This window comes from Lycium barbarum, chromosome 12, assembly GCF_019175385.1.
Source record: "Lycium barbarum isolate Lr01 chromosome 12, ASM1917538v2, whole genome shotgun sequence".
Classification (NCBI taxonomy): Eukaryota; Viridiplantae; Streptophyta; class Magnoliopsida; order Solanales; family Solanaceae; genus Lycium; species Lycium barbarum.
The window spans coordinates 71,047,338-71,111,502 of NC_083348.1; the positions used below are offsets into that span (position 1 = coordinate 71,047,338).

A 64,165-nucleotide genomic window follows, 5' to 3' on the forward strand; every position below is an offset into this window, starting at 1 on the left:
CATAGACTTACCTAATTAGAGTTGATTGATTTTATGGGCATTTATCAATAGGGTCTGCTACAAGGGCTTCATGTCCACATGCTCTTTGGAACATTGCATGGCCAACAACACATTGGTTTTCACCTTATTGACAATGGCTAGGAGACATGCTTGAGAATTGCCCCAAACCAACACTTTGAATTAATGTGCCATGCATCTGACCAAAACCTGTACATAGATACATGTTTTTTGCACTAAGGCCTTTTTGAACTTTGTCCATTGCTAGTTATATCCTTTTGACTCGATTTGATTGCAGTAATGAACACTTTGTTCCCAAGAATTTGATGATTTGAGTGCATAATAGTGCATTAGCTTCCCCCCTCTCCACATTACACACATTCTCACTCAAATCAAACTTGGGAATTAATACCAAATGCTTCTTTCCAAATTCTCAAAGCTCTGATCTCCAACTGTTTTTATATTTGGAGAATACTTTACATAAACATTATCCCTTCGATCTCTTTTAATTGTCATGTTTGTCTTTTGCACGTTTTTTAGGAATAATTTAACTAAACTTATTAGAGTGAGGGTAAAAATTGGGAAATTTATTTTATTAGAGTAAGGGATCGGAGAGGATGGAAAAAATAATAATTAATTCTATCTTGATTTTCTAAAATGAAAAGTATTTTGGACCAATTATTTCTAGTAATCACGACAATTAAGAAGGACGGGGAAGTAGTTTTATTATGTCAAAAAAAGAAGATAATGAAATCAATTGCTCATAGTGACGTAGAAGTGAAACATCTACGTACTATTTTACTAATTTGAGGTTGTTGAAGTTTGTAAACTTAACTTTCAACTTTCTTTAATCTATGATCTTACTCTTGTATAATTAAATTTTTCATATGCTACATTTACTATAAGATAACAGCTGCCACGACTATTTTTTACCCAAAGCTTAACCAATTATATAAAGATTATATTTTACATTTAATATAGGTTTTTGAAATCAGCAACACAAAAATTGGGTTAAAATCGAGACAGGGACGAAAATTTAGAAAGACAACAATAATGGGAGAATTTTTTCTGCTTTGTATTCATCATAATGACCTCCTTATATACAAGTAAGGTCCTCCTTGCCCTAGTCAAATAAGATAACCCTATTCCAATAGAATTTTAAATCCTATATTACCATAATTACAAGTTCACCATAAATAGACCAAACCTATTACAATTAGACTAGAATAGAGTTCTCACCGACGTAGGGATTCACCAACGTGACTAGAAAAACTGGCTGATCACACCCGGTCTCAATACCCCCCATCAAGTTGGAGCATGAGGTCACGAATGCCACACTTGCCAAGAAAAGTATTGATGTTGTGATTTGCCCAAAGCCTTTGTAAACACATCGGCCAATTTCTCACTGGTTGACATGACTGGGAAGTATTATACCGAATTGGAGTGTGTCCCGGACATAGTGACAGTCGACTTCAATGTGTTTAGTCCGTTCATAAAACACCGAATTTCGTGCAATATATAATGCGCTTGACTATCACGGTACATTTTCACTGGAGACTTATGTTCAACGCCCAGGCTACGCAAAATTCCCTTTAACCATTTCAATTCATAGACTGTCATTGCCATTGACTGGTATTCCGCCGTCGCTGATGAGCGAGAGACAATGTGCTGCTTCTTGGTTTTCCATGATACGGGTGAATTCCCAAGGGAGATAAACCAACCGGTAAAGGATTTCGATTCAACGGACATATGGCTCAGTCCAAATTACACCATCCGTACAACTGGAGATCACAATCTTTTCTCATCACAATGCCTTGTCCTGGGTTCTTCTTCAAGTTGCTGCATGAATTGGGACAAAACAAGCACGCAATACGACAACTCAGGTCGCGTAAAACTGAGGTTTATCAATCTACCGACCAGACAACAGTATGGTTTCGGATCTCCAAAATTGGCTCATTTGACCAACGCCAAACCTTGATTCTGTTCCATGGGAGTACTGATTGGTTTAGCTCCTAGTAATCCGGACTCAGAGATTATATCCAAGGTCTATATCCGTTGATAGAAAAAATAACCCAGTTGGTCTACGCGCAACTTCAACCCCCCGAAAATACTTCAGAGGGCCCAAATCTTTCATGTGAAAACAAATACGGAGATAGTCTTTGAATCGTTCAATAGCACTATGGTCATTTCCGGATATAATCAAGTCATCCACATAGACTAAGATGTTAAGCTGCACACCTCTTTGGTACATCGCGAAGAGATAATAATCTGAGTACGACTGTTTGAACCCATATTTCATCAAAGTACTTGATAATTTTGTAAACCAACACCATAGAGCTTGTTTCAAACCATTCAAAGATTTCCGGAGTCGACACGCGTGGTCTAGACTAGGAACACGAAATCCCAGTGGAAATTTCATATAAACTTCCTCTGTAAGGTCACCGTGCAAAAAGGCATTATGAACATCTATCTAATGCAACTCCCAATTACGCGCAGCCGTAACTGCCAGGAAGGTTCGAATGGTTACTACCTTAGCAATCGGAGTAAACGTTTCATTGTAGTCAATTCCTTCCTCCTTTTTATTCCCAAAAATGACCAACCGAGCTCTATATAGCTCGATTGTGTCGTCGGAGTTGTACTTGATCTTGTACACCCATCGACATCCGAGTACTTTCTTATCCGGTGGCAATGTTTCTAATGTCCATGTTCCATTATCCTCTAATGCGCGGATCTCTTGTTGTATGGCTTTTCTCCAATGTTCCTTTTTCATTGCCTCAAAGAAGGTTTTTAGCTCGGTTCCTGTGGTGATTGCTGCAAGGAAGCTTTGGTGTTGCGAGGAAAAATTATCACAAAATATATAGTAAGATAAAGGATAAGGCGCACCTGAGGGTTGCTGAGGACTGGCGAACGCGTTGATGGACTTTCATTCTGGAATGTTTCAGTGACGTAGTCGCACAACTGAATCGATTCATGCTTCTGATGTTTACCCGTACCCAGTTGTTCTTCCATTGGCATTTTGTCAGCCTGGACACCTTTCATCCGTACTTTCTCCGCATTTTCTCTATCTGGACAGACATCTGTCCTGTCCAATTCTGGCTGTTCTATGGGTTCGATATCCGGTGTTAGGTACTTTGTCCATCTGAGTTTCGTTCGTACCTACATTATCAGTCTGGTCTTCTTCCAAAGACTTCTTTTTTCCTCCGTTTCATTCGGAATCACTTTTATGTTGTCGACTAAGTTACCTGATCCTACAACAAAGGGGAACTTAGTCTCGTAGAAGTCCACATCTCTTGAGACTAAATATTCATCATTTTCTAAGTCATACAATCTCTAACCCTTTTGTCGGTAGGGGTATCCCAAAAAGACACACCAACGACTTTGACTTTCAAACTTGTCCCTCGTTCTTCCCTTTGTGTGTGCATAATATAATGAACCTGGCACTCTTAAGTGTTCATAATGGGGTGCTTCCTCATGCAAAACTTCATAGGGGGTTTTCCCATTCAAAATCGAAGATGGTGTTCTATTGATCAAATACCCCGCAGTCAAAACACATTCTCCCCAGAATCTGATTGGAAGATGACCCTGAAATCTTAATGCTCGCGCCACATTAAGAATGTGACAGCGTTTTCTTTCGACTCTTCTATTCTGCTGTGGTGTCCCTGTGCATGATGTTTGGAAAATAATTCTATGTTCGAAGAAGTAAGTCTTCATACATGTGAACTCAGTTCTGCTATCACTTCTAACAATCTTCACCCTCTTAGCAAACTGCCTATCCACCAAGGCTAAGAAATGTTTCAAGGTTTGGGACACCTCTTTCTTATCGATTAAAAGAAAAATCCACACGGCTCGCGAACGATCATCCACAATAGTAAAACAATATGAAGCACCACAAGAGGAAGGGGTTATATATGGTAGCCATAAATCATAATGAATCATATCAAAACTATCTGAAACTATATTATCACTTTAAGGAAAAACACTTCTTGTTTGCTTTGCCCTTTGGCATACATCACATTCTTTATCTAATCTATTACTACTCTCTTTTAGGCCTAATGTCGTCATAAACTTTGTTACTAGTGTTGAAGGATGGCCTAACCGTTTGTGCCAAAGATCGAACCAATCGACTATCTCCGCCTTTATAGCTCGTATCTACAACACACATTCTGGAAATAGTAAAGTCCACCTTGACGCTCACTCGTTCCAATCAGCTTACTCATGGTGGGGTCCTGTATAACACACATAATTTTGTTAAATTTTACATCACAATCTAAATGATTAACAAGTTGTGACACAGAAATTAAATTGCATGTTAGATCTGGAACGTAAAGAACATCCTTCAACCAAATCCTATTATTTAGCCTTGTTGTTTTTTCTCTCGCGGCCACCAAGCTACTTTTATCCGGAAACTCAACCGGACACTTAGGAATGTCCCGCTGATCGCTCAGTTCCTCCGAATTACCTGTCACATGGTTAATAGCACCAAAGTCAGTAATCCAGGATAAGTTTTCGATCTTACTGTCTATCGTGCCATTTGGGTTTATTCCTCGGGAATTACGTGAATCACGGTCTTCTAGATTTCTTTGCTCAAATTATGAGGTCATGTCCCATTTGTGTTCACCGGTCCTATCTCCGCCTGAGCTCCTTCCTTGGCAACCACGGCATTATCCCCTTAGTTGCCTCTTCCACGATCGGATCCCGATCTACCCCTCTGCTTCTATTGCTGTCCTCTTCCTCCGATTTTTTCATCTACTTTTTTATTTTGTAGCCACCAATCCGGATAACCGATGAGTCAAAAACATTCGTCCACAACGTGTTTGGATCTCTTGCAATGTATGCAGAATGCACTATCGTTTTTCCCTTCACCTTGTTCTCGATGAGGGTTTATCCCTTGCAAGGCAAAAGCCATGGTTTCACTTCGGTCCTCTGTTTTTCGTGTGATTCCTCTCACACATTCTTCTTGCACCAACTTCAAATATATCTTGTTTAATTATGGCAACGGTTCTTGGGCGAGTATGTTCGACCTAACCTTTCCATACATTGCTTCATCCAATCCCATGAGGAAAAGATGCACCTTTTCTTCTTCTCTTTTGGCTTCTAGGGTTGTCCCTAGATTGCATGTACACTTTCCGCACTTACAAGTTAGAATCTGTTCGTAATTCCCCAATTCTTCCCATAGCTTAGTAAGTTTTCCATAGTAATCCACTATAGTTCTTCCCTTCTGCTTACATTCTGCGAGTTCCGCCTTTAGTTGTTGCATCCGAGGTCCGTTGATAACGGCGAACGACTCTTGCATGCTCACCCATAATTCTTTCTCTTCCTCTTTATGTGAAATCATTGAGCGAAGCGTTGGTTCTATGGTGTTGCAAATCCACGACACCAACAATAAGTTTATAGTCTACCAATCTTCCATGTCTAGCGACTCTTCATCGGGCTTCTTGATCGTACCATCAACGAAGCCGAATTTCTTTCTTGTTCTTAGTGTTGTCCTCATGAATCTAGCCCATTCTTCATAATTTTCACCCTTCAATTGGACTTGTGGCACCACAATTCTAGGGTTATCATTTGACGTAATGTCATAGGGTGAGATTGTCTTTCTTTGGGTTTTGTTTTCTTCACCGGCAATTCCTTTGCCTTTATCGTCGGTTTCTCCGTTACCTGCCATCGTTTTAGGGTTTTTGTGTTCTTTCTAACGTGGCTCTGATACCATATTAAAATCGAGACATGGAGGAGAATTTAGATAGACAAGAATAATGGGAGATTCTTTCAGCTTTGTATTCATCATAATGACCTCCTTATGGTCCTCTTACCCTAATCAAATAAGGCAACCCTATTCTAATAGAACTACAAATCCAATATTACCATAATTACAAATTCACCATAAATAGACCAAACCCATTACAATTAGACTAGAATAGCGTTCCCATCGACGTAGGAATTCACCGACTCACTGATGTGACCAGACAAAATGGTCCGATCACACCCGGTCTCAATAAATTGAAACTTATCTTAAAAAGATTACAAACTTAGAAGAACAAATATATGTATCTGAGTAATCGAAAAGACATGACTAATATTTACGGAGAAAAAAAACGTGTCAAGATTATGCGAAGATATCTGTGTCACTTCAATTTATTCTAGCTAGCTATAGAGTAGTTACAAGAGTATTAGAGTAACATGACATATTTCAGTGGGTTGTAATTAGTCTCCATATATCATCAGGATCAATTGAACTTTAGAACTTCTCTTGAAGAAGACACCCTATTGTTTATTAAAGTCCACATAGCTATATTCCTACAAGTCTATAGCTTATTGATGCTACAATTTTATTGCTTTCAGTTGAATGGACTTCTGCAGAATTTTCTACCATGCTATGGGTGCCTATTGGCTAAAGACCTAAAGCTTATCTTTCCTCAGTTTTCTGATTTTTCTGAAACCAATTCAAAATACTCTTGGACAAACAAGATCCGTGTAATCGGAGTATATGTCCATATATAGGATGTAGTTATATGAATTATGAAAGATGCTAATTTTATAAAACAATATTTATAAACTGAAATCATTGATTTGATGATCGGTTGGCAATTATTTAGTAATTTCTACGAAGAGCTTGTAAATTGAAATTATTGATTTTCGTTATCACTTGGCAATTATTTGATATCAATAATTGCATATATCCATGGTACAATCTGTATGATTAGCAATGGCATAGATGTTTTGGCGGATCATCCGTTATTATATAGTATGTACTAACAAAAGGTGGCTAAATGGATTAAAATTTTAACATAATGGTTGCAATAATGTTTTAGCACATCACAAAGGCAATGAAATGACAGAAAAGAATACAAAAATGAGTGGGTCATTTGCACGATTGTCCCCAAAGGCACTGGTCTTTAATTTTTGTCCCTCAAATTAGTGGTCTTTAATTTTTATCCTTCACTAAAAATCTTTTAGTTTCAGGTTCGAATCCTCGCTCAGTCAAAAATTAAAAAAAAAAATCACAAGGTAGAGTTTGGATTCATATCAGGCAGAGTTTTGCATGGAAGAGTTTTAAACTCTACCTTAAGGCAGAGTTTTGTCTTCACTAAGACAGAGTTTCGTCTTCAAGCATAAGGCAAGACAGAGTTTTGCCTTCAGGTTTTTTTTTTTTTTTTTTTACTTAGTTGGAATTTTACAAACCTCTACTTTAAGGTCTAAATAGGCTTAATTTTGGACAAAAGTTAGGCCTTAAGGCAAAGATTTGCCTTATGGCCTAATTTTGGCTAAAAGTTTGCCTTAAGGCCTAACTTTTTCCCAAATAGGCCTAACTTTGCTACAAACCTCTGCCTGGCAAAATTCATTTTTTTTTATTACTGAGCTGGTATTAAGTGAAAGGCAAAATTAAAGGCCACCAATTTGAGAGACAAAAATTAAAGACCAGTGCCTTTGAAGGATAATCCGCACAAAAAAAATGAAATGAGTCGAGTAAGGCCCAAATCAGCAAAGAGTGGCCCAGTTTAGGTCTCATTGAAACATATTATTCTACTACTACTATTCATGGTTCATTTCAAATTTACTACTAGTATGGAAGTAGTCTATATATTTTTAGATAAGTACGTCACTACTAAAAAAATTCTATTTTCTCACTGATTTTCTACTTAAAAATGTTCAATGGTTATTTCTCAGTCAGTGGAAAAACCTAAATAGTAGCGTTTTTAGACGGAAAAATTAGGAAGTTTTCTAATGTTTCAATGGGAACCTGTTTCCCATCATGCGTTTCCCAGTGAGCTGGTTCAGTGGGAATGAGGTAGAAAAATTATATTTTATAGCATAAATTTTCCACCGAATGTCGGTGAGAAAAATATATATTTCTAATAGTGCGTGGAAGAAGGCAAGAATAGAAACTCAAATTCACACTTTTCTATAAATAAAAGCTCAAATACACACGGGAAGTCCAGTACGAGAGAACACTTATTTTTCTTTCTCAGAAAGGGGCAAACACTTGAAGCCCAAATCACAAAGGAAAAAAAAGAGAGTATAGGATGATATCCAGCATGTCAGGGGCGAATCCAAATGCTAGAATTCATGGGTTCAGAACGAGTATAATCGTATTATACATGTACTGTTGGGATATATACTATTAATCATGTGTTTAGATATAGTATTTATTATAGAACAATTATTTATTCATTGTTTAATAAAGAATTAAATAGATCATGTACTAGTATGTGTGTTCTTTACTTGTATAGTAGATGATTTAGTGTATAGAGTTTAGCTTATACACGGAAGATTAAATCGTCGGTTCTTATAAGTATAAAATTTATGGTCACAATCTAAGATGGAAATTGGACAAAGCCATCGGTATGATTGTAGCACAAGATTAATATAATGTATCTTCATTATGTGAACGGTATAGTTCCGTCTTCTTGTGCTAGTATATTTTATATGTATTGAACGGACCAAGTAGAGATAAGTGTTTTTGTACTGAATATATAAAATAAATTCTCTAGTTCATTAAATGTACTTATACTCTTAATATTGATATAATTATTATGATCAATGTGATTTGTTCATTATTTGGATTTATTAAAAGGTACGACTCAATTGCGGGTCTATGTATTCCTGGTAAATTGGATAATGACAAATTATATTTGTGAAATAATAATTAGTTGATAGAATCCATGTCTCAACTTTGAGATTGATGATACCCCTTTATGGATGCTTATAAGTCTCACGTGAAAACTCTGCAGGTGAATTTTGTATCTGTCACATGATGTAAGTTAAGCATAAATATAAAATATTCAATTAGTCAATGAATTAAATTGTCAATAATTTAATTTAATTGATTGGTATCTGTAATCTTAACATGGGGAGTTAAATAAGATTTAATGAAAGATTTCGAAATTGAACTGAGGAGTGCAGTTACGATTTTTTAGTGGAATAATTCGTAATTTATTATGGTAGGATTAATTCAGATATTTCGAATTAATTCCATAATAGGAAGCCTCGTTAATTAAATTATGTGGTCCCTGCTGTGCCCGAATAATAAAGAATTAAATGAAATATTATTTCTTGGTGGAAAATAAAGATCCAGTAGGTTTTGGAAAAGGGCGAAAACCCTAAAACCTGTAGTTATAAAATAGGGGTCTTATTCCATAAGGAGGCTAAGGGTTTTAGAAGTTTCTACACTTTTTCCATAGAAATTCGCCCACACGAATTTCAAAAATTCTGGTATTATTCGGGTTACACAGCAGAAGACTGTGGAACTGAAGAATGACGATATCGTGGATGGTGTGTGTTCGTGGTTGAAGATTCGATTCTTGGTCGCGATCATGCTTCAAGAGATAAGTATCAATTTTATGTTTGATCAATATCTTTGATTATGTGTTGTCTATATTACATGCAAGTTCGATCCTGACTATTTGCTTCAGAAAGAGGCAAACACTTGAAGCCCAAATCACAAAGGAAAAAAAAGAGATTCAAGGATGATATCCAGCATGTCAGGGGCGAATCCAAATGCTAGAATTCATGGGTTCAGAACGAGTATAATCGTATTATACATGTACATGATCTTATTATACATGTACATTTTTATTTTAAGTTTTTCCATGTGTATTCATATTCGAAGTAACGTGTTCAGTTGAATCCACAAAATCCCCTTTATTCAATGCCATGCATCTTTCTGAGCATGACAACACACTGGTATACCTTTTCAGGATCTGGAAGAACACTGGAAACACTCTCCCTCTTAAGGCATCTCTTCATCCAGAACCCAAATTTAGGACACTCTTCTTCAATCTTAAACCCCCCGAAAACCTCGTAAGCGTGGAACCAAGAAGTCATGGCAATGGCAATGACATCAACGTACCCAAAGTTGTCTCCTCCAAAGTAATCCTTGTCACCCATGGCTCCTTCAAGCTTCTTCAAGATTTCTATGAAATCCTTCTTTGCAGTTTCTAGTTCCTCTCCTTTGCTCTTCCATATGCCCATTCCTCCTTCAAATATCTGCACCTCAAAAACATCAAACTAAGTTGAAATAAACAAGCACATTGATGGAATATTATGGTGTACTATGTACCAAAACTAAAAAAATATACTCTCTAAGAGCATGTTTGGATTGACTTATTTTAGGTGTTTTTGAGTCAAAATAGTTTTTAAGCACTTGGGTAATATAAAAAAGGTGTTTTTAAGCACTTATTTTTAAGCCAAAATAATTAAAATAAACCAAAAATCATAAGTGAGGATTCCTAACTTATGGCTTATGCTTATAAGCCAAGTTTGTACGTAAGCCCATCCAAACATGCTCTAAGTCCCATTTTATGTGACATGCATTATTGACCGGATACAGAATTTAAGAAAAAAGAAAGACTTTTGAAACATATGGTCTATGACAAAACATTTGTATGTGTTTAAATCATCTTATGAAGGCTAAAATGAGAATTTAAAATTAATCATTTCTAAATATAATATATAATATATCTTTTTTTTTTGGTATACTAAAAAATGTGTCACATTGATTAAAAAAAAGGAAAAATATATAATTAGCATCCCCTATGATTTAGAACCACATAAGAGCAAGTAATCCCAAACAGTTTACCTAAGTACGTGTGAAGTATCAATGCACCTATTAGTCTTTAGTTGTGACAATATATTGGTACTGCAGACCCCTAATAGATAGGTACATATTTTCCAGCAAAACTTAGGAATATATACTTTGATAACTACATGTAACTGTTAATAAAAGTGAACAAACTGGTAACATGAAAAATAAGCATATTACCTACTATACCATATTAAAATAAGCTGATAGTGTAAAATATTTTTAGGCTGTCAATTATACAAGTTAGATATGAAGAAAATTTTGACCTTTTTGTCGATGAAATCAGCCCAGAAACGTGCACGGGAGCGGCCATAAGCACAAGAAGGCAACAAAGAATTAGGAGAAGGATACTTCTCATCAATATAATACACAATGTTATTGGACTCTACAACTGGCTTTCCATTGTCCAACAAAACTGGAACTTTCTCATAAATTGGGTTTGATTTGAGAAGCAGCTCACTTTTGCCACCAAATAAGTCTTCTTCTTGAGATTCATAGACAACACCCTTTTCAGCTAGAGCAATCTTAACCTTCATGCAAAATGGGCTTGCCCAGAAATCCAATAGACGTAATTCATCTTTTGACATCTTTAAATTGCACACTCTTTTTTATTTTTATTTTCTGTTTGATGATGGATGATGATAGGTAATTGGCACATGTTGGGGTTTATATAAGTGCAAGAATTTGAAATTCCAACAAGAAAAATCTGATTGGGCTGAACTTTCCAAGATGACATTGAAAATCTCGTCATTTTGTCTGTTGGCAGTTGGTTGCGTGAGCTGTGATGTATATTATGCAAGCTTAACTATATGTTTTGCCGGCATTTTGAATATTTGTATTTTCCTATCGTGAGCCACATTCAAGCAATGGGATTCATATAACATCCACTATTCAAAATATGTTTTACTTATTATACATGTATATTACTAGTCAAAAACAATAAAATGCATAATAAATATAAGGGTTGAATTTCAAGCCAAAAATAATAAGATGCATAATGCATTAATTTCCTTTATTTGAAATTGAAGTTTCATATAACCTATTTCTACAAAAGTTGAACCCCTAAGTAAAATCCCTTTATTTTAGCCGCTGTGCATGAGGATATATATAGTTATCAGTTTGCATTTTTATATTAGTGGCACGTTTAGAATTAAAGTATTTAAATGTATCATTGCTCGTAGGGTCGAAAAGTGTTACAGAAAACAAGTTGTGGAGCATAAAAGACAGTAGTGTTAACTTATGAAGAATAGTACTACTTGTCATGCAAGTGTACTAATACCAAGACACACTTTTATCACCTGGCTAGCTGTGCAAGGCAGGTTAGCAACAGTTGATAGATTACAAAAGTGAGGAATTAATCCAGGTGCCCACTTACTGTGTTTTGCGTCAAACTTTAACTGTAGAAACCCTCTCACATTTATTTTTCACTTGTCCATACTCCAAACACATTTGGCTTGCATTACTTAATGGATGGGTGAAAAGAGACAACCATAAGCTCAGGGGTTTCAAAAAATAGCAAAAGCTAAATATTAACAAAATAATGTTGTTGATGAGAATCGAATCTAGGACACTAGAGACAATTTTAAACACAAAAAAATAGCAAAAGCTATATATTAACAAAATAATGTTGTTGATGAGAATCGAATGAATCGAACCTAGGACACTAGAGATAATTTTGAACACCCTGGACACTACTAAAAAAGGGGATTTTCCGACCTAAAAAAATGGCTATTTCCGACCTCATGAGGTGGTTTTGGTCAAAAACCGACCTCAAAATTAGGTCAGAAAAGAATGGGTCGGAAATATTACGTCGGGTATTAATTAGATAAAGTACCGACCTCACTAGGTCGGTAAATTATATTAATAATATAATGATATGAGTTTACCGACCTTCTAAGGTCGGTAATTTATATGAATATATAATATATTGTTTTAGATTTCCGTCGTCATGAGATCGGTATTTCACAATTTCTGCAAAATATTTGCAGAAACCTGATCTCATGAGGTCGGTAATTTGTAATTTTGGGGAAAATTTTGCAGAAAACCGACATCATGAGGTCGGTAATTTGCAGTTTTTGGGAGGATTTTGCAGAAAACCGACCTCATGAGGTCGGTAATTAGCATTTTCTGGGATTTTTTTTTGCAGAAAACCGACCTCGTGAGGTCGGTAATTTGCAGTTTCCGGTAAATTTTGCAAAAAACCGACCTCATGAGGTCGGTAATCTGCAAAAAAATTGGTAGGATCTAGCTGTTATTCCAGTTGCCCCCCTGTCAAGATGAAAATAATTTTATATTTAACTAAAACCAGCTCAAATAGCTGTCAATAATTCACCAAACTACTATAAATACATAAAACATTAAGCTACTTCAACAAACACATATATTAAAAACCACCAATACATCAATTCAATTCGAAACTACTTCAAAGTTGAATGAAAACGTCATTCAAACATTCACAAGAGACACTACAACACAATGTATCTATAGCTACGAAATCTAAGCTATGAATTTAAAAATCGTAGCTATTACCTAGTAATAGCCACAAAAATACAAATTTCGTAGTTGTCTACAAGTTCATTAAATTACTTAGCCACGAAAATCAAATTTACAAAGCTAATTCCTCATTTTTGTTATAATTGCTAAATATTGTGGCAATAGTTACATAAACAGCTACAACTTTATTGCTAGGATAAAATTTTATAGCTAATCCTAAGTTCTTGCCACGCGATAAAAGTTACTGTAGCAATAGTAACCTTTTAGCCACAATAATTTATTTGAAACAGTTAAATACATATTTTTGCTTCAAGCTATAAAAAAATGTGGCAATAGTTAAATGATATAGCCACGGATCTTTTGCTACGATAAAATTCCTTAGCTAATTATTAATTTTGCCACGAGTTAAAATGTACTGCAGCAATGGTAACCTTATGGCCACGATAAATTATTTGAAGCAAAATATTGTAGCTAAATAAATGTTTTTGCTTCAAGTTATAAAAATTGTGGCAAAAGTTCAATGATACAGCCACAAATTTTTAGCTATAATAAAATTTCGTAACTAATTATTAATATTTGTCATGAGTTGAAACTTGTTGTAGCAATAGTAACATTTTAGTGACAAAAAATTATTTAAAATAAAATGTTATACCAAATAATATTGTTGCATCAAGTACTAAAATGTCGTGACAATAGTTAGCTTAATAGCTATATATGGCAAAATGCTATTGCCGCAAGTTTATTATTTTGATAGATTTTCGTTGCTAATAATTATTTTTTACCCCAATTTAAAATTTGGTGTAGCAATACTAATGTTTTTGCAATTTTTTCTTATACTTGAAGTTACTATAAAAATAGTACTAATTATCCTATTCGATTCAATTTTAATGGGCGTTATTTGTAAGTTTAAATTATAATTGAAATAAGTAGGTGATTAAATCTATTTAATTTCGATTAACTAATTATATCAAAGTTAAACAAAATTTCACTAAGTGTCACTGGAGCTTCATGTTGATCAAGTGTTTTCAGAATTGTTATTTGACTCAAATATTTTCTATCGGAATAATATCTTTGATCTAGTGCAATTAGAGGCGTCAATAATTTGATCCGATTCAATTTTATAGGTTGTAAGTTTCAGTTAACTTATTATATTAACTTCAATTAACTAATTAACGGAAGCGATGAAAGCATGCCCACTTTCGCCGGCTATCACAATGGATCAATACAGGGGAAACTGGCCGAGAAGCCTGAGCTAGCTATCAGCTGCCCTAGCGAACGAAGTCTAGTCTTCTTATCGAGATGAGCATGAGTGGTCAAGCCCTGCAATGAGATCATGCGCCCTAACCTAAGCCTGGGCTACTGTTGTGTGTTCCGATCCTTCTAGTGAGAGCTTTTGACAATCGTAGTGACCGCAGTATGCTTAATTGACTGTCTCTCTACTTTCTTGATCGTTGCATCACAAGTTCGCACGACAAGCCGCATTGTGCACTCAAGCTTGGATGAATATATATCAAATTTAACAAAACTTCAATAAGTCTCACTCAAGCTTCATCCTGATCAAGTGTTTCGAAAAGTGTTATTTAACTCGGACATTGGAATAATACCTTTATCGATCTACTGTAATTAGATGTGTTCATCAATCGACTCGATTTAATTATGCAAGATCTTACTTGTAAGTTTCAGATAAAATTTCAATAAAGAGGTGACGATATCTAATTACTTTTGATTAATTAATATCGAATTTGAAAAAAAATTCACTAAGTCTACTCAAGTTTCATCTTGATCAAGTGTTCCGAGAATTCATGTTATTCGACTCGGACATGATCTATCAGAACAATGCATTTATTAATCTAGTGTAATTAGAGGTGTTCATCATTCGACCCGATTTAATTTTACAGTAAGTTTTAAAAATGATTTCACTAAATAGGTGATTATATCTAATTAATTTTGATTAACTAATTATATCGAACTTAAATAAAACTTAACTAAGTCCCACTGAAGCTTCATCTTGATCAAGAGCTTCCAGAATTGGTAACCGACTTAGACTTGTTCGACTAGAATAATACATTTATCGATCTAGTGTAATTAGAGGTGTTAATCATTCGATTCAATTCAATTTTATAGCTTGTAAGTTTCAATATTACTTAAATAAATAAGTGATTATATTGACTTCGATTAACTAATCATATCAAATTCAAACAAAATTGCAATAAGTCTAACTCAAGCTTCACCCTGATCAAGTGTTTTGAGAATTATTATTTGACTCGGACATGATTTATTGGAACAATACCCTTATCGATCTAGTTTAATTAGATGTGTTCATCATTCGACTCGATTCAATTTTACATGATCTTACTTGTAAGGTTCAAATATAATTTAAATAGAAAGGTGATTATATCTAATTACTTTTGATTAACTAATTATATCGAATTTAAATAAAATTCCACTAAGTCTCACTCAAGCTTCATCCCGATCAAGTGTTTCGAGAATTCATGTTATTTGACTCAGACATAATCTATAAGAAAATATTTATCAATCTAGTGTAACTAGTGGTGTTCATCATTTGACTCGACTCAATTTTGCAGGGTCTTACTCGTAAGATTCAAATATAATTTAAATAAATAGATGACTATATCTAATTAACTTTATGACCTACTACTAATTCAATTACTTAATGATTGGCGTAAAATTATAAGTAGTTGAACTAAGGATTAATAATTTGGTATAGTTAATATAGAAGGGTATCTATATACCGTAATTTATATCAAATTAAGTAATGTTGATTAATAAGTTATAAAATAAAATGGAAAAAATCTAATTACTATATATGGAATGTATAGCAACGTATTTTATTATGAGATTTCTTACCAAAACTTCTTTTTATTGTTATAATTATTAGGGGGGAAACATGAATTCACAAATTCAAGACTTGGAAAAAAAGGAATTCCCTCCTAATTATTTCGGTCTAAAATTTTTGTGCCTAAATTATAGCCTTCTTCATCTATTAGATTGAACAGTAAGATTAGAAAATCAAAAACTCTACAAGCCTAAAGCTTTCAAAATCAATCATTTATAGAGAAGGAAAATTTCTCATTAATTACTCATGTGAATCAACCTAATATCCCCAGAAGAAAGGTTCCGTCTTCTTCTTCTCCTCTGTCTCAATCTCCAATTTCAACCTTTACTTTTTTTTATTATTGCAAATTTTAATTTTAATCTTAATTTAAAATTTCTCACTTTTCTTGTTCTTAGATTATCAAACGGAATTGGGTTACTCCAACATTTGATGTTTTCTCTATTTGTCTTCTTACAGATTCGAGGCTTTATAGCGGATTCATATAGCTCAACGACTAAATTACTCTTACTATGCTTTTGGACTGCACAGGTTCTTAAGGTCCTTATCTTTGACATACCATTTTGTTACACTATATATATATATATATATATATATATATATATATATATATATATATATATATATATTGCTACTTGTCTCATTCATCATTGTTTTTAGAGATTTTTAATTGATTAACAAATGTTATGTACAAAAACAGGAAGCATATTTTTTGTAATTGCATTGTGTACTTTATTTTTTGAGTTTTTTTTTTTTTTTAAAAGATTTTGTCTCATACCCATAAGAAAAAAGAACTCACTCCAACTTCATTGAAAAAGATGTGGCTATATAATGGGTACAATATCTCTTAAAATTCATACTCCATGATATTATAGACTTTGTTGTTATGGACCATCTTTTTTAACAACAATCATTTAGTAGTACTAGTGTAACAGATTTATATTAATTACTCTAGAATGGTAAAATTTTCAATTCTACATTAATTATGAATTCATTTTAAGACGATGGTCACTACTTCAAAAGAAACAGTAACTATTGCTAACTTTTGAAATCATTTTTACATGACTAATACAGAATTGGACAAAGGAAGAAAACGTTAAAATCCTGCAATATTGAATAATGACAATTTGAGCTTGTGATTTGATACTTGTATTTTTAAGTTGGCTAATTTTTGTATTCTCTTTGTTGGGAAATCTGTCAAAGGAGGGAGGAGTTGAAGACTAAGAGGAAAAAGATTTTACCTGTGAGTTTTACTGATTATTGCAATGGTTTATATATATATATATATATTGTTTCTGCTTTCTGATGTTAAAATACTTTACTACTGATAGGTAAATTTATGGAATTAGAGCAGAAATGACAAGCTAAAATCGATGTCGATCCAGCTAAGGTGCACTTGGAGACCCTGAGAGGAGAGAAAGAAGAAGACTATGAGACTCTAGATCTCAAAGAAGATGGTGTCATAGAGAAATTCTGTATTGTGAATGTATTTTAATTGAAATTTAAAATTATGTGTAACTTGAAACATGTTTTGGAATCTAAAAACTTTTGAATTCTGTTAGCTGCATTATTAAGTTATCAAAACTAACAATGCTTGTGGCAAATTCTTCAGTTTGTAGCAATAAATTTTTGAATTCATAGCTAAAGGTATATATAATTGCTACGTAACAAGAAGTTTTTGAATTCGTAGCTAAAGGTATATGTAATTGCTACGTAACAAGAACATAGCAAGACATTTTTACTTTCTGTAGCAAAATGCAAAAAAACTTTAGCTATAATTTCATATATTTCATGGCAAATGGTATGGATTCTTAGCTACAATAGAAAAATATTTGTGGCAAATTCTTTTACTCATAGCTATTAATTTTTTTATTCGTAGCTAAATACGAATAATACTGTCAAGAGATTAAGCTGTATAAATAGCCACAAAACATGTGTTTGCGTGGCAAACAAATCAAAAAATTTGCTACAATAAAACACTTTGTGGCTACAATATGAAGACAACTACAACTTTTATCTGTCATGGCAAAAGAATACGATTACTTGCTATAAGTATATATTTCGTGGCAAAAAAGTTTTACCATCACAGCTACGACACAAAAATACTCGCAGCAATAAGTATTAGTCCTTAGCCACGGACCATGTAAAGTCTGTAGTTAACCTTTAGCTACGCTATATTTTGCTACAAATGCTACGGAAAAAAATATTGCAGCTAAAGTGTTTAGCTACAGAAATTTTCATGTTTAGCTACGCTGTATTTCGTAGCTATATATGTGTAATGTTGTAGTGAGACATTAAGCTACTTCAACCTTCGCAAACATCAACACAACATTAAACTACTTCAACCTTTATAAACATCCACAAAACATTAAACTAGTCTACACTAAGTTAGTCTACAACATTAGACTACTTCACCCCTCAAACATCCACAACACTTACACAATCCACAAATCCACCACAACATTAACATTCAAACATGCCTTTGTGTGTTTGACACGTGAGTCCCATCATCATCAGCACCACTAGATTGAGTATGGGGGTTACGAGCATCATCAGGACACGAGGGAATCCCCCTCGAAGCAAGTAATTCGTCTAATTGGGCCCTCATACCGTCAAACTGCATGTCCCTCCGCCTCTCCCTTTCCTCCGAGGCCTGTAGCTGGCTAGATAGCTCAGCAATCTTTTGCTCCATGGCCATAGCGCTCACTCTATGCAGGAAATGAATCAGGTTGATGCACGTGAACAAGAAATTAGCCAAGAGGCAGATAAGATTCCTGTTTCAACACCAGAAAAATCAGTAAATAAGCAGCAGCAAAAAGTATAATTTCTTATATACACTATCAATTTCTTATATGCACTAACAATGTATAATTTTAATTTCTTATATACACTATCAATTTAAGGTGACCTGCAACATCATCTGTCTAGGATATGCCTAATTTTGTAACCCCAGCTAGAAAATAAAGTAAAAGTACACTAAGTGTGTAAAACTTCTTTATATGTCAGTTCCATCTAAGTTAAATTTTGTACCATCATAAGCTAACGTAGTAGTCCAAATTAGATATTTGAAGCTAGTTAAAATTCCAAATTAAATGTGTTCCATATCAGAAGAACCTCAGCTAACTGAAAAGGGTGAAATAATTAACAGAAAAAGCAAGAAAACTGTATTCGCTTAGTCAGTGTAGTGAAACTTCCCCTGAATTATTGTACCTGGTTTAATTTAATTAATTTGACCATCAGATGATCAAAAATTTTGCCCACCTTCAATATAAAATTACTAATATATTCGAATCTGGTCATTTAAGAAATCTACTCCTTTCGTATTTTTTTTTCCACATTTCATATAGCTACTTGAGAGACTGCTCAGTGGACACGAATTGGAATATATATATCAGCTAAACAAATTCAGCTATGTACTAGAAACTATTTATTTTCTGTTTTGGCCATTCTGATGATCTTGACATCAGGAAATGAGTGGGAAGGACCACATATCCACATTGTATTTATTTAGTACTACTTGAAATAATTAAGGAATTTCAGCTAATCAAAATGAATGCAAATGCAACATTATGACTAACTTTTGTTTGCAGTAGTCCAAACATTAATCCACTATCTCGATGATCTTGACTCTGTGAGGTGCTTTACATTAGTAAATAGTGTGTCTTCCCGACTAATTAGCTGATTTTCAACCTTCTGCCGTTTAGGAGCATCTAGTCTAAAAGTATTTAATTATGTTATTCTATATATACACTGACCAGTGGCAGAGGCAAAGTTTTCATTAAGGGGATTTTGAATATTTATAAAACAAGATTGACTTTGTATATGCAAGGTAATTTTCGGGTGAAGAAAGTTCAGATGAAACCTTCCAGCCCCTCTGATCTAGCTCCGTTCTCGACTGATAGTAATGTAACGAATTTTTACACAATCACTATTATATTTTAACTTTTCTCTTACTTTTTGGATTACTAATCTCACCCATTATAAATATTAACTTGCAGGTTGGATACCAGGTGCAGCAGTTGGATTCTAAACTAGAGGGGTATAATTGACCCTTTTCCCTTTAATAAAAATTATAAATACATATACCTTAAACGCATAAAAGATCTGTCTCTAGCGATTTGGTGACATCTAGCCCCAAGTAGGTGAGTCTTTAAATAGTTTTTCCATCTCATCTGTGAGGAGTCTTGAAGCTTTCTATCTCTAATCACAAGGTTTTCTGGTGGTCTTTGGGGAACCCCCGTCTCCTTAGCCTTCTTTGTTTTCTTAGCCCTCTTTTCACCGGCCATCTATACAATAATATATGTTAAGTATCGCAAATATAAATTAATAGAAAAGTATGTTGTTCAGTCTTAGATGTTCATTCTTATATGGCCTAATCCAATCTAAAGCAGCACCTGGTTTGTAGGTACAAAGGAAAACAAAAACATCATTAACATAAAGATATTTGCTGGTGTTTTTACCAGAGGGCATGACTTGGTTGAAACATGGCTCAAAGTAGAATATTATTGCTGTTCCATTGATCCTTTGTGCACAGGATATGATATGGTAACAAGTCATATGGTGCATCACAATGAGTACAGGTGGCAATTTTGGTCTTCAGTTCGTTAGCTATTCTCTTGTTTACTTATACTGATTGACATTATGTAAAGGAGATGTTTCTATGATAGTTATGTGAAGATGGAAGGTTGTTATATTGAATCTGAGGGCTTAAGACATCTTGACAGACTGTTGTATAGCTACATTTTTAGATGTTATATCCAGGTTGAGGACACTGAATGACCTGCTAAAAACACAAAACAGTACCACTAGTATTTAGTATTTTAATTTTGTGATAAAATGGAGACCTTCAAAGAAGTACATAGCCTGTAATGAATCCTAGCAATGATTTTCAAAACTGCCTGAGAAATGAAGTGCTTCAGAAATGCATATTCCACTGTACTTGGAGATAGGACAATAGTCAAAAAATCAAACTGAAAAAAGCAAAATAAGATTATCTCTTATATTGCCTTTCCAAATTGCAAGTTACAAATCAAGATAAGCTAACAAGACTAATAAAAACTAAGGAACTATGAAATCTTAAAAAAAAAAAAATGTTTCTACCAATTCCTGGAAAGGACATACTTTGACTGCTTGGAGAATTCTTTTCTTAATTAATTAGCCATATTACTAAAGCAACTCACATTGAAATCCTTCCTAAATCAATGATGACTAATGTATGACCAGAATATGACATGCTCACAAAGGGACAGAAAATAGGGAGCCATATTACTAAAGCAACTCACATTGAAATGCTTCTTGATCCATGATGCCAACCATTTTGGTGGAGCATTGATGAGATTATCTAAATAGTGTGTGCAATCTCCTTCTGCATCCAAGATGATTTCATGGTCACAACAGATTTTGCTCTTCTACATTAACTAATCTGGATTTTTCCTAACTTCAAGGACTTTTACATGCTATAAGCTACTAATTTTCATCATTTCTATTCTTGTTAACTGATTACTCTTCGCATGGTGGAACTTACCTTCATTTTTCCCTCTTTAGAAGGGAATGACTTTAGAGATCAATCAGTATAAAGTAACTTCATGTCAATCACGATAAAGGAAAACAGTAAGTTAGAAAGACAATGGAGAATTATTCTGTTACTATACATAATTCTAAAGTGAACTTGAAGTAATAACATGTTGACTGTATTCTTATTATCTATATTTTACCTTGACAATCATTAAAAATGACTCTTTCATTTCCTGTAGTTCTTTCCGAACAAACAAGTTTGGTGAAAGAAGAGGCAAGACAAATATATAAATCAATGCAGTTGTTACTCGATGTATGGACATATCGAGAAGCAAGCACAAGAGATAAAGAAAGGAGCCGCATCAGGTGAATGAGTAGAAGACAAACTATGGCAGGTCTTACATTTCTTTTTCATGATGTTATATATGTGACTATGACTTAGATATTTCTTGATCGTATTCTTGATCCCCAAAAATTGATGAAAGGATTTCATGTTGACTTTGGATATCTAATATATCCCTGTACTGTCACATTAATCATTGACAATGTGAATTATATAGATTTTAGTCATCCTCTTAATATTCTGTTGAGAAATTATAGTCTTGACATTTGCAGTTGTTCTAAGTTTGACTACCGGTTGTCAGAAAATACAAAGAATTATTTTCATTACACAAAACTCCAAAAGACGATGCACAGTTCTCAAAACAAGCACCATGAAGGCTATTTCAAATGACTATTATTGTTATTATTTTAATGCAAGTAGGTAGGCATAACAGGGAGCCTAAATGTTTGGAAAAACCTTTCTTAAATTTTACCAGCAGTTAAAAGGGTCGTCAAAAGACCTCTTGTATCGGCAATACAGTGAATCTTTGATGGCCATATCAAAAACCATTAAATATATGGATAAAGATGAATTTATGACAAGCTTTAGTGGCTACTGTAATTGTCGAAAGGATCCCTTTTACCAGCAATTAAATAAGCTTTTAGCGGCAATAACAAAAGCTACAGAATGTGTAACCTAAGAAAACCTTGGGCATTTTTAGCGGCCATTTAAATTGCCGCTAAAACTCATAAGACTTTTGCCGGCCATTACATGGTCCTTTACCGGCATTCGATCAAATGGCCGGTAAAACGTTTACCGACCGCGGCTTCAGCAGCCAATGTGTAATTGCAGGTAAAGGTTTTAGCGGCCATTCTAATTGCCGCTAAAGCTCCCTTTTATTGTAGTAGTGAGAACAAGATTTCAGTCTCATAAGTACCCTTTGGCTAAAATGGACCTTAGAATCACAAACTCAGAAAATTTTAAACCAAACCCATGAAAATTTGCACCATAAACCTAACACACACTAAAACAAGGGTGTATGGACCTTAGAGAGCAAGAGATTGAAGTACTCTTTTGGCTAAATGTGCCTTAGAATCAAGAAACCATCACAAATTCAGAAAATTTAAAACCAAACACATGAAAAAATGAAGAATGCATGCGGACATCACAAGTACAATTCTCATTAGACAGGACTATAAAAGCCCATAGCACCCGGCATTGTCTTTGGCATGGACATAAACTTCCCAATTTGCAAAAACAAGAATGGTCTTGAATGTCAGACTTCCCTACTTTCTTCTGAACTATTGGAAATAGATTTTTTTTTAAAAAAAAAAAACTTGGAAATAGAAATTTTCTCCCCGTAACTTTCTTCCATCAAATTAACAGCACAATGCCAAATATAGAACATTAACCATCATCAGGAGATTTCTAATTACAGCGCAATATTAATTAAGAAAAGAAAGAAAGCATACTTCAAATGATTGGCTATGGACGCGACGGCGACGGCGGTACTGATTAGGGACTGTGGCGACGGTGACAGCGGTACTGATTAGGGATGGCGGCGACGGTGACTCCCTGCAATGATGGTGACATCGACGGCGTATTAGGGTTAGAGAGAGAGGGGGAGTGAAAACGTGAGAGGGAAAGAGAGAGAGAAATGGAGAGAGAAGGGTTTATTTGGGTCTGTTATAATTTAATTTATTTTCCCAATTATACCGACCTCATGAGGTCGGTATATTTAATTATTTTATTTTTAATTTAAAAGAATACCGACCTCACGAGGTCGGTCTATTAAAAATAATTGTTAATTAATTTTAATGAACCGACCTCGTGAGGTCGGTATTCTTTTAAATTAAAAATAAAATTATAATATTAGGCATCAAATAAATTTCCGACCTACTAAGGTCGGTACATTATTTTTTCAAATTTTGGTACAAAATTACCGACCTCATTAGGTCGGTTTATTTTTAAAAAAATTGAAAAAAAAATATTATGACTTTACCGACCTCATGAGGTCGGTTTTTTGAGGTCAGGAAATCCTGTTTTTTTAGTAGTGGGACCACTTGAGCTAACCTTTTACAATTATTTAAGATGTTCAAAAGTTAATATATGTACATAAATACAGAAAATCTACCCTACATATATACTGTAATTTTTTGTCGACCTGCACAAGCTTGGGAAGATGAAGTGAAATGGATTGCAAAAAGGGCCAGTGGAAACAGACCAAGAGTTCTTGAGATTCATATTTGCCGCAACAGTCTACCATGTGTGGGCTGAAAGAAATGCTCGGAGATTTCAAAATACCAGTAGAGATTACAAGTTCAGAATCAAGGAAATTGTCCTCCAACTCTATATTCGAGGTCAAAGACAAACCAAATAGGCCATCATTTTGTATGCTTTGAATTATTTTCCTAGCTAGACTCTGTTTTGCTAGTTTATGCATATTTGAGTGTATAGATAGGAAAAAGTAGTTAGCAATCTTGAGAACTAGTTGTAGAGTCCAATGAACTGGTAGCTTTGTAAATGTCATACTTGGTTGAAATAAAATTTCCTCTTTCGACCAAAAAAATAATGCAAGTGTAATAGTTAAAATTGAATGTACAAGAGGGGGGGGGGGGGGGGTGAATTGTAAGCTTGTTAAAAATCTAGTCGACTACTGTTCGTGTCAGTTGACTGATGGCGAGACAGCCTGCATAAATTTGTTAGTCATTTGATTTACACAAGTATAAATCACAATAAATAGTAAGAGTGCATAATATAATATGAGAGCAATATACTAAATGACACCAGGATTTTTATACTGGGTTGGAACCAATGTGGTATCCTAATCCAATCCCCTTGGGTTGCAAGAAGGTTATCTCTTTAAGCTCTTTGTAAGTTGTTCTTCGTACAATGGTTGTAAGGTGCAGCTCCTACGTCTAACACTTAAACTCTTGTACAAGGTTGGTTTTTCACTCGCTTACCAACAACGACTCTTTGGTTTTCACTTACTCACCAAAGAAACGAACAATGACACAACCTCTCAATACAAAGCCTCACCAACAATATTTTTTTCTCGCCTCTCCTTTTTGAGTACACAGTAAATTACTAAGAAATACAATGCTTATGAAAGGTAGAACAAAGAACTTGAGAAGGTTGAGACGGAAGTATAAGTGGCTGCGTACTTTTCTTCTTTTAAGAGATCATATTTATAGCCTTTCAACTTTCTCTGGCTATTGCATAACCCAAGGGAATTTCACAGATTGTTCCTCAATCTTTTTTGTGATTACTTGTTGATTGCTTCCTTAAATCTTGGAGTGATATATTCTCTTTGATTCCTTGACCGAGTAGAGCTTCCCAATATTCCTTGTATAATTTCATTGGTAGTCTTTCCTTGTTGTTGCAGATTTTTGGTACTTGAGATATTAAAGATCCTTCCTTCCAATTCTTTAATGAATTGAGCAGAAGTAATTTTCCTTGTAGGGCATTGTAATTAAAATCAATTCCTTAATTACCTTGATCCCTTCCTTCATGCTAAATCTTGATTTATTCTCTTTCCTTGAATATGGCTTGATATATTTAATTACTACTGCATCTTTGTGTGCTTTCCTTCCTTCACATTTAGCCGTAAAATATATTACTCAGCACCCCATATTTTCATAACTCTTGCTATGTTCCTCAAATCAAATGCTTCCCAAAATAGGCTGTAGTGGAAATATTCTTTCTTCCATAATGAGCAAATCATCTTATTTTGTAGTAAATATTTCCTTCACCAATTCTTCTTGAACTTGGATCTTGATCACTCTGAATGTAGACTCTTTTATGAACTTGATATTTCTTGCATATCTTGATGCTCCATAAATTTTGAGCCTTCTTTAAGTTAACAAATTTTTCTTGATCTTTTCCTTAAGCATCAAGAACCAATTAATTCCTTTCTTTATTGGCATTGCATTTGAGACTCTCTAATATTCTGAATCCCTAAGGACATGGTCTTTCTTTGTAAATGTCCTCGTAGGATATTTTCCAGCAAATAATCTCAAATAATAACAAAATTGATACGCTATTAGAAGACCTTTCTAAAAAATACAACATCAAGTGGTCGAACTTTAGTTCAATCAAAAAAGAATATTGAACATGAGTTGTATAAGTAAATGTAGTTGGTAAGAGTAAATTCGTTATAAATATACTACCAACTTGCAGATGTTTACTATTTGATAAACATTGTTGGTAAATATATCTACCAACTTATGAATCTTTTCTTACAAAATATAAACTTATGAGTAAAATTTTACATTTAAAATAATTTGATATCATGATTTGGAATCCCAAAACGTACCTTTTTGTAGAATTTGGAATTTGAAATCATGATATGAAGCTGAAACTGAAATTCTACTCAAATTGCATAAATAAACACTGATTTGAAATCAATATATGAAATCATAATTTTATAGAGTTAATTCCCTAAAAGGTCACTCATGTTTAGACAATTGCCTCTTAATATCACTTTTATTTATTTTAGGACTAGAATATCACTCAACTATCCCTATTTTTCTCAAAAAATGCTAATTATTACAAAACTCTCCTTCTCTCCTAGTTGTCATGCCATGTCACATTAAAATTTTACTTTTTAATAATAAATTTATGGAATAATTTTAAAAACCTCCCTCCAAATTTATCTTGATAACACTTAGTTTTCTTGGGGTTTGAGATATTTACACTAACATCCCTTATTTCAATTTTTGTAACCAAACTTGTTTAAATAATTAGAAATCTATATATTTCAAATTTACCCTTTTATAACTTAAGTATGTGAACAATGTTTCGTAACAGTTCTCTCCCCTAAAATTGTTAGGATTGTTATATTATAAGTTAGGATAAAAATTTAAAACTATCTAATATCTAGACAAAATAGTCAGATGCTCCCTCAACGTTTGACCAGTTTAATTATGACGCACCCAACCTTTGCGGGCGTCCTATTACCCCTTGATCATTTTTTTAACATCCCGTAAACCTGAGTTAGGTGTGTATGTGTAAAAACTAGTTTTAAGATGATATTTTAGCTATATGAATCCATTCGGGATGAATTTGGGGGATAAGCAGTCGTTTTGAAGTCAAACCAAAAAGTGAAGTTCTTAAGGTCTTCTAAATTCGGCTAAGTCTGAGACAGTCTGTACTTATGGCCAGTTTTCGGGTATTTGCGTTAGGAATTTGAGAAAACTCAAAACTTAAAAGTTGTAGGTCTTTGGAATACCTTTCCAACCATATAATATGGAGCTCAAACAGAGCTTTGTGCTAGAAGTTATGCCCATTTTACTGGACACTGCGCAGTCTGTGCGAAGTGGCTTTTAGGTGCCTGATCGCGCACCAAAGGTAGTGTTACTGCCTTCGCTGTGCGAAATGGGCCTCCATCTGCGCGGTTGCGCGCCGAAAACGATGTTGTAAAGCCGTAACTTCGTTATATTCATTCCCACTTCGTTTTAAACCAATTTTTCTGAGGAAAAAAACATTATAGAAGTCTCTCTAACCCTAAGGTGAGTCTATACTCAATCTCCATCCATCATACACCAAAGTTCATCTATTTTTTATCATAAATCATCTCTCCAAACCGTAGGTTCTTGAAAATTCAAGAAGAGGAAGAAAAGAGGCGTGTGGAATTCGTCTAAAAGGTAAGACTTCTAAGTTTCCTGAGTTTATTGTTAAGTTTGGGTTAGAGTAGAAAGTTCTACAAGGTTAGAATCCGCTAGTGATTCATGGAAGGGTCCAAGAACACGTTTATAGGCTTAGAAAAGCCTTAATTTTTCGAAACATAAAGAGAGTTCGTAGAAACGAATAAAGCTTTAATCTTTCTCATCTAAATCCATTGTAGATTGATTGTTGAACCTTGGGAATTCCGTTTTGCTAGCTTTTAGCGGGATTTGACGTATGTCTCTTTTGAAAACCTTATTTTGGATGTATGTCTCCTTTTCAAAAGTTCTTTACTGAATAAAAAGGTGAACTTTTCATACTTCAAAACCCTATTTCATGCTTTGATTGTGGTTGGTGTGCGTGAGGGGACAAGCCCACATTAAACCTTGATTGTATTATACTCTATACATGTATACGTAATTCTAATCATTTTCTCGTATAAGAGATGATCATCAATAATGGGTTAAGGGTTGGTAATGGTGTTTTATGATGAACTATGACAATTGAACCTTGTTTAAGGAAGTGGAAACATTTTCAAGATTATCAATGAAAAGATGTATCTTTGTAATGACATGATGAACTTAAATGCTAATTGATGATGTGACTACCTTAATATGAATTATGATTCGGCTTCTATGCTATGAACTTTGTTGTTGTGTTTGGCCTAACTATTCGTAAGGAAGGGTAGTCACTATGGATCCTAGTGTGGTACTGCCTAGCCATTCGGGAGGAAGAGTGGCCACTGCGGGTTCGCTACCCGGGTGCGGTTTATGCCTAGCTATTCGGGAGGAAGGATAGCCACCGAAAGTCTAATATTCCGGTGGTGCGCAGTTATGTTTAGGGAACCTCAAAGGTCATCCCTTCGATGTGATTAATTTTGTTATACCCCATTTTAACCAAGTCAAATCGGAGTACAATATATTGGTGATTCCTATTTTGTTTATTTTTAAGGAGTCGCCACCTAATTAATTTTAAAGGTGAATTAGGACACCTAATTATTAACTAAGGTAAAGCTAAACTAAATCTCCGTTAATGGTTCGCTTAACTAATGTGATTCTAGGTAAGGGTTCTTGGTTATCCTAAAGGGAAGGGTTAGACATCCTTTAAGATCCGCTAACTACGATTAACCGGTCAAACTTAGGTTATTTAATTAAGACTAAAAAAAATACAAATATAACATTTTAAATGTTTAGGAAAATAGTTTGTAAATATTGTCAAGATTTCAAAATGGAGAATATAAGGCTACTATTTAAATTAAATAAGGTAGTAATTTATAGGAAAGGCTTTAGTTATAAGTTAGACTAAAAAAATGTGCTGGATTAGTCAATATACTAATAGGCATTTGAAATAATTCAATGATTGAATATCAATTGATTTTAACTGTTTAAATTTATTAAGTGACAAAATAAGATAAAAAAAAGCAATAACAAATTAGCTCCCTACTATTATGTGAAAAGTAGTTTAAAAATATAGCTATCCTCTTTTATGAAAAATTGGGCTTTGTTTGGAAAGTAAAGATTAAATTTGGGAAAAGATTCATCTCCAATCACTACTAGAAATGATCATTTATTGCCTTTATATAGAATTAACCATAAAACTTTAAAAAAAACTTATAAAATAACGTTAAGCTATAATTTGAAGTAGGTAGATAATTTTGAAATCGGACTTAATTCTTAATTGGATCACTCAACCCATTTTAAACTTGTAAGAGAGTAATTAACAGAAATCTTGAACTGACGAAATAGACTAAATTATTAAACCTTTAAATACGTTATTTCGATGGTAAACTCAAACTCTAACTACCCATTATCACTAAACTAACCTCATGTATTCACTAGGATTCATCTAAGCTAAGAAAACAAAAACAAGGTAAAATGTTAGTCATGTAATACAAATCAAATACACAAAATAAAGTAGAGGGATAAATATGATTAAATGGATCTGGCCCATTTTAGGCCTGCTGCGATCTGGTTCCGCCAGATGGGCTTTGGCCCAAAAATCCTTTTTTCTACACGGCTGATAGGGGTGACTCGAGAGAGAGAATATCACGTTGGGCTTTAGCCCAACACCGAATGCGGGAAGAAGACGAGCCCCTTGGGCTCATACGAGATGGTCATGCATAAAAATGAAAGAAAAAGGATTAGTACCTTGACATGCCAAATTAATAGAGCAATTTCAACAAACAAATGATTCATGTATATATTATGTATATTTAAGTATACCTCGTGTATACACATTCATAAGGATGCTTGGAAGATTAATATTGGAAAGCTTTTGCCCCCGTCTTCTCGATGTTGCACAAGTTCCAAGGGATTTCATGAATCCCAGGCATGGCTAACACCGGGGAGGGTTCAAGCTTAATCCATATTGATTAAAGTATACATGTCATATACATACATACACATGACTCAATTAAACACGATATACTTGCAATGTAAGAATTTCCAGAACAACAAGAAAACCTTAACTAAATGCAGCAATCGAGCACTCCATATTCCACTCGAAACAAAATCAGATCACAGAGATTCCATTTATCACGACAAGGATGCTTATTTACAACTTCTAACCAAAGAACTTTATAATAATCAGTGATGCTTAACAGATTCCTTGGATAAGAGGAAAAAAGATGAAAGAGTCATGCATACTGACAGTCGACAGTTTGTTCCAACTTAATTCATGAAAATCTTTTTTAAGTATTAAAGATGACATTTCACTGATTTCAATTGGAGATTATCAAGGCACACATAGCAGTCGAAGTTTATGCATATTGAATGCAGACTTATAATTTTAAAAAGACCTGATGATACTGGAGTTATTTTGACACAATTCATGCAGAGGACAATTTTAGAGGGTCAGGCAGGAGCAAAGGTTAAGAGGGCAGCTAAGGATGATTCAAGTTACACTTAATCATACAAAATAAAGTAAGTCGATATGTAAGTAAAGCTGCAGACCAACAAAGGGGACACCATGACCAAGGACAAACATTCTAGGCAAGCATGGACAAAATTTTGAAGTTTAAAATTTAAATAACTTGCAGGCATACATTTACAGCTCATTCCATGCTCTAAGCATAGCAGAATAGGGGAAAAGGGAGGAGGAACAACAACCAAAGGGCATGGTGTACACATGATATGTAAAAGGTCCATTTTTTCTCAAATTTCACACATAGATTCAGTCGAGTCTCCAAAGGGAATAAAATAAATAACTCCCAAACCCTTTTTGCACAAAAAGCATGTACTCAAGTCTAACTCCTTGCAATATGCAGACAACACAGAGATATACAGAATCTAGACTAGGTGTATCTTGCAGTATTCTATCGTTTACTGAACTGGGATAAAGCATAGCGTGTGCGGAATTCAAACAATGTACATTTGGCAGCATACAAACATATCCAAAGCTTAAAACAGGGCATATTTGCAATATACAAACACAATGCTGAACTCAGACAAGACATTCGCAGTATTCAGGCACACAGAACAAAACAAACAACTTGCAAGTATACCTCATATACAGGACTCGAATGAGGAATATGGGGGGATATTCATGTATATATAGGACCAAATAATGTATACTTGCACACATATGGAGCTCAAGACACTTAGACATACAAACTAATCATGATGAATTTAAGCTAAACCACAAAAAGCAATTGGTTCTTATAACTAAAACAAGCTAAACTAACACCTAAACCCTACTCAACAGACCTTGCTCATGTGTTTCAAGCTAAACTGAGTCATTCCCACGCATAAAACTACATAAATCAGATAGGATAGGCTTGACTACATTACTGGAATTGTTTAACTAATTTACTAACATATCAACATGCTTTAACTACTGATCTAGCATAAAAAAAAATGGCTAGCAAATTTCATAAAAAGTTAAACAAGCCCAAAACTAATGCGTAAACAAATCACCCTACTAACTTAAACTAATTAACATGCTTAAGCTGAACACGTAGCACATAACAAGCAAAGAAAACAGAAAATGCGCAAAGAATAAAAGAGAAGGAAGATTACTGACCTTCTTCAGGTGCAGCGAAGTGGGGTTTTTGGATATCCGATCTACCCTCGAACACTACAGACTCCAAACTTGCGTGCACTCAGACTCGAAACAATAGCAGAAAATAAAATAAAATATTAGTATTTCGATTGAATACTCAGAGATATAGGGATTGAAGAATGTTATTTTTTAAGAAGGATTAAGGCGGCTAAAAGAACTCTCCTTTAGGTTCCACTAGGGTTTGTATTTATAGATCTAGATTAGGGTTTGGCTGGGATTCAAAATTTTGGGCGGGGTTTCTCGGTCAACAACGCCCCGCTCCAGATACAAACGTTCGAATTTTGTCGATATTTCAGACGCTTGATCAGAAAAGAAAGAAGTAGACAAAAACCCATTAAAACTTTGTACCCGAAAAAATGAAAAGGAACTGGTAAAGAAAAGATTTGAACTCATAAATGGACAAAAACTCATTAAGGATTTTCAGATTGAAAAGAACAGAGAGAGAAAAGAGACCACCTCTTCAACGTTGACCCTGATCGATCATTAATTTCTTTTCCCTAAATCGACCATGCATGGTCTGTGGGAGTGAAAGGAGTCTGTAGCTTCGCCATTTTTGTCGAGGAGAGAGAGAGAGGGAGGGAGAAGAGAGAGGGAGAAGAGGGGGGCGGCTGAAGAGAGAAATGATGTATAACCCTAATGACTTCATCTCTTGAAAAGAGAATCGGGTCGGGTCATTGGGTTAATGAATTTAAAGTGCGGGCTGGTCGGGTTTAAAAATATGGGCTGGGTCAATTATTGTTTGGGCTGGTCCGAAAAATGTTTGTTGTTGATTGGGTTCGGATTTGGGCTCAAAAATTAGCTGATGAAAGTATCAATTTAGGCTTCTAAATTTGAATAAAAGACTCATTTTAATTACCTATGTATTAACGCGTGCTAAAATATTACCTAATATAAAGGTATATATTTGTTAGTACTCAGATGAACATAAGATTATATGATATCATAATGGTCGTGCGATAGTATTTTAAAGTTTAACAGTAAGTAGATGCTATGTTTAATTGCGTAAAATAAAATGCGATGTGTGTGTGCATAAGACGGTAAATAGAAAATGTTAAAAGTGATCGTAATGTAAATCATAATAATGGCAAATATGATTATGATGATGATGATAATAATAATAATAATAATAATAATAATAATAATAATAATAATAATAATAATAATAATAATAATAATAATAATAATGATAATGATAACGATAATAACAGTAATAATAATGATAATAGGCAATGGCTATAATTGGATAATAAACGGCGGTATTAATAGAAAGCTAATTAAAATTGCGGTAAAGTATAAATGACTATTCTTAAGCTATTGTTAAAATATTAGAAATGTCAATAAATATTTTTTGAAGGAAGGCGGGACAAAATTGGGTGTCAACAAATTCTTGGGCCTGTATTAGCATGTGTGATATCTTTATCTCTTTATGAAAGTATTACTGATGATAATCTGGCAAATTGAAAAGACATAACCGAAAGTTGTAAACTTGATAAAAAGGGGTTCTCATTCATTTGACAAGCATAGTGAACCAAGTTGAATAACTGTTTAACAATGATTTCACATGGTTTCCAAAACTGATTTCTTCACTTATTATTGTATCTGATTTTTATATGTCATATTGTCCCCGAGGCACTCACTGAGTACGAAGTACTCAGGCATACCATTATTGTTTTTTATGGTATGTTAGGTAACGAGAAAGAGCAGGTTCGTGGAGACTAAAACGCTAGGAGAACTTGTTGTTGTTATTGATTTGGTAAGCCCACATGCTCATTCGTGGGTCATCCTCTATTTATTCATTCCATTTATTTATATTAATTTTCCGGGCTGCGTTCCGATGATTAGACGGTCATTCTTTATTCTTAGAAGCTTCATAGTTTACATCCATTCCATGGGTAGTTGAAGGATTATTGTTAAAGCTTCGGCTTTGCTGTTTTGACTAAGTTATACCTTTATCAAGACTTTCTCTGATTTAAAAATTGACATATTTTTTTTTAATTTGTTAGTTGCTTATATAAATTGTTGGCGTTTGAGTAGCGAACCTTGCAGGTTCTAGAAGTTGAATGTTGCATCTTTAGGTTCTTCCGAGGTTGTTCATGACTTCGGATGCCAGTCGCGTCTAGGGTGGGTTTTGGGGCGTGACAATTTTAAAAGTGGAATAATTTGCCCCCTGAAACGCTATGCCCAGATTTCAAAAATGTAGTGAAATACACGCGTCAACCAGCATTTAACACGTATATTTTTCATTTAAATCTGTTTTTTACTAATTTTTCCGTAATTGTTCTTCTTTCTAACATACTTCGACCATTTTTGCACGATTAAACAATTTTAGAGCTCCAAATTGAAGAAAAATAGAAACCCATTTTCCCTAATTGTTCTTCTGTCTAACATACTTCCACCATTAAACAATTTTAGATCTCCAAATTGAAGAAAAATAGAAACCCATTTTCCCTAACTGTTCTTCTTTCTAACATAGTTCCACCATTTTTCTACCATTAAACAATTTTAGAGCTCCAAATTGAAGAAAAATAGAAACCCCTTATTCAAAGGCTACCAAAAATCAATAGACAAAGGATTGGTTCATTGAGAATACTTTGCACTAGCTTAAATTAAAAAAAAAAAAAAAAAAAACCGTCGGAGTTGAAGTGGGAGATGGCGGAGGTCGCCGGATTATTCCATTTTTTTAAATTTCTTTTTCATGTCACAATTTCCTTCCTTACTTCAAGATTTGATCCGTTTTATAGCAATTAGTGTAGAGATTCGTCTAGTTTTACTCAAATTTGCAAGTTTGTTATGGGTGTTCATGGTATGAAGTTTTCTTATCTAGCTAAATTTTAGTGTTAATATAGTATCACTAGGAGAAATCCTACATTCTAGTGTTACGGTAATATTTCTCTTTGTTCTTATAATCATGTTATTAATAACAATATTTGGCTAAAAGGAGCACATCACGCTTTTAGTACTTAGAGGGTGAGATGAATAATCCCTTTTTTAAATTCTTATAGTTGTATAACTGCAATAAAGTTTATACTAATTTTCTTGGTAGAAGATGCATAATTATATCTACGAAAAAAGGTTGGAAACTGTATATGCAGCGCGGGACTTTAAAAATAATTAATGAAGCAGTATGAAGTCCAAGCTTTTTGAATCAATTTTCATATCACAGTTGTTGAATTTCATAGTTTAGTGTTCGAGATTAAAATTTTCAAGCACAACAAAAAAAAAATTGAACACTTTACCTATAAAATTAGATAGTTATAAATTAGAAAAAATCTTACGATCAATGAGAAACTATTATGGTCAAAAGTTTAAACATTATAAATAAGGTTACAAAAGGCTATATTAGCAACATAAATAATTTTTAGTATTTAAAATTAGTTTGATTACAAAAGAGTCAAAATAAGGGAAGCTAGTGTAAAGAGAACTAAATGTTATAAAGACAAATTTGGAGGTAGGTTTTTGAAATTATTCCATAAATTTATTATTAAAATAATAAATTGAATATGACATGTCAACTAAGAGATAAGGAGAGTTTTGTAATATTTAGTATTTTTTTAAAAAAAATAAAAATAATTAAATGATATTCTAATCTTAAAAAAATAAAAATAATATTAAGAAATAAATATCAAAATATGAGTGACCTGGAAATTAACTGTAATTTTATGTAGCACGGTCAAACACCTTCTGTTCTCGACACAAGAAGACAATTTTAGCCCAGCGTTCATTTCCTGATTTGGAAGGTGCTGTTCTTTTTCCTCCTTCGCTATAGCTGTCACCACTCACCGCTTCTATTTCCGTCAATTCACAATTCCTACCATCTTCGACTTCCAAATATATATCCATTTTCCTTCACCAAGAAAAGCAATAGAAGACTCTTTACACTCTTCAATTATATCCAACATTCCAATTCCTGAAGATCTTCTCTCACAGTTCAAGACCCTCTTTTCTCATTTTATATGATACACTTTTCTGTTTAGGCCCAAACAGAACGACACATTTTTTTTATTTTTTTTAAAGATAATTTGCTGCAAAATGGGAATGATTTAGCAGTCAGAATAAGAGAATATAATGTGGGGTGCTGTTCAATTGGGAGTATTGGCTGCCTTTCTTGTACTATTTGTCCCTATAGGTATGGCAGGTTGGCACTTGAGTCGCAACAAAATGTTATTTTTTAGCTGTGCTCTCTTTATTACCCTTTCTGTTTGTGTTCATTTGACCCCTTATTTCCCTTCAGTCTCCAATATGCTTTTTTCATCAGGTTCAACACCCTTATCATCATCATTATCAAGTGTAAATCTTGATTCTTGCATTTCCTTACTTCACCAAGTATCATTTGATTTTCAAGAATTGAATGATAATGTGGGGAAAAACAATTCTTGGAAGTGGATTGAGTCTGAACCTGTAGTTCAATGTGGTTTCCAAAAGTTGAACAAGTCTGATGCTTCAGATTTGTTTAATGGATCATGGGTTGTTATTGCTGGGGATTCACAGGCAAGGTTATTTGTAGTTTCTGTTTTGGAGTTGTTATTAAGGGGAAGTGAAATGGAGATGATTAGGGGGGATTTGTTCAAGAGGCATAGTGATTATAACATATTTATTGATGAGATTGGGATGAAGTTGGATTTTATTTGGGCACCTTATGTAAGTAACTTGACTGATTTGGTTCTGGGGTTTGAAGAGAAAAAGAGTTATCCTGATGTATTTGTGATTGGGACAGGTCTATGGGATATGTTACATATAAATAATGCTACTGATTATGGTGTTTCCCTAAAGTTGTTGGCGGATTTGGTGGTATTGTTGTTACCAGTACCTTCAGATTTTGGCGCAAATTTAGTTTCAGTTCGGTCACCCAACTTCTTTTGGCTGGGAATGCCAAAGCTGATAAACTTGATGTTGAATACAAATGAGAAGCGAGAAAAAATGACTGATGAGATGTGGCAAGCTTATACTGATGAACTTTATAGCAGTAAGCTGTTGCGGCAATCTGGTGGGCCCCTTGTGTTGCTGGACATTCACGCGTTGAGTAATAAATGTGGAGCTCGTTGTACTACTGATGGAATGCATTATCACGGGGTTGTGTATGAAGCTGCAGTTCATGTAATGCTAAATGGATTGCTTATAGAATCTAATCAGAAGCTGTAATGGAGCCACGGTAATAGAAGTAGTTTTGTAATTGCTAGAGCTTTTGTTATAATATGGGATTCTTTTCCTGGTGCTACACTTGGCAATTGAAGATCAGTGGCGAGAAGTTTTTGATGGTAGTACATAATGAGGTTCATATTCTTTTTACCCCCTTTTTCTTCAATTGTAGGAGTACTGATACTCACACAACTTATCGTAGCAAGGACAGCCCTTATGTCTCACGGCCAATTTCAACGTGAACATATATAGAGATTCGTATCAATGTTTATGATCGATGTTTGATGGTTTTAATATCCACTCAGATGAGTTACACCTATATTCAGCTTTTCTCTTGCATTACGTATAAAGTTAATCTAATTTCTCCTAAAGCTAGTTAAATATGGTATTTTGTTCCTTTCCCGTCCAGTTAAACAGGTCCTCAAATTGGTTCACTTTAAACTCCTGCTATTCTGTGTTGAAATCATTGTTGATAGTGTAGTCCACCAATCCAACTTACTTAAAATGTACGGGATCCTATCCACAGAAAAGTAATAGCTGAAATTTGTAGCTATCCAGTCTGGAAAGTAATAGCTGTCACCGGCAAAGCAGGTCCTTAGATTTAAACTTTACCCGGTGATTATTTTCTTATGACCCCTAATTGTATGTCAACTTGTGGAATAATTTTACCCTCAGACTCCTTATATAGATTGCCCTTGCAGTTAGTGGAAAATAAGCTGCTAAAATTACTTTCCAGATTTTGTCTGTTTTATGGTCAAAGCTAGTTCATATAATTCTGTAATTTGTTGGAAAGTCTGAGTTGCTTTCCAAAACCTTCCTGCTATCCTGTAATATCAGTTTGTTGGTAAATCTCGTGTTATATGCTTTAGAGTACATGCATACTCCAAAAGCATTCAGGTGAATAGTCTCAAGTTGTGTATTTTTTTTATTTTTGTAATAAATAGGTTATTATACATTGGAAAATATCCAGTTTGGAAATTCTGTTGTTTTAACGAAGCAAAAGAACATTTATAGACAGTTATATAACGACATCCTGCGAAGCTAGTTGCACGATACAACTTAATCACACTTGGGTCCCTGCATTGTAGTTATGAGCTGCAAACTTTAGTAGGTTTCTAGCTACTTGAAGATCATTGTTGGCAAATACATCTTCAGAATTCTGTTGTTATATCCATGTATTTTTTTCGATAAAGTAATAATGAATTTATTGATACAGCACAAAGTGAATGCTAAAGAACTTGTAGTTTAATCAATCTACCCAAAATTCTCTCTACTTCAACCGATAAACTCACAAGTCGTGTGTCTTGCTTCTTTTCATCTTCCCCCTGTAACAACAAAGGAATGCAGCGACCGTCAGAGGTTGCAAATACTGTATGTTGAATGGATGTTAGGTTCTTTTGCTATTGTGAATTTCATTGAAGTTTATCTTTGAACAAGTTAGATTTTGATGTAGTTGCTTTCGGCAGAGGTTGTTATCTAGAGTATATGGAATGTGTAAAACCTTTCCTTTGATTGGAAAATAAGTAGTTAGGGAGCGTGAACTGGAAAACCCTTACCCCTCTCCCTACCTCCTCACCCCCCCACCCCCACCCCACCCCCCACAAGAAAAAAAAAAAATTAAAAAGGGTGAAAGTTAAAAAGAGTACTACAGATTCTATTTGAGACTTATTAGGATATATGAGAATTGAGAAGGGTGTGAGTTGCTCGCATTTCTTAGTCCCTTGAAGCAAACTGGATTCAGCATAAAAGGGAAGTTGCAAACACAAATTATATAAAAGGCTGTCTCTAAAGCTAATCTTTCAACAGAGAGAAATGGGCCAAAATAAAATGGCTTTGTTGAAGACTGACACCTCAAGGTTGCTCAGACATCAGCACGCCCTTATTGCCCCTATACTTGTACTCTACGCTGCTAAAGGAGGGATGCTCTGTTCATTCCAGAAGAAGTTATCTGGATCAACCAAAGTCTTGACTTTGACCAATTTATCAAAATTATCCTTGAAATACTTCAGTCCATAAACACGACCTTCAATGTAGCGGTTATTTCCATTATGATTAACCCCTATGTCAAGGTCTCTATAATTTAAAAATGCGCATCTGGGGGATTTTGACACAAAAGGAGTCATGTAGTTGTACAATACTTTGGTCTGGTTCAAATAGAAGTTCTCTGCTTCCTTTCCTTCTTTCCCCCAATTTGCCGCATACTGGATTTTAAATATATTTCCTGCTCTGTGGGGAAATGGAGTTTCCCATTCTGGGATCTCATTCATCCTTCCACCATATGCATTGAATACTAACTCTGTGTCTCCTAATTCGATCATTCTATTGAATATGTATTTCAACTTATCCTTGGGAATAGTTTTCTGCAAATAGTCCGACTTCCGCTTCAGAAACTTCGCTCCAGGCATTCGGTTGAGCAAAGCTTCAGGCGGTGTTCCATTAGGGAAACTTGCCCAGAAAAGCTCAGATTCTATCCAACTCATCTCCCTGCAATCCTCGATATGTAAACCCAATTGAGGGAAATCCCTATCCATGACCGATAGAAGTTTTCTGGAATCTCCAAGAAATAATGCTACAAATGTTGCTTCAATTGTCTTAGTTCCTTTTTGCTTGTCACCGATAGGTTTTAGAGTTAACCTTATAAAGAGATTGTTATCTATTTTATTTGCAATGAATTGCCACCTGTAAACGATGTCAACTGCATTTTTTTCAAGGGTCCTCACTACTCGGAAAACAGTGACAACATCAGGAACTTTTACCAGCCTAATTTTGTAGGCTGTTATCACTCCAAAGCTAGCACCACCCCCGCCTCTAATCGCCCAAAACAGGTCTTCCCCCATTGATTCTCTGTTAAGAATTCTACCATGAACATCTACTATGTGTGCATCAATCAAATTATCAACTGACAGTCCATATTTTCTTAACAGGTTACCGTATCCTCCTCCTGTTATGTGACCACCAATGCCAACTGTTGGGCAAACTCCAGCTGGGAAGGCATGAATTTTGCTTTTCTCCCAAATTTTGTAATAAAGTTCCCCCAGAATTGCACCAGCTTGGACCCAAGCAGTTTCATTTTGGATATCGACATCAATTGAATGCAGGTTAGACATGTCAAGGAGAACAAAACTGATGTTGGAGACATAAGAAATGCCTTCATAATCATGCCCTCCACTTCGGATCTTTAGGTAGTTTCCAGTTTTCCGGCAGCAAATGACAGCAACCTGGACGTGGGATTCTTGTAATGGAGTGAAAATAATGTCTGGTTTTGGAGTGGTTGATCTATTGAACCTTTTGTTTCTGATGTAGTGTTGTAGCACAGACTCATATGAGGAATTATTTGGGGTGTACACTCTTGACAGTATGTGGCCGGATGGATCTGAATGTTTGGATAAGCACTGAAGAAAACTTAGGTATGATGGAGTTGAGGCTGCCAAAGGAATAAAATGGATAGCAACAACAAGAGAAAGAAAAGAAGAAAAGGTTGGAAAGAGAGAAGTCTCCATATCAGAATCCCTGGTTTCCTTTTACTATTATTTACGCTATCGGGCTCTGAAAGATAATACGATGAGATAAACTACTCCGTGCTAACTAGAAATATAACAAGAGAAGATGCCAGCGAATCAGCTCTAAGAGATATATACAAAGTTCATCAAGCAGACTGTTTTGCCTAGTTTTCTTCTTCATAATGCTTTGAGCTGGTACTTTTTATTAGAAAATAATCATTTTTTTTCCATCCCAGTACCAAGTGAATGTAGATCCTTTCTATATTTACTTGTCTTGTCATGCCAGTTCTTTGAACTATAGAGTTGTAATTGTAACCCTGATTTGATTTCTACAACTGACAAAATTCATGATCTGCCGTCTTGATTTCTAATTTGTCCAAGTCTTTGTTGAGATGTATCTAGGACGGCTATATGTCTGGTATCAGAAAACTACAAAAGAAAAATGGCAATCTGGAGCTTTGGATGGTATGATGAATGAAAAACAATGTGGTGTACTATTTAACATGTCATATTCATACGCTGGTGGCTCGGATGCATTACGTAAATTTTATAGGGATACCACCAAAGTCAAGTGGTAAAAATTCTTCTCCTTTAACTAGAGGCCTCGAGTTCAAACCATGGGAATGGAGTCCTCTTTGGTAAAGAACGCAAACCCCCGGCTTTATACATCATGAATCCGGACTAGACTGGTGAATTACGGATAACTGAATGCTTGAAGCAAATAAATAAATAAAGATGACAGAAATAAGGGATATAGTTCTGATCATTTGATAAGAAAATCTACAGTATCAGGGAAACGTTTGTCTCCTTTTTATAAGTGAATAATTTAGTCCGGTGAATTACGGATAACTGAATGCTTGAAGCAAATAAATAAATAAAGATGACAGAAATAAGGGATATAGTTCTGTGAGGATATGCTCATAGATTTCATCAAAGTCAAAGAGCAATGTTCTTAATCTACAAAGCAACAATTCTAACAACTTTGATTCAGGTTCTGCAACATCTGACTGGCAAAACAATTGCTCGATTACAAGATAGGCATATAGGACATCTTTGTCTTCCAAGTGGCAGGTTTCTTCTCTGGTTACATCCAAGCTCACAAAGATTTAATAGAAGAATAACATACAACACAATTGCACAGCTTTGCAATGCAACAACCAAATCAGATAGCCACCGACACAACATGAAGTCGAACAAAACGCCCAACATTGCTAGCTAATCTTGGGCAATTCAAAAAGGAAGACGCACATTAGATACAATTTTGGCATGAGCTCTAAGATCCAAACTGTTTGCCTTCAAAGGTCTGACCAAAATTCCAGTTCTTGGGAGCTACGTTGTAAGATGTCAAGGTTACCCCATCACCACTAGTCATCTCGAAAGAAAGCGGCTGATTCTTCAAGTCAGCATTAATGTGCCAGTTTTGGCCCCAATTCCTACCCATAGGAAGCCAGCCTGTTCTTGAACCCTTAACTTTTGCTGCGACTATATCACCTGAGCCTGCAACATTACTGATTAAAACTGACAAGAATATTCCACCGCCACTAATAGTGAATCGAACTCCCCCTTCCTTTCTGCACTTTATTCTGTTCAGGATTAAGAAGCCAAGCATATGTTAGGTATCCATACAGGAAAGATTCAACAAGGGAATTGTGAGAACTACTTGCACTGTCTAGTTATAAAGGGAGAAAATATGTAGATTTACCAAATATGTAGGCTCTTTTGGGATCGGAAGGAATGTTTGCGAGTACGTAGATGAGCTACAAGTAAGTTGCAGAAAATTGTACTAAATGGTCAAGCGGAAAGAAAAGATACTTGAAGGTGGAACTAATACCTATACCAAATATCATGGAACTAATACCTAAAGTTTCACATCTGGGGGATGGCGACATGGATAACTCTTTGTAAGTGCTTCCATATATCTATTTGGACATAAATCATGATTGACTTAAGTATATGAATAGCCCTAAAGTTCTCCAGTGGATTTTTTTTTTTTTTTTTTTTTTTTTGGACAGGAAAAATATTTCTCAAAGGCTCATAAGATTTATTCAAAGTAGAAGGAATGACCAATCTACAGTAAAAATATTACGGGCATCTTATGCAGTTTGAAAGTCTATTTATGTTACCACTCATACCAGTTGGTCTATTAAAAATAAAAGCTCATCCTCCAGGCAGGAAGGAAGGAACTCCAAAAACCGTGTAGGTCATTTTAATGTCTGACTGTTAGAAACAAAGCATGCATATTGACCTTCAAATGTCAATCTCATAAACTAAAGTGATTGCCTTCCTTGATGTTGTCCAACATCATAAACCCGCTAGTTAGGAAAAAAGAGTAGTTGCGAGACAGCCCACTTAGTCCAGAGTACCACTAAACAGAAGTCTTAATTTATATTAAATGATTGTTGCATGAAATCCAAACTATCAGCCATAGCAGTTTCTCAGCTTGATCTCTCCTTTTTGGTAACTATCATGAAATGAAAGCTCGATAAACTCCAAGTGAAATCAATTAAAATACGCCAAATCCATGTATAGCAGAAATGGAACTTTCTTTGAGCAACTTCTGCAATAAGAACTCATGCAGCAAAAATGTAAGTCTCCAATATTTTTCGATTGGTAAAAATGTAAGTCTCCAATATGATAGCTTAGAAGAGAAGTTGGTTATTCAGGGACCCGACCCAACAGAGTTACTTGATTATCTAACCAATTTGCACCAAGCGCTTGACACATAGAAAGTGTCATTCCATGTAAGTACTTTTTGTTTTCTTTTTGCTCTCTATCATTCCATCTAAGTACTACAGAGGTCAATATGCTGACATATGCTTCCATCCCATACCTAATACTACAAAATTTTATTATTGCAGGTTTCATCTAAGTCCCGTTTGGTTTAAAAAGTTTTTGAGAACTTCTCCAATCAAAACTAAAGTTGTGAGGTCAAAACAATATGTATGCCTATATGGTGAAGATAGAACCTAACTATTTTCCAGAAACTAAAAACAACCCAGTGGCAACCTTTAACCAATACAAGTATTTTCCAAAAGCTGAATTTTTAAAAATTAAATCCAACCACACAACATTTTTTGGTTTTTCCAAAAACTAGTTGTCCAACAGCTCAACCAAACCAAACATGCTTCCACCAAAGCTACCATAGTCTGCTACCATATTCCACAAACATGCGTATCAAGAAATCAGCTTAGTAAAGTTTCAAGAAGCACATCCTTCCTTAATGATGCAGCTGAAATACCTTTTTTTTTTTTTGGGGGGGGGGGGGGGGGGGGGGGGGGGGATGATGATGGTGGCCTCAACTATTCCACTTGGTACCTGCTATATCCCACCAGCACAGGTACCGAATAACTACATCCACCAAGGCTTAGGTAGATGGGAAAGAATCACCGAGTAGATATAGGAGATTGATCTACTCATCTACATGCCATTGAGTCATTTAACTCACCTCTTCCCTCCTTTCTCTTTTCTGGAAGATCCACATTAATACTAAGAAAGCCCATATATAGAAAGGAAAAGTTGTTCTGGAACTTGCGGTGATATACTCTCCGGGAAAAACAATCAGTGAGCCTTACTTCTGGATGCAACTCTTGGATGTCAACCAAGGGGCAAAATCATACTGTTCCAAAATAATTAAGGCAGGCAGGAAATCAATAAAGAGTTCACTCCCCCAATTTCCTTCCAATGATTTGTTCTTCCTACATTCTCGCCATAATTCAACTCTTAAGGGATCCATCAAGAATCTTATTGCTCCACAGAGCATCTGAAGTAGTCAACTTATGTTTAAGATTCACTATTCCCGAGCAATAGATTTATTTCACTGCATTTGCATCCACATCCTCCCTCTTGGTTCTCCTTCAAGTTCATCTCCCACTCTTGTTAGCTCGTACACTGAGAACAACGGTTTGTGAACAAGTCTGTCACCAACCACTGGGAACGGTCTCGTTCTTGAAGTCATGACTAGGAATGTATACATGAACATCCACCAATATGATTTTACATAGAAACCATGCCACCCCAAAGAGAAATACTAAATGGTCATCTTTTGGTTTTTGTTTGATGGTCCAAGTATTAGTTCATCCATTAATACATCACCATTAGGGTCTTTACATGATTCTTGTTCTAAAGATGGATAAATTCAATAAAGAAGAAAAAGTGAAAGTGATATGGAGGTAGTCACAGCTAGAACCTATAGTGCTGTTTAATTCCAGGAAGCTCTCAATGCATTTCCAATAGAAATGAACTTTAGATCATCTTCAGCAGAACATTTTCATAAATACATTTGTTTGGATATCAATATGCATATATTTACTCACGTGCACTGGCCAGAAGGCTATAGGAGACTTTCCTTAAAGAAATACCTTCACATTACATTTCAAGACAATTTTATAGAACATGCATATCATAGAAATTAGAAAAAGATTTGCTCCCTCCATAGAAGTCATTGAAATTACTTGTACTAAAGAAAAAAGTCAATGAAATCAAAAGTAATAAGCTAGGTTCATGCGGTTCATCAATTGAAGACATTTTAACCGGTCATGTATTTTGTTTCTAATATATATTGATCCCCAAATCCCTCATAAACTGACTACAATCATTAAAAATCTCCAATCTTTATGATGTGCTTCCTTTTCCCCCTTCATTATTTTTTCCTATTCTCACAAGCAATGTCTATTTCTTTCACTTTTACCTGTCCTATGCATTCATTCAAATTACACTTCAGTTTACAATAAATGCCCTTCAGCTACTTCCTTTTTGTTTTTACCTAGCATTCCAGGCACTGATACTTGAATCGGTTGAATATTTTCAACACACACATATATATTAGTGAAAGCACGAACCTACGAATGGATCGTTTTAAATTGAAAGAAGTACTACATTAATTTATACAACAGTCTCAAAACTATTTAAGGTTGCATTGTTCAAACAATTAATGTTATATTATTATCCATACATCCCAATTTGTTTAGCACTAAACTTGAAAGACGTCACATTAATTTTTTGCAACATAGTCTCAAACTATTTGCCATTGATCAAGCAATTAGTGTTATATTTTTGTTGAAGAATATATAATTAAAAGCGACAAAAGGAGGGATGCAACACGAGGACTTCCCAGGGAGTCACCCATCCTAGTACTACTCTCGCCCAAGCACGCAAGCAATTAGTGTTATATTATTATCCATCTATCCCAATTTGCTTAGCATTATTACTATACTAAGTTAATGGGCATAATAGTGACAGCACAAACCTGCGATATTTAGTCTGTTTCAAAAAGTATGCCACTTTCTATACTTAATACACCCTCCTTCCCACTTTATATGGCACTTTTTTCTTTTTAATCAGTCCCAAAAAAAAATGACAACTTTCTATATTTAGTAACAATTCAATCTTGAATTTCCCTTTTTACCCTTAAGTAGATGCTTTCTAACCACACAAATTTCAAAAGTTTTCCTTTATTTCTTAAACTTTGTGTTAAGTCAAATAACCTCATTTCAAAAGTCTTCCTTTATTTCTTAAACGTCCTAATATCCAACATGGCATATTTAAGACCACAAAGATTTAACGGTATTTTGGTACATTACACACATCTTTATTTGGATATGCGAACAAAGTACCACATTGGTAGCTGAAAAGAAAAAAAAGAGCTAGTTATAAGGTGTTGAATACTCTTAATGATGTGAGGCCTTTCAGGGAAAAGCGTGCGGGCTTGGTCCAAAGCAGACAATATCCAATCACCTTAAGAGTATCTTTGAGCCGTATTAGCTCGACAATCTTTAGTTCAAGAACACAAGTTTCAAAGGCACAGATACACTAATTAAAAAGGGATATTAGTGAAAGCACGAACCTGCGATATTGAATGGGCATATTAGAAGCTTTCCAAATAGCAATTTTCTCAAAAGCTTCAATAGGCAACACAAAATGAGCATTAGGCGGATTACAATGTCCACCACCATCAACCTCAAACCCATAATTCGGTGCACAAAAATTAGTAGCCGTAAGAATAATAGAAGTACCAGGTATACACCACCTTAAATCCTCAACACACCTAACTTCAAAACAAGCACCACAGATCTGACCTTTATGAAATAGCACAGTACTTAACCCAGCTGTAGCTTTACCATACCCAGTTCTCTCTAAGTCACCGTATCCACACGCGCCGCCGACAATGTCGCGTGGGTCTGCGGCGGCGTAGTAGGTGGCGCGTGCGGGACGCCACTCGGAGTGGAAAGTGGAGGGCGCGTGGGAGGAGTATGAAGGTGACCAGTTGTAGTGTGAATGGACTAATGGGGTTGAAGAAATGAGTAGTGTGAATGCTACTAATAGTGACAGTAGTAGCAGCAGCATACTTACTAAAATTGACTTAATGTATGTGTGTTGTCACTACTCAGTGTTCAAAGAGATGAACAAAATTGATGGGGTTTTTGTTTGCTTCAAGCTATTGAATCTGATGATTTTGAATTATGAGAAAAGGAAAGTTTGTCACTTTTTTGGAGAGATTTTTAAGGAAGTTGCTGGAGTTGTTTTTAAGGTACAATAGATGGTGATTGTTTCTTTCTTGGATACTTTTTTGAACTTTACTGATTGAGCTTGTCGGCGCCCCTTTTTCTTTTAACACAGAGTTGATATTTTTAAATGTGAAAGATACTACTTTTAGGCGTTTGGTCTTAGAAATTTTGAAGCTTAGTTTTGTATTTGACTGTTTGAACGTAAAGAAAGTAAAAATAAAATTTTAGATATTAAGTTGTATTTAGAATTTGCATGGCAAACACCGATTTTCTAAAAAAAAAAATCGGAAGAAAATGAATAATTCTCGTAGCCAAACAGGTCCTACATTGATTTATACAAACAACATTGTCTCGAACTATTTAGCGGTGCATTGTTCAAGCAATTAATGTTATAAGTATTATTATCCATATATCCCAATTTGTTTAGCACTAATACTTGAAAGATTCTACGTTAATTTATAGCAACATTGTCTCAAACTATTTAGCATTGTTCAAGCAATTAATGGCATATTATTATCCATATATCCCAATTTGTCTAGCATATTAAGATATATATATCTTAAGTATAAAAATGTAATTTATACTACTCTATATAGTAGTTTCTTAAACATGATTTTCATACACTTAACTAATAAGAAAGTGCAATGTTAAGGGGTGAATTAGTAGATTGTAAATATTTTTCATTAATGGTAAATGAATTAAAATATGAACAGTAAGTGTAATATTGTAAATTATAAAGAAAGTTAGTATTATGAAGTCAAGCCTAGAGAAAGATTTTTTAGCCTAAAATTTATATTTAATCAAATATAGTTAAATAAAATGGATATACGAAGTATATTGTCTGAATTAGGCTTAGGAATATTAGGCCTCAAGCCATGCAATTATATGGCCTTCTCGTTTTGGAAAGGAAAGATAAGGCTACTCCGGTAGGACTATCATTTGGGCTGACCCACTCAACACAGCCCATTAACGAATTCGCGCAAATGTCCTTAGAAGTAAGGGTGGTCTTTAATTTTTGTCCCATCTTTAATATTGGTACGAATTCGTTAATGAGATTCTGGGTTCGAATATCAGCAAAGTATAAAAAAGGAAAAATTACAAGGTAAAATTTTATATCAAATTAGGCCTATTTAGGCAAAATTTAGGTCTCAAGGCCTAACTTCTATAGAATCCCAACAGAGTAAAAAAAAAAAAAAGATTATGTCTTGCGAAATTTCGCAAGGCAAACTTTTCACGAAGCCTTACCTTGCGATTTTTTTTTGTTTTCTGAGCGGGGATTCGAACCCAGCGCCTTGGAAGGCCAATCCAGCAAAAAAATGCTCATTAACGTGACAAAGAAATTGCACGGTTTGTCCTTCGAATAGGCTGGTCTTTAATTTAATTTAATTTTTTGCGCGCGGATTGCTCTTCATACAGGTTGATCTTTAATTTTTGCCCCACAAATCGCTGGTCTTTAATTTTTGTTCCCGCTTCTCATTTAATGAAAATTTATGGGTCAAAGTACCCTTATTCGTTGGTCTACAAAACACAAGATTCTAGGTTTGATCCTTAGCAGAGTCGGAAAAAAAAAAATCACAAGGCAAAGCTTGTTGGGCAAAGTTTCATACGGCATAATTTCTATATAAATGAATTAGTCGGCATAAGTTGTGTTGTAACCAATTCGCTCGACATAAGTTTATAGAAACTTTGCCTTGTTCGCCATAAGTTCCGTAGTAATGAAATTATGCTAGATAACTTAATTCCTACAGAGCTTATACTGGACAAGGCAAAGTTTCTATAAGGGTAGGCCGTATTTCGTTTTCTTTTTCAATATTAGGGGTACGAAATTTTGCCTTGCGAAATTAAGTCATAGATACAAGTAGGGCGAATTTATTTTTTATTTTTTCGATGTCAGTGATTTTTTTGGCTACTTTTTTGTTACTAAAAGTGTCGAAGGACAAAAATTAAAGACCGGAAATTTGAGGGCCAAAAATTAAAGACCGCCCCAAGAGGGGCGTTCGAGCCCCAAAAATTCCCTTCAAATGGGTTGGTCTTTAATTTCTGCCCTTCAAATTTGAACTTATGTTTTCGTAGGGCATAAGCTCTATAAGACCATGAGGCATAACTTATGAAATATTATGATGCGAAAATATAAATTTACACCCCGCGAAAAGTTGTTTGCCTTAATGGACAAAAATTAAAGACCAACACAAAGTAGGGCCAAAAGTACAAATGACCCTCATTGGATCCGAGCTGTAAATGAACGAATCAGGTTCTAAACCACTCGGTTAAATTCAATTATGAATGCATAACTTCTACAGTAAATAAACTTGGCTTGTTTATCTACCTTAATAAGTCTGTTTATGCATATTTCCCGTGTCATTTGTATTTACTTATTCTCTTAAATGTCTATTTATCAAAACTACACGTTTGAAGTTTCCGTTAATCAGAAAATTTATCTGCGAAATTTGTCAAGCGCTAATTTTATCACAATCTGACAATATGATACTAGTGGCTTTTTATTACCTTAATTTTTTTGTCAAATCTATCCACAGACATTTGTGATCGTCCACTTCTTTCACTTGAGCATTTAAAGTAACCCTTGTTCCATTTAAACACTTTAGGTGAGTCATTCCTATTCCACTTAGACACTTTTTGCACTGTTATCAGAGCAAAACCAACACCAAAAGGGGCGTCATCTCATTGCACATCCAACCAGCCCAAAAGCCTCAATTTTTAATGGTCAAAACTCCACGAATTTATAAATTAGTGAATTTACAATTTAATTAAGTTAGCACAATTTAAATGAGCGGGCACAATTTAATTGGCCACTTAATCTACGTAGGAGTCGATTGGTATTGCTTTTGCTCCGATAACGGTGCAAAAAGTGTCTAAGTGGAATAGGAATGACTCACCTGAAGTGTCTAAATGGAATAAGGGCATTTTACGTGCTCAAATGAAAGAAGTGGATGACCACAAGTGTTTGTCGATAGATTTGACCTAATTTTTTAGTATATTTTAGAAATATGTATTCAACATTGAGTCCATAGGAAACTAAAGCTCGTTTCACTAACTTCAGAAAAGTCTAGGTCCAACTTGGTATGATCTTATTTGGTTTGGGTTAACAGCTATAGTTGAGGCCAAATATTAGCAATTGCTATTTCAAGTTGGACTTAAAACAGAAACAGTAGAAGCATTGAAGTTTTCGATGGTTTGAAGTTTGAAAGTGAAATATGATAAAATTCAATAATGTGGTCTGTTTCATAATCTTACAAAGACTCTACTCTGGAGGCTTCTACGCCAAGACAAGACTGTCTAGAGGGTTCTACACAAAAATGACCAAGACTTATTTATTCAATTGAATATAAAGTAAAAGGTTGTTATTACTTCATGACCAGACAATTAGTGAGTTGCTTAGCTGTTTTTATTGAACTAAAATAAGATGACATTTCTTTAAAGTTTTTTCTTTTGTAAGTTTATCTGGACTCAGTGTTGAATTTTTGTGATAGTTTAAGGGTGATGAAATGAGCCCACGAAGGCATATAATTCGCCCAATCAATAATCAGTTCATTTATTAATTCAATTCATTTTAACATATCTAACTCAAGCTCATTTAAAAGTCGAGTTGATATGTAATTCAAATTAATCATGAGAAATCTTGTCAAAATATTATAAAAAAAAAAAAGTTAACAGTCACATGGTTTATCACACGGTTGATTACAAAAATGAAACTAGAATTGATCCAACTAAAACTAACAATCATTCTACATATGTTTTGCAAATCAAATAATCAATTTTTGCAGGCAAAAATTGGAATTAATTAAGAATTGAATGAGTTTGGACTTGGTCAATAACAGTTTAGCGGCTTCAGAACAACTCGAACAGTAAAATATAGGACGTGGAACAAAAATTTGAACTTTCGCCACATACTTATAAAATCTAATAACTACTATTACTTACGATAGAGTGTTATTTCTAGCTCACATGTATTTTTGCTAGGGGAAATTAAAACTGCTGAGTTTGTGTGTAGTTTATGGCTACTATTCTGAGCAATGAGACAATCGACGCTCTTTTAATTTAATAAAATCCTCACAATTTTTGTATTTCAATAATATGATTAGTCATGCTATCATAACTATCTGAAATTATTTGTTTCCAAATATCAAAGTTGTGTTTGGTACAGCAAAAGCACCAAACCTTTGATCATTTCATAACAGATCGATCAACAAAAAGTTCCAAACAGTTTTTTTTTTCCCTTGAAGTAGGAAGCTCTATAAGTTTCTTCTAATAGCTCTGTGTATTATATTTCAGTTTCAATATTGTCAAAAATGGAAAGATTTCTTTCACTATTCTCCTCCTTTCCCCCACATTGTGATCTTCCAGCTCGATGATGTATATATTTATTTAAGTTAGATATATTGATAGCGTGAATATTTATATTATCATTTCAATTTAATTAGAGATAGAGGTCATTACTCTATTTTCTTAATTACATATGTTAGTTTTTTCTACTATTAATAAGTGAAGGATTGAGTGCGAAGTCATTTAATATGTGAGTCCCACTTTATTATTCCACTTATTTAAGTTCCTCCCGGTTTCTTCTAGAACTTAGTTCTTCAGTTCTTTCAGGTATGAGCTCATTGATTTGCTGTATTTGAATCTGGTCGAGCTCTCTGGTTTTGGGAGTTATTTGTGCTATTTTTTTCTTTTGTTTATTGCACTTGTTCGGTTGGTAATCCATTTCATGAGTGTTAGTTTTCTATTATTTTGAATAATGTCTTGGTAGAATTTTACATGCATGTATTGATTGTACGCGATTTGCAATTGTCTTTTGCTACCAACTAATCACGAGTTAAAGGTTTTACTAAAGATATTGGGGTATCAAATTGTCGCTGGAAGATTGGGTCTCTTGATTTGTGCTATGTTTTTCTGTAAAAAGAACAGTAGCTTTGAGAAGTTTCTTAAACTGATTTGGCTGGCGAGAATTAACAGCTTTGAGAAATTTCTTAAACTAGCCTCATGGAATTGATCATTTGAAAAATCTGTGACTGTATTACATCAAGGAAATTAGTTGTTCCTTCTGAGAGTTATCTCTACAATACAAGGATTTAACTTTATTAGCTGATTCTAAACATATTTGAGCTGACCGCCTGGTATAATTGTGATTCTGATCTATTATCAAGGTATTGTAGACTTTGCACATTAATCCAAGTAGCAGTCATTGTGGCAAAGGTTGCTTTGCACTAGAAATATGTTAACAAACAGCGATAGTTGAAATCATCTTCCTAAAACTTGGATTTGTAGACATTACGTTGTTTGAGTTATTTCTTAAAGATATTTTTAAATTTAGCAATTCTTTTAATCAGTTGGTCATTGGGACAACTCTGGTGGAGAAGTTGAAGGATTTTGTGCTAGAACTAGAGTTTTCATAAGAGGGGATCATCCAGTTGAGGATCCAGTATTCTTGCCTTCTCCGGTGAGTGACAATTGAGTTTTTTTTTTTCTATATTGTCACAGGTTGATTGTTGTATGTGAGCTTATTGTACTTGATATGAATTGGGTGTTAATTAGTTTCTTGTACAATTGATCAGTACATAATTGATGTTTATATTAATATCTTAAAAATATACTACATTGTTTCCGTTCCTTGCCTCTATAATACTTTCTTATAGAATGTTAGTAACGATGTTTTGCAAAATCTGCAGGAAGTTGATGGAGCATCATATGATCCTAAGTTAGATATATAACATGAAAATTATGCTCCCAATTAATTATTATCTGGTTCCACTTTTATCTCTGATTGACCATGGAGGATTTATTTGTCGTGTGATACAAGCTAAGTTTCCCTTCTTCGACTCTGCCTCCGTTTCCACTTGGCTTATTCACAAAAAAATGGGCTCTATTTCTGTCAGAAAGAAGCAGAACCTTCTTCCTTGTGCGTCATCGGATTCTTCTCCCGCTTGGTAAAGGAGAAAAAACTTACATTAGCTTCAATTTTCTTGCTTACTAAACCAGTAATCAGTACTTATTTCAGTAGTGGATGTAGTTTCTAGAATCTTTAATAAGTGTGAGTTCCCCATTAGTTTCGTCGTACAATCCTAGGGTATTACTGTAATGGCACCTTATGAGTCCAGCTGTCGTGTGCTTCTTCCTAATCGTTTACGTGTCACTTTCATCAAACTATGAGTTGTCAATCCTTCAACCCTTTGAAAGAAAAAGAAATAGATTTGCAGCAATATTGCAAATGATACTGTTATTTCACTTAGATTTGAAAACGATTTATTTTATCGTTTGAAAACTTGTTGTATGGACAGAATCAATTCATGTTGTAGGCGTAGTGAATGGCGCAATTCATGTTGTTGCTGACTTTGGATCTCCATTACCCTCAATTCGCTATTTTGTTCTGAATTCGGTATTGGTTTGAACTCTGCTTTGTTTTTCTTCCATACTTCATTTGTCCTTCATCTACATTTTTCTTTATCGGAATTTGACATGCATGTCGTTATTGTGGACTCAACTCCGGCCAACCAAGTAGTTAAGTTTCCTCATTTTCATATCTGGTCGTTCCCTCCTTTCCAATACATCCAAAATGGTGTAATCAAGGTTTGAACTACTTTTTGAATGGGGGGTTATATATGAAATGCGGAGAAGCCACTGCTTTGTAAAACTGGGGTTTCTTGTGCGGAAGAGGCAGAGGTTTTTGTCTATAGAAGAGACGTTAAAGACAGTTCCCAGCTTGTCTATGAAAGAAAAAAGTGATACTTTAATAGCTTATAATGCAATGGATTATAATGTTTTATACATGACATTATCAAAAAATTTCATTTAGTTGGAATATAATTGTTGCACAAATTTGAATGCATGCACAGGTTCTTGTTTCTCAAGAGGGGAAAAGGAACATTGTTTTCACTGTAACAGGTAATTTTATAAACTTTATTTTGACGTTATTAAACCATGAATGAATCCCCAGCTATGTGTTTCTCCAAATACTTCCTCCGAATTAAAAAAAGCGTTCACTTAGCCTTTTTTTTTTGGGTCAAAAAGAGTGTCCACTCATCAAATCAAAAAAGAATTAACCTTATTTTTTCAAATTTGACCCTATTAAGTGCTATGTGATCAAATCTCAATACCTATTTAATTAGGGTAGTTTAATCAAATTACCTAATTTTTGTTAGGAGTTAGTATTTTCTTAAAGGGTGTGCAAATGGCTACGTGGACACTCTTTTTTATCTGGAGGGAGTAATGTTTATGCTTTGAAAATAAAGCTAGAGGAAGACTACAATGTTAAACTGAATAATAAATGTTGTAGATGTTTTCCCAGTTATCAACGCTTCGTTTTCTTGTTCAACTTTGGTGTAATTGAGCTGTAAGAGCTATGTATCTAGCCTTCAGGGTATTGTAATCTTTATTCTAATTATTTAATGCTCCACAGGGCATGGCGATTTTGCGACCAGATTGCCCATTATAGTTTGGGTTTATGGGCTTACACTTTTTCGCACTGTTTGTGGTAAAGTAATCAAATGGTATCCATTGAATTTTACTTTGTCATGGAACTAAATGTTTAGGTTGCCAGATTATTCAGTAATATATGTAGATAATAAATATGGTGTAATACTATAACATACATGAATGAGGCTTCGAGGTGAGTGTTTTACCTCTGTTAAGCTTTTTTATTTTACTTTGAATATATAATATCTGCATCAGGATATACTTTTTGTGTTGTACAAGGATAAATATTGATAGAAGAAGACTTAAGCTAAAGCAATATCTTTTGGTACATTGATACAGATTTACATTTCTTAATATAACTCGGAGACCAAAAGAGTTGAAAGGAAGAGCTGATCCAAGATCAAGAGACATTCAGAAGCTCTTGCTTCAGTCGTGGAGGTACTTTTATTTCTAAGAGCCATTTGGACTTTTCGTTACTTTGAAATTTTTAGCCATTTATGTTATTTTTCAAAATATTCTACACTTTTTGCGCATACACCATTTTTATTAAAGTTGAAGTGTGCTATTGTAGTACAAATAAAGAATTGAAGCCGTAATTTCATTTTATATCAGGCAATGATTATGTAAACTCATCAATAAGGACTTCTTAATTTTATGGTGTAGTTTGGGCTAAGCAAATAACTGATAATTCATGGCAATTTCAGAAAGTGAATGTGGTCTTAGTTTGTCTGGTGAGTGCTCAGTCTAATAAAATTTCTGGTGATCACTTTGACATTTTGTCTTGGAACTATGGAGTTTTGTGATGAAGTTTCTTATGTTGGTCTTACTCAGATTTTAGTAAGGAACTTCGTCAACTGAGCATAAGAGAAATTTTAATGATGCAGGTTGTGTCTTATTGCAGGAAAATTTTGAAGTTGGGAGCAACCATGCCACTTTCTGTGTTCACAGGTTTGTACTTCTCTCTTTCTTATCTTCGAGTTTGCACTTTTGTTTTCTTAGTAGGCGTTTGGCCATAGAAACCAAAAAGAAAAATTCACTTTTTTTGGAATTTTGGAGTTGGAGTTGTGTTTGGCCATAGTTTTTGAAATTGTATTTTTGTTGAAATGTAGTTACTTTGGTTGTGAAAAAAAGTGAAATTTTTTGAAAAACAAGTTTTTCTTGTTTTTGGAATTCCAGAATACAACTTCAAGTTGTATTTCGAATTTTCATGGCCAAAAGCTGATTCTGGAAAAAAGTGAAAAAAAAATCTGAAATAAAGTGAATAATTCTTATGGCCAAACGGGCTCTTAGTGTTTATTAGTTCAAGAAAGAAGAATGAGTGATGGATAGAATAGAAGAGGAAGAGTGGGAGAAGAAATGTGACTACAGATAGGGAAGAAGTGAATTGGTAGATTAGAAAAAGAGAACGCAGAATCAAGAGAAAGAGGTAGAGTAAGAAAATTGAGGGAATGAGATACCTTCAGCTTTTGTACTTTAGTTTAGTGACTTCTATCATATTCAAATGTGATAGGTCTCTCCTCTTTGTCCACATTATAGATACTAATAGGTGAATGGAAAAAATGAGTTTGCTAATGATTTAATGTTAATTGGGAGTTTTGCTAAGATTTTTATCTCCCCGTGGGATCTTTCAACTTCCAAGTATTTATTGAGGAAGTCATGGTGAAAATTGCTAAATTCTTTGATGTTGCTTTGGAATTAGCAGTGAAATTAAAGCCTGAAACTTGTAGTAAGACCTCCACTATTATTTTTTTTGTTGTCTGTGAAGACTACAGACCACATTTCTTGAATATAGACACTAACGCAGCAACTTGAGAGGAGGTGACAAAGAATATATGTTCAAGTTGCAAAGGCAGAACAACAATCAGACTGAATTAGGCGAAAGGGTTGATTTCATATTTCTCCTACTTGCAAGCCCTTCAGGTACAATCCCACATTCTTTTCAAATCCCAGAACACACTTTTTCTTGAAGAAAGAACTTAGAGTGTTCTGTTTACTGGCCTTATAGTTTTAGATTCGTAGTTCCAATGTATTTCTTAGGACTACTTGACAAGTAACATAAGAGGAGCAAACTTGAATTGTCCGAAGCTAAATGTTGGTCTCCTTCAAGTTGTCATGTCCACGGATCTCATGTCATCCCCTCCATTCCTTTAATATAATATCTGCATTTCATGTTTATCTCATCTTATAGTAGAAAAATTGGTAAATGAAGAGACACTTTTTTCGATAGGTGGACACTACTCTGGAATTAGTTGAAGCCTACATGAACTGTCTACTAATTGTGAAATGAATTCTGAGCTCTGGTAAGTGCTCTGCAGTTGAGTTGATATGGTGTCACTTCCTCTGTTTTGTTGATAATCTACTAAAGTTAGATATTTACTAATGCCTTTTGCTTTTCGGACACAGTGTCCTTATGCATTACTTTTTTTCCAGATTGTAAAATTCAATAGGAAACTCAAGAAGTGTTACTACAAAGTGAATCTACATCCTTCGTGTTAGTTTCATGTATTGTATCGAACATTATACTTATCGCGGACTTTTCCAATGACAATCATTAGATTTTCTAAATATTAAAAGTATGTAGTATCATTGTTTGTATTATAGACGTTCTTACTTTTCAGATGTGATGTTTTTGTTTTGTTTTTCATTATGTTCAGATAAATATAGCCGGCTGAAGCTGGCACTCTAGATCTTTCCTACCTAGCCACTTCTTTGTAGAGGAGGATAACAATATAATTCTTCACTCCAACCCTGAAAGGCAGGGAGCTCATCAATTAAGTTAGGCTCAACCGTTAATATGTACCAGGAGTTCTAGATCAAAGAATATAACTTCTCAATATAGCTTGGTGTTTCATTGATTGTTGCTCGATGCATGAGTAACAGATCACAAATCTCAATATATGAGGGTAAAACCTCAGATGGTGCTTCCTATTTAGAGTATCAACTCATGGTTAATTAGCAAGGTTTGGATCCCTTATTATTAAGAGGTGTAGGATTTTATTGTTTCTCATTGGAAAAGGTAAATAAACCTTGAATTAGCAACAAAGTAAATCAAGTAAGTAAATTTGTCGTACATGCAACAACAGGGAAGTTGCACCACAAATAATCTCAATTATCTCAATGATAGACATAGCTTTCTACATTGTGTCATCTAATCATTTTGTAAGCCTTTTCTTTTCAGTAACTCATGAGCATCACATAAAATGTTCCATTAAAATTGTATTAATTCATGCCTTTCTACTGCAACATCATCCTTATCTCTGATGCAGATCAAAGTCGGACCAAAAGAGTGTCTCTTCCCTTTTAAAGCTCAAGTCAGCATATAATGTTACTTCAACTGAAGGTACACATTCATGTACTTGTCCATTGAAGATGCAATGCTTTCTATTTTAATTGAGTATAACATTTTTTGGTTGCCTAATTTTAGATATAGGTCTTACCATGGAATATAAAATTTGATATCTAGCATGTATTTAAAGAAATCACTTCAAAGAATAAAATTTAAAGTTTATTAGAGCAAATTAAGAATAATCTTACTCACAGATTTACTTAAAGTTTCTATTTTCCTGAAATAATTCCCATAAGGAATAAGTGTACCCAAAAGGAACTTTCAAAGGCAATCCAAATCTGTTTTGCATTTGATTCTTCTAACCCTGTAGTGGTGCAGACTATGAAATGATAGAAGAAATGTAAAAGCTATATGCTTTATATTGCTTGTTCATGGAAGATCTTACATTACCGATGTGTTGTTCTACGTTATATTATATGAAACTATTAGACTTACTTGGTTTTATTAAAAAAAAGAAAAAAAAAAAGGATGCTACTTAGAGTTAAAGCACTATATGAAAAACTTAACATCTCTTTTTGTGTTAAGATATTTTGTTTATGCTCATTGCATATTCTTTTACACACTACTATGCCATTAAAATATTTTACATCAATAGTTATTACTTATTAATTTGTTTTTGTTTTAACAGATTAGCGCTCTTAAGGAGAACATTGGAATTACCCTTCTGTTGAAAATATGCTGGGTGAGATTTCTTTAGTCTGTTATTTATAATTGCACATATACTTAATTATCTCATTGTGAATTAACTTTCAAATTCTGAAACATCTTATGCTTTCTCTTTCTCTTTTCCAGTTAACACCCAGATGCAATTTCTACAGCCAACTACAGCTGCTTGAATCCAGATTGTAGTCCCTTACACGAAGAACATAAAAAATTTCACAGCTTTTCTCTTTCTAACAAACTTGACAACGTAATAGTATAACTTTGTTCCGCACAATATGAAGCATATTATCTTTATATAAAGCATATTTAACTTGATAGTACTGGTTCCTTTTTGTTGGTTAAACTCCTATTAAACAAATAAGGAAGTACCTTTCGAAAGTCGAACCACTTTTATATAACAAAGCACGGGATCGGGCCATCTAGTTTTGATATAAGAAAATTATTTTTTGTTGTAGGTCAAATTAACCCAATAATAAATTTATGTTAGGGTTTGCCCTGAATTTTCTACATTATTTGGATTCTACCATAATTGTGTTTTATTTCAAAAAAGTTTTCTTGATAGAAAAGATTTCCTTGGTGGAAAAGATATCTTCTATATTTGAATAATCCTTTCTTGGATGAAAAGTTTTCGGACTTCTATAAATTGAAGATTTGTATCTCGCACACAAAACATAATAGTATCCACAATGTAGTCGTTTAAAGAGTCTTGTTTAGGGCAAGATTATTCTCTCAATAGTTTTATGCTTTTTATATTGGTTTTTCCAATATGTAGATCACTTGACCAAATTATATATTAAATATTATGTTTCTTTTAGTATAGTTTCCGTGCCGTCTGATTTATCATTGTTCAAGTTTTGCAATTGTTTGTTTTTGCATGACTCCCTGTTTATTTCTATCCCAACAATTTATACACTATAAGTGCACAAAACACCATAGAACCTATTTTTGGTTTAGCAGTTACAACAGCTTTATTCTCTTGTATGGGGTAGAAATTTGGAGAACTCCTAAATGGAATTCCCCTTGCGTGATAACGTCTAACTAACCCCCCCCCCCCCCCCCCCACACACACACACAAAAAAAAACACAATAAAGAAAAAAGAAAAAGAAGGAAATGGACATTTTTGGAGAAATCAAAAGAACAAATTTTCTTATATATAAATATAAAATAACAATGTTTATTCAGAAAAAAAAACATGACATGGACATTGAACAAGATTCCAAAAGAAAATGGATTGTGTTGATCTTTTTCTTTTAATTAAAAATCTAATGAAATTGATAACTCCTTACTAGACTCCTTTATGATTGAGTACTGCTCCGTATTTTCTTAGGACAACGCAAACTGAAAAGTTTCAAAAATTATTTGAGGTTTTAAAATATATTGGAAGGTAATAATCACAAAGTAACTAAGAAATATATTTTCCTGCAATGACCTAAAAAACTGAGTTTGTAAACTCAAAGATTCCGAGACTTCACACAAACCGTAAACCAGGAAGATTATTATATTCTACAAAGTGGTTCCAAAAATTCCAAATAAATATCAGCCAAAAACAAAAAATAAAAATCCAAAATTGTCAAGCCTTACAATGTTATATCTAAGAAGTAACCACCACTTTTGAACAGATATCAAACTTATGGCCAAGAACACATTAGAAACATCCTAGTGTGCATGCATGTGTTGTCTCTCTTTGTCTATATATTCATTTGTTTATTTATTTGTTTATATATTAAGCGAATGCCAAATATCTGAATAGTGTATTTTCTCTGATGTTCAAAAGGGAATTTCTTTTGTTTGCAACACAAAAAAGAAAAAATATGATTAAAAAGTTGTTCAAACATAACTGAAAAATTTAAAAGAACTTTTATGTACACGCCAAAAGGAGATCGTGGCATCCTCGCATTATAGATTTCTTTTTTGGAATGTCCTAGTTCATCTTCTTACATTCTTAGCACTTTTGCATGTCTTTAATGAAATACTCTCAAAAAAAAAAAAGAAACTTCTGGCTTGGCCTAAGAGATTATGAGGTAACTAGGCAACCTTTATTTTTTATTTTGGAGCAGATATTAAAGTCATGGTCAAAAATACATTAGAAACATCTTGAAGATTACATATTGAAACACCTCTCTGTATTCAATTGCTAGCCACTACTTTTCTTCCCTTTACACACATTAGGAGTAGTAGTATTAGTGTTGTCACAAGTCTTGACACTTTACCCACATTTGCCAAACTTCCCAAAAACTCTCATTCTTAGCCAGCTCTTTTAACATTATACGAAGTAACATTTTATGTCTATGTTAAATTTAGTAATCTGTTTTCGTTGCTTGTTGCCATTCTAATTTTTTCCCTTTTAGGACCTGTCCATAAGAGAATCTAATACTTCTTAAAAATTAAACCAGAATTAAAATTTAACTTCTGCTTAAACCGAATCATTTTAGGGGTGAAGACTTTGTTCCAGGGCATAACTATAGGGGTGGAGGAGGGTTCGTTCAACTGAATTGCCTTTGTGGGGAAATTTAGAATACTACACAGTATATATAAGATCAATTTATTTAATTATGTATAAATATTAAGTTTTGAATCCCCTTAATGCAATAAGAACTTTAGCTCAACTGCCTGAAGGCATAATGGTTAACCCATTGTTGCGGGTTTGAATCTCGTTGTAGACATTTTTTTTTTACCTTTTTGAATCTCTTTGTCAAAAGTCCCAGCTCTGCCGTGTATTTTCGTGGTCTAGTTTACATCTAACCAGATAGATTGGAACAACATGTCTAGGTAGATTACTCCCTCTGGATAAAAAAAAAAAAAGAGTTCACTTAGCCATTTGCACACCTCTTAAGAAAATACTAACTCCTAGATAAAAATAGGTAACAAAAAAAGAGTCCACTTAGCCATTTGCACACCCCTTAAGAAAATACTAACTCCTAGATAAAAATAGATAATTTGATTAAACTACCCCTAATTAAATAGGCACTGAGATTTGATCATATAACACTTAATAGGGGTAAATATGAAAAAATAAAGTTATTTTTTTCTTAATTTGCCGAGGGAACCTTTTTTTTTATCCAAAAAAAAAGTTAAAGCGGATTTTTTTTTGATCCGGAGGTAGTATTAAATTGGTAGATATAAGGAACCAAAATCTTGATGTAAATGTACCCCAACCAAAAGATCTAGAGCCTCCCATTTTTCCACAATTTTATGGAGCTTTTTTCCCTCTCTCTCTCTCTCACTGTTGTACCAAAACTTTTGGGTTGTCCCTCAAATTTGTTTTATTAATTGTAATTTATGACAAGATAACTGGAAGGTTCTTTGCACAAAACACCAGGCGATGCGTTGAAGACTTTAATATATACTATTGGACCCTTTCACATGAGGCAACTTCCCTTAAACCCTAAGGCCAAGGGAACCATAAAAACCTGAACTTGTGGTCACCAAATTTTTACATTATTTTATTCCGCCCATACAGTCCTAGCCACATACTTTGTGGTCCAAAAGCATCCATCCCACTCACACAACCCCGAAACTCCCCACCTACCCCTATATATTTAAAAAATATATGATAAGTGCAATAATTATACTTATGTATTCATATTTTGTATTTGCACCGATTTACTTATTGATTAGTTAGCATATCACAGTTAAATAATAAAACGAAGCAAAAATATATTCTCCGTTTTAATTTATGTGAACCTATTTAACTGAACACGAAGCTTAAGATAGAAGAAAATATTTTTAAACTTATGGTGTTAAATGAGTCACATATATTTGATGTAACTATAAATTATTGCATAAATATAAATTATTTTCAAATATAAAAAGAGATCATTCTTTTTTACACGAATTAATAAGAAAATAGATTCATGTAAATTGAAACGGAAGAAGTATTAGAATGCCTGATAAATTTATGTCATACATACTTTACTGAGTTAGTATAAATATGGGTGCAAATAATTTTAAAAAAAAATATATTACTATATTATATAAGAGCAAATGTGAGGACTTTTGTAGTCCTCACAATAATTTCTCAATTTTTTAAAAACTTTTTAATTAATTACTTTTATGTCCTAATTTTATTTATTTAAGTCAATTTTTTTGTTTTTTGTTTTTAAAGTCTACTTTTCAAAAGCTATCGAACCTGGGAACTTTTGTAGTCAAAAGTCCTCACAATAATTTTTAAAATTTTTTAAAACTTTTTAATTAATTACTTTTAGGTCCTAATCTTTATTTAAGTCAATTTTTTTTTTGTTTTTTGTTTTTAAAATCTACTTTTCAAAAGCTATCGAACCTCCTACCTCATTTTTCACGTTCTTTGATTTTCTGATTGGTGCTCGATATCCGCATTTGAGCCCAATTAATCCAGATAATTCGCACTGTATCGCGCCTATTTGGGAGGAGTGCTTCCTCCAAAGATTTTTTTCCATATCCATGTTCGAACCCCTAATCCCTAATTAAGAGAGGAGCAGCTCCATCAGCTGCACAAGTTAAATTATGTATTTGTCTTAAAAGTTCATTAACTATGTATAGATTATTTATTTAGAACTAAATAACTTCAGAAAATTAGGATACATAAGTTATAATGTCAAATTCTGGCTCCAAATTTGATTTGAATTAAATAATTTCATCAAATTGGAAGTTAAAATATTAAAAAGAGCGGAATGAAATTTTTGCTTTTATATAACTACCCACTTGTGGGACTAGAATGAGTATATGATTTTTGTTGTTGTTGTTGTACACTTGTACTAACACAAATTATATTTCTTTAGTTAAAATATCTACTTTTATATCTTGAGTTTGGGTCTGGGCTTAGCACGAGCCTCACATAACCAGTGTATGTAATACATATCAAACGTTTTCCATCACCGTACTCGAGCGATTGTTAATTGGGCTTATATTTTATCCTATTTACAATAATTATAGTATGAAATATCCAGTTTTGGATCAATATTCACTATAATTCCTATGTTCCCCGGTAAAGAAACTACAATACACTTCAATGAATCTTTAGTAAGTACTAGTAGTAAATCTTCTTGATTTAGATCTAATATGACATAACTCTATGTCACGTTTAACGGCTAATTTAAAATCTTAGATCCCCTTATATGTATTTTTATCTCCCTAGGTTGCTTTAACTTTTCTTGCACCAAATTATTAATTAAAAGAATTAAGTGAGGTGGATAAATGAGAGGTGGGGAGTGGTTGTGATGTGGAGAAAAAGTGCAAAGACAAAGTCCATCACCTGATAAGGAAAAGAATATACTTAATAAATAATACAACTCATCAATTATCTCATCCTCCCCCCACCCACACTCTTAAAATACAGTAAACACCACACACTTTTTTCTGTTTTATTTTAATTTTTCTTTTATCTGCATGATCCACTACTCTTGGCTTTCCTCATTCCTCTCACTTTTTTAGGTCTTGTCCTCTTATTTTAGAGGCTATAGATATTTTGGCTTTTCTCTTCATAAATATCACTTATTTTTCTTGAAAATAAACAGTAAATTATAGGATAGCAAACTATAGGTGGATATTTTTATGTCTTTACATGGCTGTGGAAGATTTGCTACTGGTCCTATGTGTGGGCCTTGATTTTTCTATTCTTTTTTCATTTTCCTTTGACTTTTCTATTATTATTATTATTATAAATGAATTATAAATATCTCTCAAATATAAAATTAAAGTCATCCATGATAATTAACATATTTGTGTAAAATCAAGTTCTACATATAAAAATCAGTATAATATATTCTTATATTTTATTCCTTAAATAAATAGAATTAAGAAAAAATCAAAACTATCTTTAGTCCGCAATCATTCATCAGAAGAACAAGTTATCTTAATAAAATCAAATGCTTCTTAAAAATTATTTTTCTATTATAAATTTTCCGAGAAAATAATCATTAAGATATGAAAAATTGTGGTATCATCATTTTATTGAAATAGTTTGTTGATAGATACTTGACAAGCAATTTGGATAATATAGATAAGTAAGGATGAAAGCTACCCTTACTTTTGTACCACTAAACTAAAAATTTCCATAGCAAAAGAACATTATTTTACAAGATAACCTAATAAATGATTCCCAATAAAAATAACTTCAACATTATCTCAAAAA

General features: G+C 34.0%; 5 protein-coding genes and 2 long non-coding RNA genes across 39 annotated transcripts; 3 read left to right on the forward strand and 4 right to left on the reverse strand.

Moving 5' to 3' along the window:
• Positions 1-9,633: 9,633 nt before the first annotated feature.
• Positions 9,634-11,160, reverse strand: LOC132625072 (probable glutathione S-transferase). The gene is made up of 2 exons (XM_060339850.1): positions 10,840-11,160; positions 9,634-9,978 (listed from the first exon to the last, which is right to left on the reverse strand). The coding sequence occupies exons 1-2, from the start codon at positions 11,158-11,160 to the stop codon at positions 9,634-9,636; spliced, it is 666 nt and encodes a 221-aa protein (XP_060195833.1).
• A 4,823-nt stretch (positions 11,161-15,983) lies between these two features.
• LOC132623931 (uncharacterized) lies at positions 15,984-17,575 on the forward strand. The gene is made up of 4 exons (XR_009576480.1): positions 15,984-16,201; positions 16,380-16,460; positions 17,124-17,163; positions 17,252-17,575. It is a non-coding gene; the product is annotated as an uncharacterized LOC132623931 (long non-coding RNA).
• Positions 17,576-18,041: 466 nt separating this feature from the next.
• Positions 18,042-23,404, reverse strand: LOC132622882 (uncharacterized). The gene is made up of 3 exons (XM_060337551.1): positions 23,229-23,404; positions 20,007-20,206; positions 18,042-18,694 (listed from the first exon to the last, which is right to left on the reverse strand). The coding sequence occupies exons 2-3, from the start codon at positions 20,204-20,206 to the stop codon at positions 18,391-18,393; spliced, it is 504 nt and encodes a 167-aa protein (XP_060193534.1). The 5' UTR covers positions 23,229-23,404; the 3' UTR covers positions 18,042-18,390.
• Positions 23,405-35,000: 11,596 nt separating this feature from the next.
• On the forward strand, positions 35,001-40,466 carry LOC132625244 (protein ALTERED XYLOGLUCAN 9-like). 2 transcript variants are annotated; one of them, XM_060340098.1, is made up of 3 exons: positions 35,001-36,749; positions 39,327-39,440; positions 39,540-40,466. In XM_060340098.1, the coding sequence occupies exon 1, from the start codon at positions 35,545-35,547 to the stop codon at positions 36,616-36,618; it is 1,074 nt and encodes a 357-aa protein (XP_060196081.1). In that variant the 5' UTR covers positions 35,001-35,544; the 3' UTR covers positions 36,619-36,749; positions 39,327-39,440; positions 39,540-40,466. The 2 variants fall into 2 exon arrangements, with proteins under 2 accessions (XP_060196081.1, XP_060196080.1); XM_060340097.1 differs by lacking the exon at positions 39,327-39,440.
• On the reverse strand, positions 38,517-40,115 carry LOC132625243 (berberine bridge enzyme-like 21). The gene has a single exon (XM_060340096.1). The coding sequence runs from the start codon at positions 40,113-40,115 to the stop codon at positions 38,517-38,519; it is 1,599 nt and encodes a 532-aa protein (XP_060196079.1).
• Positions 40,467-40,996: 530 nt separating the features above from the next.
• Positions 40,997-46,728, reverse strand: LOC132625245 (expansin-A13). The gene is made up of 2 exons (XM_060340100.1): positions 45,958-46,728; positions 40,997-41,698 (listed from the first exon to the last, which is right to left on the reverse strand). Exons 1-2 carry the CDS (start codon positions 46,455-46,457, stop codon positions 41,389-41,391), a joined length of 810 nt encoding a protein of 269 aa, XP_060196083.1. The 5' UTR covers positions 46,458-46,728; the 3' UTR covers positions 40,997-41,388.
• Positions 46,729-50,582: 3,854 nt separating this feature from the next.
• Positions 50,583-58,761, forward strand: LOC132623178 (uncharacterized). Of its 32 annotated transcripts, none has more exons than XR_009576126.1 (12): positions 51,237-52,560; positions 52,912-53,009; positions 53,467-53,515; positions 54,030-54,109; positions 54,386-54,484; positions 54,710-54,777; positions 54,948-54,994; positions 55,812-55,966; positions 56,274-56,346; positions 57,313-57,386; positions 58,021-58,074; positions 58,185-58,760. It is a non-coding gene; the product is annotated as an uncharacterized LOC132623178 (long non-coding RNA). The 32 variants fall into 32 exon arrangements; XR_009576123.1 differs by having other exon boundaries at positions 54,030-54,104; positions 58,185-58,759; XR_009576139.1 differs by adding an exon at positions 50,583-51,226 and having other exon boundaries at positions 51,964-52,560; positions 53,467-54,484; positions 58,185-58,751.
• Positions 58,762-64,165: the final 5,404 nt, after the last annotated feature.

What these genes read in the sequence shown, in the direction of transcription:
- LOC132625244 (XM_060340098.1), top strand. Translation starts at nt 35,545, where the DNA reads ATGTGGGGTGCTGTTCAATTGGGAGTATTGGCTGCCTTTCTTGTACTA.
- LOC132625072 (XM_060339850.1), bottom strand. Translation starts at nt 11,160, where the DNA reads ATGTCAAAAGATGAATTACGTCTATTGGATTTCTGGGCAAGCCCATTT. An exon ending in CTGATTTCATCGACAAAAAG is followed by an intron (nt 9,979 to 10,839) that starts GTCAAAATTTTC and finishes TTTGAGGTGCAG; the next exon opens with ATATTTGAAGGAGGAATGGG.
- LOC132622882 (XM_060337551.1), bottom strand. Translation starts at nt 20,206, where the DNA reads ATGGCCGGTGAAAAGAGGGCTAAGAAAACAAAGAAGGCTAAGGAGACG. An exon ending in AGATCTTTTATGCGTTTAAG is followed by an intron (nt 18,695 to 20,006) that starts GTATATGTATTT and finishes GTGTTGAAACAG; the next exon opens with GAATCTTATCTGCCTCTTGG.
- LOC132625243 (XM_060340096.1), bottom strand. Translation starts at nt 40,115, where the DNA reads ATGGAGACTTCTCTCTTTCCAACCTTTTCTTCTTTTCTTTCTCTTGTT.
- LOC132625245 (XM_060340100.1), bottom strand. Translation starts at nt 46,457, where the DNA reads ATGCTGCTGCTACTACTGTCACTATTAGTAGCATTCACACTACTCATT. An exon ending in ATGCCCATTCAATATCGCAG is followed by an intron (nt 41,699 to 45,957) that starts GTTCGTGCTTTC and finishes AATCCTGAACAG; the next exon opens with AATAAAGTGCAGAAAGGAAG.